General features: G+C 34.9%; 5 protein-coding genes across 5 annotated transcripts; 3 read left to right on the top strand and 2 right to left on the bottom strand.

The window, feature by feature from the left end:
* Nucleotides 1–6,882: 6,882 nt before the first annotated feature.
* Nucleotides 6,883–9,547, top strand: LOC130936197 (acyl transferase 4). The gene is made up of 2 exons (XM_057866235.1): nucleotides 6,883–7,331; nucleotides 8,605–9,547. The coding sequence occupies exons 1-2, from the start codon at nucleotides 6,906–6,908 to the stop codon at nucleotides 9,466–9,468; spliced, it is 1,290 nt and encodes a 429-aa protein (XP_057722218.1). The 5' UTR covers nucleotides 6,883–6,905; the 3' UTR covers nucleotides 9,469–9,547.
* A 10,567-nt stretch (nucleotides 9,548–20,114) lies between these two features.
* Nucleotides 20,115–24,805, top strand: LOC130936195 (ABC transporter B family member 21-like). Its single transcript, XM_057866232.1, has 12 exons — nucleotides 20,115–20,246; nucleotides 20,336–20,390; nucleotides 20,485–20,660; nucleotides 20,756–20,977; nucleotides 21,089–21,327; nucleotides 21,405–21,930; nucleotides 22,027–22,300; nucleotides 22,395–23,236; nucleotides 23,347–23,601; nucleotides 23,688–23,951; nucleotides 24,047–24,340; nucleotides 24,414–24,805. The coding sequence occupies exons 1-12, from the start codon at nucleotides 20,115–20,117 to the stop codon at nucleotides 24,768–24,770; spliced, it is 3,636 nt and encodes a 1,211-aa protein (XP_057722215.1). The 3' UTR covers nucleotides 24,771–24,805.
* A 1,055-nt stretch (nucleotides 24,806–25,860) lies between these two features.
* Nucleotides 25,861–29,923, bottom strand: LOC130936341 (kinetochore protein NUF2 homolog). The gene is made up of 11 exons (XM_057866397.1): nucleotides 29,699–29,923; nucleotides 29,317–29,541; nucleotides 28,985–29,078; nucleotides 28,727–28,906; nucleotides 28,379–28,468; nucleotides 27,748–27,855; nucleotides 27,262–27,315; nucleotides 26,942–27,056; nucleotides 26,540–26,697; nucleotides 26,364–26,459; nucleotides 25,861–26,086 (listed from the first exon to the last, which is right to left on the bottom strand). The coding sequence occupies exons 1-11, from the start codon at nucleotides 29,863–29,865 to the stop codon at nucleotides 26,015–26,017; spliced, it is 1,359 nt and encodes a 452-aa protein (XP_057722380.1). The 5' UTR covers nucleotides 29,866–29,923; the 3' UTR covers nucleotides 25,861–26,014.
* Nucleotides 29,924–31,216: 1,293 nt separating this feature from the next.
* LOC130935680 (uncharacterized) lies at nucleotides 31,217–33,982 on the bottom strand. The gene is made up of 7 exons (XM_057865541.1): nucleotides 33,734–33,982; nucleotides 33,555–33,629; nucleotides 33,401–33,458; nucleotides 32,989–33,044; nucleotides 32,632–32,694; nucleotides 32,381–32,449; nucleotides 31,217–31,748 (listed from the first exon to the last, which is right to left on the bottom strand). Exons 1-7 carry the CDS (start codon nucleotides 33,791–33,793, stop codon nucleotides 31,440–31,442), a joined length of 690 nt encoding a protein of 229 aa, XP_057721524.1. The 5' UTR covers nucleotides 33,794–33,982; the 3' UTR covers nucleotides 31,217–31,439.
* Nucleotides 33,983–51,130: 17,148 nt separating this feature from the next.
* On the top strand, nucleotides 51,131–55,716 carry LOC130935151 (protein transport protein SEC23 A). The gene is made up of 6 exons (XM_057864732.1): nucleotides 51,131–51,358; nucleotides 51,534–52,384; nucleotides 52,493–54,313; nucleotides 54,865–54,981; nucleotides 55,094–55,165; nucleotides 55,251–55,716. The coding sequence occupies exons 2-6, from the start codon at nucleotides 51,914–51,916 to the stop codon at nucleotides 55,386–55,388; spliced, it is 2,619 nt and encodes an 872-aa protein (XP_057720715.1). The 5' UTR covers nucleotides 51,131–51,358; nucleotides 51,534–51,913; the 3' UTR covers nucleotides 55,389–55,716.
* The last annotated feature ends 753 nt before the right edge of the window (nucleotides 55,717–56,469 follow it).

The following is a 56,469-nucleotide window of genomic DNA, read 5'->3' as shown; positions in this document are numbered from 1 at the left end:
AATAAGAGGGGACCCCAATGCCACGCAAGATGAATGTGACATAACCTAATAAATATTTGCAAAAGTAAAATAAAAGATGGTGGATTCTCATATAAATTTTCTTAATTCTAGCTAAAGGAAGAAGGGTTAGGGTGCAATGTTTTGCTTCTGTTTCGGGAAAATAAAGTAATGAAAAAGGAAAAATCATTATGAATTGCGTGCTAAAGTAAAGTTCAAAGGCAATCATACAAAAGAAGAAGGACTAATATATTTCTGGTATGTGTGGATTAAAATAAGACCAATTGGATGGGTGTGGTTAGTTTTTGTTGTGCTCCAAAAAAGAAAGCACTGGTTTTTCTAGAATGGATTCGATGAGTTTGGTAGGTTGATTGTTTCGTTCCTGCGCCGCCGGCAGAGGCACTGTGACAAAATAGATTATATTTTTTATTTATTCATTTGTTTATTATATTTATTCAAATTTAAACTTATTATTTATTATTAAATTAATTAAATAATTTTTAAATATAATTTTTAAATATATAAATAATAAACATTAAAATGCAGTTAATACATTAATAATAATAATTCTATAATACACTATTAGTATTATGATTTAGATTATTTTTATAATAAAGTAAAAATTAATAAACACATTATTCAATATTATGAGTAATAACAAATTTAAATTTTTATCTTTTTAAACTAAATTAATAATTCTATTTAATACCTTTGCACTATAACATATATATATATATATATATATATATATATATATATATATATATATATATATTATGGAGACATATATATATATATATATTATGGAGACTATTTATAAACTCAACAAACTCAAAGCATCAATAATATTATTAAGAAGTAAATACCAAATCAGTATTCGAAAGCTGGCAAAATAGTACCTGACTTTTGTTTGTGACAAAATAATCCTAAAAATTTTTTAAAATTTTACAAGTGTATCTTCGAGCTCGCTAGAGCAAATTTCCAACAAACATAATGTTGACATGACCACCGTGTTTTGGTGACCTGGCAAACCACCACCAAAGCCCCCTCTCCAGCATACACTCTCCCTCCCCGTCGCAGCCTCGCTCTCAACGTACATTCCCCCTTCCTCTCCTTCCCCATCGCAGCCCCATCCCCAATGCACACTCCTCCCTCCCTCCGTCAACACCATCACAACTTCCACAAGTACCTAAACCTGGTGCCCTAGTCCGAACCGCGATTTGCATATCGTCAGCGCCAGATCTCACTGGATTGGCTCCATTTGCTATATCCCTCTCCGTCACACTTCTCCTCTTTCCTCCCCGTTGCATACGCCACAGGCCAACGTTGTTGCTTCCGCTAACGGTTTTCCGTTCTTTGTTGCAAGGATCTATGGACCACGTTGTTCAATTAAAAACATTGCTTTGTTTATGAATTTTGTTGTCAGGCCTTATTGTGGCTATGATGGTGGTGGTGGTGGTCTTTGATGGTTGAGATTGTTGTGTTGTTGTTGATGTTGAAGTTGTTGTTGCTGCGAGTAGGGGTGGAAATAGGGCAGGCCAGGCTTTACTCTTAACAGGCCAAGCCTGTAATAGAGTATATTGGCCTTAGCTTGGCCTGTAGCCTGGTATATGCTTTTTAATGAGTACTGAGCCTGGCCTGGCCTGAAGCCTGTCAATAGGCCTTTTTTTAATAATAATTAAATTTAAGATATAATTTAATTTTTAAAATTATAAAATATAAAATAATAAATTTATGAATAATATTGATACAAAATACACATATATAATTAAAGAGACAAATGGCTGAATGGATAAAGGTATTATTATAAGATAGAAGACCCAAATTTAAATCCTTCTAATAGCATTTTTACTAGTATAATAAAACTCTATATATATATTTGCAGGTTTAGCCCGGCTTGACAGACCTAACAGGCTATTTCAAAAGCCTAGGCTTGACCTTTTAAAAAATATAGGCTTTTTTAATAGTTTGAGTCTGGGCCTATTTCCCATCAGGTCAGGCTGCAGGCCCCTGGCCTATTTCCATCCCTAGCTGTGGTGGTATTGAAAGAGGGAGGGCAAAGTGTGCATTTGGGGAGAGAGAGTGATGGAGGTTTTGGTTGCTGTTGATGTTGAGAGATTATTTTTGTCAATAACAAAAGTCACATACCATTTTGTAAGTGTTAGAATCTTTCGGGTACCGATTTAGTATTTACCTCTATTATTAATCAATTAATAATACAGATTATCATAAGGGAGCCACTCAGATAAAGACGCTTAAAACGTCTTTTTCTAAAGATACTATTTAGTCATTAAAATTTGATATATATAATTGATTAAACTATGTTATTTTTATCAAAATTATATCAGATAAATTGATTTTACCAAAAAATCAGTAAACTATACCTTGAACCGGTCTAAATTAATATTTTTTATAAAAAAACTATAATATTATTATTTAAAAATTGACTAAAATACTATTTTTATTTTATTTATATATAAATTTTGAGAATCTTAAATTCTAACCCTTCTCTCTTTTCTCTCTATCGTTATAGGATTAGAATTTAGGGTTTTCAATATATATATAAGAAGTATTTTAGTCATTTTCTATAAAAAAAATATTAATGTAGATCAGTTCAAAGTTTGGTTTATCGATTTTTCGGCCAAATTAATTTGTCTATCCAATTTTGACAAAATAATACGATTTAATCGATTATATGTATTAAATTTTAATTACTAGAAAACATCTTGATCTGAGCGACTCCTTTGTCATAAAGTTACAAATCGATAAAAATTTATCAATATAAAAATAATGTGGATTAATTAAAATTTTACGTATATTAAAATTTAATTAAATTTACATATATTTTACTCAAAATCAATTAAAATTGTACGTATATTTTGAGTAAAATATATGTAAATTTAATTGAATTTTAATATACTTAAAAATTTTAATTAATCTACATTATTCTTATATTGATAAATTTTTGTTGATCTATAACTTTATGACAATATGTATCATTAATGGATTAATAATATTATTGATACTTTGAGTTTGTTGAGTTTATAAGTGGTCTCTATAATATATATTATGTTTTTATTTCGTATAGTATTAGTAGCCTACTCATAGTGCATTTTAGTGCAAAGATATCAAATAGAATTTTTAATTTAGTTTAAATAGATAAAAATTAAATTTGTTATTACTCAAAAAAATTTTGCTATATATCAAATAATGTGTTTATTAATTTTTATTTTATTGTGAAAATGATCTAAATAATAATACTAATAATATATCATAAGATTATTATTATTAATGTATTAACCGTATTTTAATATTTATTATTTATATATTTAAAAATTATATTTGAGAATTATTTATTTTGCTTCCTAATTGTTACGGCCCGGCCCAGACCATTTGCGGGCCGACCCGATCCACTGATTATCTGACCCGAACGGTCGGGTACCAGCAGCTCAACCAACAACCCGAACACGCATCCTTGACAACTCTCCACTACAGTTATATGAGGAAGTTTCGAGAAAGGTGGGTCTGCCCTTGCGGGACCCACTTCTGACACGGTATATATGGGGAGGGTCCTACCCCTCCCTCAAAGTACGTCACATACCACTCTCTCACTTTTCACCTGCACACGTGACTGACTAGAGCGTCGGAGTGTCCTTGCAGGTGACACCCCCTTTTCTCCACATCAAGAGCTCAAGACGTCGGCTACTCCAGCTCCACCCTCGCGACTCGGTCCTAGGCCACACCCCACCTATCCACCCGAGGATCCCTCCGAACCGTCCGGTACCTGACCTACCGAACACTAATAAATTATATTTTAAATTTAAATAATTTATTAATTAGTTTGTACTTATTATACTATGTATTGAATAATTTATTGTAAATAATATTAATATAATGAATAAAAAAATAATTAAAAAAATATTATTTAAAAAATAAAGACAAATAAACTCCTAATTATTTTAAATTTAGAGACAATTAGGCCTATATCCATTTCTAAACCTCATATGTTAGTGTTTTTTCGTTTAGAGTTAACAAAAAAAACACCCACAAAAACTACCGTATTGTGTCGCAAAAATAGAGGACATGAACAAAAAAAATTATTTTTATTTTAAGGAGTCGCAATATCACTCTAAAAAATAGACAAAAACTGAATTGGTAGCTCATTCAATCTATAATATCTCATTACATTTCATAGACAGGTATAATAATAACATAAAATTCCGTAATATTCTTGAATGTTGATATATATATATATATAAAGAGAATATGGACAAAATTAGTGTATATATATATATTTTTTAAATATTTTTTTATTAAATATAATTTATAAAATATTTTTTATTAATTATCAAATTCGAATCCATAATTTTGTAGCTTTAATGTAATATGCTTACTGATGAGTTTGAAAAATTCTAAATTAATTTGATGATGATCAAACATTATTAAAATAATTAATTATAAAATTATTAAATTGAATTTTTAATTCACATTTGTTAATTAATAATTTTATGTTGTGCATATTTAGTTATGGGTCAAAAATGACAAGCTCAGTATAAAGTTAATTTTTAGCCTTATGAAAAATTATCTAAACATAAGTGGTTGAATTATTGCTATGCTTGTTGGGCCAGAAAAATCAATTTGAAGCCCAACAAAGTAGTTGGTCCGAAATCAAAAAGAAAATGGGACACAATGTTTCGGTTACTCATTTAACATGGTGGAATCCATTTTTGTATTAAATGAAAAGCATACCTTTAACGGATACCTTTTTTAATGGGTTGTTGAATTCAAATTTCGATTAACTTGGATTTATTGCATGCCTTGGTAACATAAGAGAAAAAGCTCACATTGATTTGATTACCATCATTACTCTCACACATTACTAAGCAAAGGAAAGTGGAAAATTAATTCATTTTTAATTTCATTCTTCAATTACATTGAAAGTTTTCTCTCTTCTCTCTATTCTCTCTTATTATTTCGGTCATGTCATAGGGAAGAAGAAGAAGCAAGTTATCAGAGATGAGGTACTGTAGCAGTGAAGCTAGAAGCAAGAAAAGGGCTAAGGTAGTGATGATGTCCTTAGCAAAAAGAAAGTCTACAGTATGGTATGGCTGAGATCTTTGCCACTAAGGGTAAGATGTGGTGAAGAAGTCTCAAGCTCTCTATACCCAAAAATGACAGAAATCAAACTCGGTCAGAGAAGAAGATCCCTGGGTATGGCTCATCTCTACTCTCTGATCAACCATCACAGAAGGTAGCTACTGTAGCTACGTGGAGGAAGAGGCAGAAGATAGAGCAGATGGAGCTGTCAAGCATCAAGGACTCATCAAGGGTCAGGAATCCTTCTTGGGGAGCAAGTCAAGATGGAAGGCCCAAATTGATGAAGTTTGGTAAGAATGGATGAAGTAGAGGTAACTGCATGTTGATTTTTGCATTCGGTGCTCTCTCTTCTCTCTTTGTCCGAACCCGTTTGATGTTTGAAAAAGAAGAAGTTGGCTCGGTTTAACTGTTTTAACTTTGGAGGCTTTCCCTTCTATAATAAGGGTGAACAGTCAGGGCTTGAAGCAAGGAGAAAAGAGTGTAAAGCACAGAGTTCTCATAGCTACCCAAGCTAACAAAAGTTCTTCTCCTTCAATGTGTTTCATGTTGTATTTTTCTGTTTAGTTTTGTCTATCTTGAGTCTCATGAAAAAAGGCAAACAGTGAGGTTTGTATGAAAAAGTCATAGAGCGGAAAAAGGTAGAGTATACAAAATTAAAAGAAAAAGTCATAGATATCCTTAGAGGTCTTTTGTACATCTGTGTTGTGTATCATGATTCTGTGGAAATCCCCTTGCAAGTTGAGTTAACACTTAGCAGTTGAAAGCTTGGTAGGTAACCAAGTTAAGTTCAGTATTGGGGATAGATTCTGGACTTGTCCCGGATAGGAAGGGTAGTTCCTAGGGAGAATTGGCGTTTGTAATCTGCATGATTATAGTGAAATTCCATCATTGTTGTGATGGAGACTGGATGTAGGCTGCATTGCACTTAGCAGCTGATCCAGGATACTTCTTGGCGTGTGATTCTCTCCTTCTCTTCTACTCCATTTCTGATTCTGTTGCACATGAGACAAAATTAAAAAATATCTCTTCATTGATTACAAGACAAAAAGAAAATATTTCTTTACTAGTGACGAGACAAAAAACAAAAATATCTTCTCAAAAAATTCTAAAAGGCAACAAGTATTACTAGGTAAAAAAATGGCTAAGATTCAACCCCTTCTCTTAGCCATTGATAACCATTAACTATTTTGCTTAATATCAAATTTAGTACTATTACTTATAGTTAATTTATAAAAAAATGAATTAATAAATAGTACACTAGCATATATAAATTCCTTGAAACAAATGCAGAGATATCAGAGCAAATAAGAATAATAATAATAAGAATAATTTTTGAAACAAGTAGTTTTTAGTATTTTTTATTATTATTTGACTAATACTAATAATAAATTACTTTAATAAATAAATTTTATTAATTTATGTATGTAAATTTAAAAAAAATTAAGTATAAATTATATTAATTTATGTGTGCAAATTCTGATAAATATAAGTACAAATAAATTATATACTTTTTATATGTAAAATATTTATAAATATAAATACAAATTATTGTTAGTGAAGATAAAAAATAATATTTGTTGGATATCTAATATGGTTAGTAATAATAACAAGAATAAGAAGAATAAAAAATTAAAAATGGTTGGCGGAGGAGTGCAGTTTTGTACTTAATCCACCAAACAAAAAGTTCAGACTTAAAAGCCAAGAACCTGAAATAGAAAAATATTCCAGTATAAAGATTTGATCAATTATAAATTAACATTAGTCAGAATTCATATTGATATGCCAAAAATTGGATCTCCATAGCAACCTTGATGGGCACCATGTGTGTGATAAGAACAAAACGTAGTGTCGTTAAGCCAGCTGAAGAGACACCATTGACCACACTAGACCTATCATTAATCGATAAGATACCTGTTCTAAGGTGCGATGCCAGAACGTTGCATGTGTTCAGGCATGGCCCTGAAGCTGCAAGTGTCATAAGAGAAGCCTTGTCTAGAGCATTGGTTCCTTACTACCCTCTTGCTGGGCGCCTCATTCACAAATCGGAACAAAATGATGAAGCAGGGTGCCTCCAAGTTCAATGCTCCGGGGACGGTGCCTGGTTTGTTGAGGCTTCTACTGATTGCACTCTTCAATCTCTTCATTTCTTTGATGACATTCAGTCTATTCCATATGATCATCTTCTTCCTGATGATGTTCCTCAAACCGAAGGCATTGACCCCCTTGTCAAAATGCAGGTATATATGTCTTTGACTTGATAAACGTTATTTAGTTAACTATATAAAAGATTTTGATTATTCGAGTTCACCAATACATGACCAACAATATTTTTGGCCTAACACTTGGAAAAAATAATATTTTTTTAATTTTAATTAAGTATTAAATTTTAAATTTTAAATACAGATTTATAAATTCTAATAGTGTAAAAATATTAATATTAATAAGTTTTAATTTTATTTCGAGTCATTAATCAGATATAACCTAATCTTGATAATATGAACTAATTTTTATTATAAACATAGTAATTGTACACAAAAAAATCAATTATCAAATTAATTATGTATATATAATATATGTTAAAATATAAAATATAAGGTACAAAATAAATATCACATGTATTTATACAATGCAAATACATAACGGATTTTTTTGGGCAAGTTTTTTAAAAAATAAAAAAATAATTTGATGTTTGAATATTTTATATAAAAATATTTTTTATTAATTATATTTTAATATAATCATATAATAATATTATTTATTTATTTATTATATTAAAATATTTTTAAAAAATCAATTATAATTTCTAAAAAATATATATTTTATTTTGACTTTTAAATTTTTTTTAAATTCATTAAAAAATCTTTAAAAATGATATTCGTATACTAAAATCAGTCATTAATTACTTTAAAAAAAGATTTGATTATTCAAGTTGACCAATACATGACCAACAATAATTTTGGCCTAACAATTGGAGAAAACATTATTTTTTAAATTTTAAATATTAAATTTTAAATATCAAATCATAAATTTTAAAAGTATAAAAATAGAGATATTAATAAAAATCTTTAATTTATTTTGAGTCATTAATCAGATATAACATTAACTAACTTTTATTATATACATATTTGTTGTACATAAAAATTAGTTATTAAATTAGTTATGTATATATAACATATATTAAAATATAAAATATAATAAAATTATAATTTTTAAAAAAAGAGTGTTAGGGACAATAAAATTTGTAATATATAATTATTAATTAATTATTATTAATATTTTTAATGATGTAAGATGATATTAATATAGAATAGTTAAGTGCTAATGATGTAAAATAATTAAGTGTTTGACTAAATTTTAATAAAAATGCTCTCTCACGTACTTTATCATTTTTTTTTTTTAAAACATGCTCCACAACTAATTTAGCGGCAATTTTTTTGTGGGCGGGTATTTTTTTGTTTTGATTTTGGTTGCCCGTTAGATTGAATGATTTTTCATGCATCTTATGATCAGGTGACACAATTTGGATGTGGAGGATTTGTGATAGGCCTCGTATTCTGCCACACCATATGCGATGGCCTTGGTGCTGCCCAATTTCTCAACGCCGTAGGGGAGCTAGCTAGAGGTCTTCACAACCCCACCATTGAACCGCTCTGGCACAGACACTTCGCTCCCTCACCACCACCATCACCGTCGCCACCTCCACTCCCTAAACTACCACCAACCATGCCAAACTACAAGCTAGAACACGCTACCGTAGACATCCCCATGCATCGAATCAACAACCTCAAGCAAGAATTTCAGCGGCTCACCGGACTCGCTTGCTCTTCCTTCGAAGTCGTAGCCGCGGGATTATGGACAAGCAGAGCAAGAGCCATTGATTTCGAACCCAACGCCGAGCTGAAGCTTGTGTTCTTCGCTAACTGCCGTCAAATCTTGGACCCTCCTCTCCCCGCTGGCTTCTACGGCAACTGTTTCTTCCCAGTGACGATCACCGCTTCCTACGAGTCGCTCAGAGACGCATCGCTCTTCGATGTGGTGAAAATGATACAAGATGCAAAGACCAAATTACCCTCCGAGTTTGGCAAGTATTTGAAGGGTGACTGTGGGGATGACCCTTTTGCCCCTCCTTTGAGCTACAGGACGCTCTTCATATCGGAGTGGGGGAGGCTGGGATTCAACCAAGTTGACTACGGGTGGGGTCCAGCGGTACACGTGGTGCCCATACAAGGGTCAAGCATAATCCCCGTAGGAATTGTGGGGTACATGCCTCTCACCCTCCTCCCAAACAAAGGAATTCGTTTGATGACATGGTGCGTTGAACAAGATCATCGCCATCCCTTCCTCCATCAAATGCATACTCTCATGGATATATGATATTATTATTATCATAAGCTCTTTTTTAATATCTCTCAATCAATAATGCATATGTTAAGATCTTTGCCTATTTAGTGTTTACGTGATCCCATGAAATAAAAAATATCATTTATACTAAAATTAAGCATAAAATAGTTAATATATATAAATATATATTATTCAATTTATTTTTAAGATATATTTTATATTTTTGTATATATTTTATATTAATAATTAATTTTAGTAATTATTTTTAGTATATTTATAATATAGTTAATATAGTAAAGATGCATGTTTTGAAAATAATTAAATAATAATATTATATATTAATTAATGAGTTATAATTCAAATGATATAGTCTTTTCATATTCATTATTTAAGATATTGTATATTCGAGTCTCTTTATCTTCGATAAAAAAATATTATATATATTAAAATATTAAAATTAGTATTATTATAAAATATATATTAAAATATAAAATATGCAATAAAAACAGGGATGGACATAAGGGGGCGAGTAGAGGCCTCGACCCCATCTCTTTTTAAAAAAATTAATAGTAATAAGTTATTATGTATAATTTAATTTAAAAAAATATTTAGTATTTAGTCTAGTATAAATAAAAGTTCAGTCTAATTTAAATATTAATAATTTTTAATATCTAAAAAATAAGTAATAATATTAAAAAAAACTGAAAAGATATTATTACTAATATTTTTAATTAAATAAAAATTTCAAATCTCATAAAGTAAATTTTTTTTGTGACCATCATTTTTTATTCATTTGGTATTAATTCTCTCTGTTTCAACTGCTATAACTAAGAGATCTTTTTTAACTATGAATATTGTTAAAAATAACTAAGAAACAAAATGAAAGATGAATTTTTTGCTAATTATCTTTTAATTATATTGAAAAGAAAATTGCTGAAAAATTTGACACAAATTCTATTATTGATAAATTTTATGATATGAAGAATCGACCACTTTATTAGTAAAAAATACCTACATATTTTTTGTACTTTAAAATATATTCTCTGTCGGTGTATTTTTGTAATACATCTTATATTATATAATTTTTTACATAATTTTTAATATTATATGTATTATTGGCCTCCCATGATAATATTTATGAATCCATTCCTGAGTAAAAATAAATTAAATTATATATAAATATATAATAATAGATTTTAATAGCTGATTTTATGTATGAATAGTATTTTTTTATAATTAATAAATTGTACATTCGGTTAAATCCTACTACATACGTACTCTGATATATATACCTTGCTTCTGCTTCACTTTCGTCTTTCTATTATAGCTTTGTCTATTCTTAAAGGAGAGTTGACAAATTGATTCAAATGGAAGGATGAATGTAGGTCCTTTGCTTAGACCTTGTTTTGATTACGTGGCCAATTCTTTGAGTGAGTTTATTATTGTTGTGTTTCTTTGGATGATAATCGAGAGTTTTGTGATTTTTTCAAAAAGTTGTTTTTTTGTTCTTCTTTAAATATTTTTTAAGTAAAAGTGTTGCTTAATTTTTAGAAAGCACCGCATTTTTTCCTTTTTTACGGAAGGATATTAAGGAAACAGTTTAAGAATTAAACCTTTCTTATACAATAATGCTATATGAGTAATTCTATATCTATGTATAATAATATGCAAATTTGATGCATCGGATGTATGAGGAAGGAAGCCAGGTTGCTCATGATGCAGTTGGAAGTATAAGAACAGTAGCATCTTTCTATGCTGAAGAAACAGTTATGAAGCTATACTGAAAGAAATATGAAGGTCCAATGGAAAAAGGAAAAAGAAAAGGCTTGATCAGTAGAGTAGGATTTGGGGTTTCATTTTTCTTTCTCTACTGTGTCTATGCAACCTGTTTCTATGCTGGAGCTAGATTTGTGAAGGATGGCAAGACATCATTATCAGATGTTTTAAGGGTACTTAGTACTAACTCTTTTAGCACCACTTAATTTGATTAAACATATCAGAGTTAATCATTAGAAGCTTCCTTCTCTAATTTCCCAGTCAAGTTCAGTTGCTCCTGATTCTAGCAAAGTCAAGTCAACTGCTTCTTCCATATTTGGACTACTTGATATGAAGTCAAATATAGATCCAAGTGATGAGTCTGGTACAACACTGGATTGTTTAAAAGGTGAAATTGAGTTTAGCTATGTAAGCTTTAAGTATCCATCTGAGCCAGATTTACAGATTCTTCAAGACCTATGTTTGACCATCCATTCACCCTTATTTCAAACTCTATTTCATGTTAGTATCAACATGATGAAAATGCATTTTAATCAAATATTGTTGTTCTAGACAGTGGCCCTTGTTGAGTGGGAAATCCACAATGATTGCTTTGTTACAAAGATTCTATGATCCAGATTTTGGACAAATCACACTTGATGGGATAGAAATTCAGAAATTGCAGGTCAAGTGATTGAGGCAGCAGATAGGGCTTGTAGGTCAAGAGCCAGTATTATTCAGTGACAGAGTCCAAAGATATTGCTACTCGATGAAGCCACTGGCCACAAGTGCATTGGATGCAGAGTCAGAGAGAGTTGTGGCACATGGTCTATCCACAATTAAAAATGCAGATGTGATTGCTGTGGAAAAGGAAAGGCATGAGACTCTCATTAGTAAGGAGGAGGTATTTTATGCTTCCTTGTTCCAACTTCATTATAGTGCCCAGTGCCCCAAGAGTTTAACAGTCGGTCAGTTAGAATCGCAAAATCGATTCTCATTCTATTCCTCCCTTTCGTCACGTTCTTGCTCTGCGTCTCAGAGAAGCAGTGTTAAGCACGCCAAATCGCCAGGCTTGAACCCTAGGTTTATGTGTGTTCAGCTTCATGCCTCCATTTTTTGCCTCTCTCCCCTATGTGCTGCTGGCGCCGTAGCGGTGGCTCATCTTCATCGCTCTCCTCTCTTCTCCTCTGTCAGTACTCTGCCTGTCCTGCTTCTCTCTCAATCTCTCCTTTCACTTCTCTTCTCGCTGCTGTGTTGACTTTGCAGATTCTTCTATGCTCTTATCGATCGGTTTATTTTTGCTAGTTCTATTGAATATCTTGTTGCTTGTTGCCTTGTTTTCTTACGATCTTACTCTAACCTAGTTTATATTATATGTTGATTATTATACTGTTATGACCTATGTTGGATCTATTTATTTTATAATTTTATTTAATGAGTAATGCTAGGAACCAAAAGTTATTAGCCAAAAACCAGTCAAATACCTTTCGGTGAATCCAGAATCCGTACGAGTTAATATATATGGATGTTTCTTCTGCTAAGTATTAGAATATTTTTTTTATATTAAATGAATGTTCTTTTATATATTTTTTGAATTTTTTTGTATTACAAATGTGAATGTTTCTATTTCTTTAAAAATTTCATAATTTTTTTTAAATTTTATAGATAATTAATTATTTTTACTAAAATATAACTGGATATTTCTTTTGTTAAGTATTAAGATGTTTTTTTTTGTACATATTAAATAGATATTTTTTTCATATTAAATGAATATTTTTTTTATATTTCTTAATGTGCAGAATGACGCAATTGTTGAGAAGCCTTCCCTCCTTCTCCAAACGCTATAAACACACACACCAATACAGTTAATTTCATTCAATTCCTTAACCGCAAACACATACACATTCTTATTCCTCAGAATCATGGACGGGATTCGAGGATCAACCCTCGGCATTGGAAGCTTCGCCACCGTTAGTGTACCCACACCCAAGAACCCTTCCTTTCCGTTCCACTTTCCGGTTGCCATTAAGTCATGGTTGTCAAACTCGCGAGTTAACTCGTAAACTCGTACGAGTTTACGAGTTTAGGTAGTGGAATCGAGTTGACTCAGATATAAACTCGTTTTTGGGTAGACTCGGGTTAACTCGGCTAGACTCGGATAAAATCGTTCAAACTCGCGATTTTGCTAGCGAGTCAGCGAGTTTAATTTTGTAGCCCATTTTCGCCAAAACGGCGTCATTTTGGCCCATAAAAAAAACCCTACAGCTAAGTGGCTAACCCAAACCCGGTAAGTGTAACACACACCCACTAATGAAGAAGTGAAGTTCGAAACCCTCAGTGACTCCCTCCACCAAGCCCTCACGGCCAACCTCACTCCTCACTCTCTCCACCATCTACCAGCGCCGTTGTCTGCGCCGCCACGCAGAGGCCGGATGCCAGAGTCCAGACGGATCCCTCGCCTTCTCACCTCCCCTCGCCTCATCCCTCATCCCCTACCGCTCACCCACGCAGTGTCGCAGAGCCCACTAGGTCACCACTACGCAGTGAAGGACCACCACGCAGTGAAGGGCCACCACGCAGAGTCGCAGTCTCGCAGAGCCCACCACCACGCAGAGTCGCACAGCGCCAGAGCCCACCACCACGTCGTTTGCCTCCCCTCCCCTGTTCTACCCTCGTCAGCCTTGTTCAGTTGTTCTTCACTGAATCACTACCGATCTGCTTCATGTCTGCCGATCTCCAAGGTAATTTTGTTAAACTAATTCAAATGCTAATAATTTTGGTATCAATTATTCAATTCTGCAAATTTATTAAGGCCCTGATCTGCGTTTGATCTGTTGAAAAAAAAATTAATGTGTTAAAAAAACTGATGCTGCTTGCCTGCTTCTGTGCTTCATGCTTCAATCATGGTTAAATTGTGTGGATAGTGCTTCTGTTATATTTTTTTTCTTTTGTTTTCTGCTTCTGTTATGTACTTATGTAGTTATGTTTAGTTTACTGAAACTCTGAAGTCTGAATTGAAATGCTGAAGTCTGAATTGAAACTTTAAAATATCTTAATTGAAACTCTGAAGTCTGAATTGAAACTCTAAAATATCTGACTGAAATTCTGAAGTCTGAATTGTTAGTGTTACTGTGTTAGTTTAATTGAAACTCTGAAGTCTGAATTGTTAGTTTAAATGAAAATGTATCTGTTGTGTAATAAAGTGAGTATTGGAGTGATGATTAAGTCTTCTGATGCTGAAAATTTTTCATCTTTTGAACATTATTGTTGTAAGTGTAGCTGAAACTAGTGTTAGTTATGAATTTAGTTAGTGGATAATCTGAATCTGAATTTAGTTAGTGGACAATCTGAATCTGAATTTGTTGTTTAGGTTGTTGATTTTTAGGGATAAAAATACAAAATGTCTGAGAATTTTGGTTCAGGGACAGGGTCTTCGCTTCTTAGTATTCCTAGACCTACACCTGCTGTTTCTAGGAGGAAAAATGCAACTAGAAATAGAAGTGATATAGGATGGAAACATGGGATTGATGTTCAAGGCAATGGTAAAAAAGTGAAGTGTAATTATTGCTCAAAGACTATAAGCGGAGGGATTTATAGATTCAAGCATCATCTTGCCGGTACTAAAGAGGATTCAGAGCCTTGTGGTTCAATACCTGAAGAAGTGAAGGCTGTGATGTTGAAAGTCTGTGTGGAGGCTAAAGAAGCATCATTGAAGAAGAGAAGATTCGGTGATGATGAGGATTTAAATGTGTGATCCAAAGTACTTGTTGTAACTTGTAATTGTAGTATTATGTTAATTTATTATGTATTTTGATGTTGAAATTGTTAGGTTTGAATGTCTATATCTGAGTAAATATATATATTATACATGATATATATATTTTTTTATAAAAAATGTATAACAGGTAAACTCGTACAAGTCTACGAGTCGAGTCTAGATCGGCTCCACGAATTTACCTAGACTCGCGAGTTTGACTACCTTGCGTTAAGTCTTTCGATCGTTTCACCTCCTTCCTCCTTGTTAACGAGGAACACGTCCTTAACCGCCTCGGTTCTTCATGTCCTCAAATCCTAAGTGCTTGCGTGACTCGGTGATAGAAGAGGAGTGAATCGCTGTGGGGAGGCGAAGAAGGCCTCACGGTGAGAGAGAGAGATTTGTGTATGTGATTGTTGGAGGTGGGTAGGTTAATATGAGAGAAAAAATGAAGGTTTTTATAGGTTTTAATTAGGTTTACCTAATCAATTTTAATTTTTTTTATTTTGAATTTAAAAAATTTGAAATTAATTTATTATTAATATGAATTAATGTAGTTTTATTTAGTTTTTGGCTGATAACCTTTTGGTTCATATATTTTTCCTTATTTAATTCATACATTTTTGGATTGTTTTTGAATGATTTAATTGTTTTTGTTATTGTTATAATTTCTTGATCTGTTTTTCTCGTAATGGAAAAATGAACTAGACGAGGAATATTCATATATATATATATATATATATGAAAATCATCCTTAATTTTAATTGTTTATTTCTAGTAATTTGGTTTATTTAAGATTCACATTTTTTTATTTATTTAAATTAATTTTATGTCATCAAATTATATATATTTATAATTTACGAGTTAGGTTTACATTTCGTAAATTTTGATTCTATATTAACACTTTGAGTTAAGGTAAAAACTACAATTTTATTATATCTGTCTATCTATTTATAATACCAAAAAATCTAATATTCATTATCCTATAGAAATTTAATAGCTTAATGGATTAAAAGAAAAGTGTTAAGCACAGTAAATTTTGTAATTTGTAATCATTAATTAGTCATTATTAATATTTTTAATAATGTGAGATTATATCTAATGGTATAAAATTGCTTACTTTTTTTTTACTGATCAAGTGCCGGTTAGATTTTAATAAAATTGCTGCCACATAGACTTTCTCGCATTAAAAATTAAAATTACTAAATTTTTGTATGTTACATGGTATTTTGAACAATTTGAAATATGTTATATCCGAGAACAATTTACATAAATTAAAAGAAGAAAAAATTATTAAGAAAAAATAACTTAAGGCAATATGATAATTTTACTTTCAATTAATTTAGTTAAATCGTTTTGAAACAAAGTTATGCGTGGTTGATTTTTTTTCTTCCTCTCTGGTCCTTGTTCAAGATTTCTCATAAACATGGGTGCCTTGGTGGTATAAATTTTTTATATTTTATATAGTGATTAGAAACAAAATACTTACGATGATTGTTTTTAGATCTATTTATTTTAGAAGCCATTACAATTTTATTTAATTTTTTATTTTAATTTCTAAATCAATTAAGTATTATAATTTAAAATTTTTGTGATCAAGAAAAAGTTTTTTTTTAATATTTACTTACAATTATTATTTTATCACCATAAAATAAAGTGTAAATCCTAAAGTTTTTTTCTTTTTGTATATTTACTTACAATTATTATTTTACCACCATAGAATAAAGTATAAATCCTAACTGAAAATGAAGTTATTGTCTTTCTTAAAATAAGTAAAATCACTAGTTTCAAATAATTAAATGAAAGGGGAGCTGTAGGAAAATAATTTTAATGCAAAAATACTAAATGCACGTTAAAAATTAGTTATTATATATATTTAACTAAATAATTAAATTATTCATAGTAGAATAATTAAATCTACTCTAATGGAATAATCAAACTTTTTACATTAGAATAATAAGTTTTTTTTTATGAAATATTATATATGTATTTTTATACGGTGTATTTCTATACTGATTTTTATGTACCGAACCATAGTTGTTCGTAATATAATATAGGAAACATTTCAGGTACTCCATTGTACTTTATTGGAGTTTCAGTTCTCCAGTGTTTTTCAGCATTCAGATTTATTATTAAATATTTGAATGGTTTAGATCCTAGGTAAGATGGGTATGGTGAATATTAAGATAGGAGGGTGTATGTTGGACTTTTCACCGGCTAGAACGTTGCGGAGTAAGATTATGTGAAAATACCCATTGTGGGTAAGCCAAGCTAATGTGATAATGGGCCCAGCAGGCATTATGTTGGCATCCAAAATTCGAGTTTTTAAAATAGAAAAAATGTTCTCCCTCGTTATTAGTGCATCTTTCATCAATAATAATAATAATAATAATAATGAGTGTTGTATTATTAAATAATCTTGTTTCAGTTTTATTTATTTATTTATTACAAATTGACACATCTAAAAATAATATATTTAGATATTAATTATATTTAAATTATTATTTTTTAAAATATATTTATATTTGAAACTCTAAAGTGATATTTGTTTTGAAAAAAAAAAAGATTACGTGACTTCTTGAATTCGTAAAAAGAAAAAAAAGAAAAGCACTAATTGAAATTAAAGAAGAAAATAAGGGAATAAATAACGGATATGAAGGAGAGATCAAATAATGCAATGTGAAATTTTTTTTAGTTTCTAGATTTGGGCCTACCCGAAAGAATCCAATGGAAACCCAATCTAACACTAACACACTTCACACAACGTAAGCATTAATAGATTCATCAAAAACAAATGTAAGTACTAATAACGTATCTTCTTCCTCGCCCAAATTGCACAATGAACATCTTCCTCGCCAGAAGCTAACCATCAAACGCGTAGAGGTATCTAGTTTGTACTTTAACATTTGTGTTTTGATATTTTTTCTTATCTTGGACTAAATCCTTTAATGCTATCGGAACCCAACAACCTAATCGCCCCAAACCCAGATTCTCTTTCTGCTCCTGACTTAAAACATGGTTCTTCAGGCCACTAGAATGCCGTCGTCCATGGCCGCCTTGCTTCGTTGCGCCGTTCTCACCCCTTCCCATCTCCTCCACTTCGCACGCTCATCGCTACGACTTCTTGTTAGTTCAAATGTTTTCTCTACTCTGCAACTTACATCCAAAGTTTCCTCCGCTCCCACTCTCCATAAAGATCCCTCTATCGTGTTATTAATGTATGATGTGCTGCATGTGTTGCACTAGTATGGAACAAGCCATACAGCTACAATGGGGTCTCTCCTTCAATTTGCTTTCCTTCTTGACTGCACTTGTTATCCTAAATTCCATGGAGTTCATACTTGCCTTCTCTCCGTCTATATGCATGCTTGAGACGGCTGTAAATAATACAGAACTATCTCCATTTATGGGATGAAGATTGATGATCTTCTATTCCACTATGTACCCGCCCTCCCCTCTCCATGTGTGTTCGGTTGACTGTTCATATGGATAGAAACTATAAATCTATAATAGTGTATGTTTCAAGCCGCTCGACTTTCATCTTTGAATAATAAGCCAGCTGTTGAGCAATTTTTTTCCAATCGCGAAGCTGTCCAATTATGTCTTTTCGACGGTATCTTAGGGTACGTTGGTCATTCCAACCATCACTCCACGACAAATGACATCCGCGCTACTTGTTCGTACGTGGTGTACTGGTCTTCCAGTGTTGTAGTTGTACACTGGCTCACCAGAAACGCTTCCATTAATATAACCCATAAACTAAACTTATTTTTATCTCTTTCCCTCCAAAACTCAACTCCTAACGGAACAACTTAGAAACTGTTTTATTAATAAATAAATGCATGTGTATATTGTGGGCGAGGTGCTCTGTATTTATGGCTGGAAAAATATTTGTCAACCCCTTTGTTTTTCTGGGTTTTTACACTTTTACTACATAGTTTTGACTTTTGACTTTTGCGGGTTTGGGCCTCTTGATATATAATACATATGGAACCATGCATGATGTCAATCAAAGTCTTGTTTAAGTTACCGTATTTTGTGATGCAATCCACACTCCCACTAAGTTGCTGGTATTTTAATTGTGAATATATAATTTTACCTGTTATTATTATTAATAATATCTTCACAGTAGTATTTATTTATCTCCTATACCAAGTTACTATCCAATAGACCAATACCATGACTAAGTAATATATAATGCATGAATTTTTGGCATTCTGTTGTTTAGTTTTTTTCTGCGGCAGTTAGTTAGTTGGTTGGTCAGAAGATGGAAAATATTTTCGGTCCCTCCTTTACCTGGATAACCAACCCAAGTGTGCGTTTCTGTTTTTCTGCAAAATTATAGTACTTTCAAGTCTCTGGATAACCAACCCAAGTGTGTGTTGCTGTTTTTCTGCAAAATTATAGTACCTTCAAGTCTATATTAATTGAATTGGAGAATCAATAAAACACACTTCAATTTACTTCATTGACATTTTTTTTGTTGTTGCTCATAGTATTCTCCAACCCGACAGGCTAAAGAATAATCCGTCGCGGATCTAAGTTCTATTTAAGGGCCTGCCGCTGGCCAATGGGTTGTTATATGCACAAGGCGGGATTCAAATCCCCGACACCTGCTTAAGCGAACTAGTGAGCTGATTACTCGACAAACCCAAGTTGTTTTATTTCATTAACATTTTATTTATGTATTTATAATTTGGTGTTCTTGTTTTTGAAAATCCTGTGGGATAAGTCCATGTTCTAAGATTAAAAAAGAAAAGGATATCAACCCTTTGCATCATTATGGAATGGCCATGAAGGAATCTACCTTAGGGGTACTTCCAGGAAACACACGTCGCAATAATATGTCTATGTGCTCCTTTTGTTTGTTGCTTAGCCTTCACGTATCTTTAGAGTTTCACATTTACTCACAACTTGGTATGCTATAAAACGTTATTATATACATGATAAGAATTTTTCTAACTAAGTTGTTTGGTTCTGTTTCAACCTTACACTGCTTCAATAATTTTGTAGTAGTGTTACATAACATAGGACTTAAAAGTGTACTAGGGAGATGGGCCGTGAGAACGGTTACAAACGTGATGATGAGACAAGTTCATCAGAGAACCAAAAAGAAACAGTTCCATACTTCAAGCTGTTCTCGTTTGCAGATTCCACTGACATCTTGTTGATGATTGTTGGGACCATTGCCGCCATTGGAAATGGTATGGGAAGGCCTCTCATGGCATTAATCTTTGGCCAAATGGCAAACGTCTTCGCTGATAACCTGTACAGTGAAGATATTGTCAACCAAGTTTCTAAGGTAAAATCCAGGAAACTAATATTCAGCTTAATGTGTATGTAATTGTGAAGAACCAAAATAATATTTAGTTATGCTGACCAAAATTGCAGATCAGTCTGAAATTTGTGTACTTGGCAATAGGCATAGGTGTTGCAGCATTCCTTCGTAAGTACCCCATAATTAGGTCACTGATTTTTGTTAACTCAATACAGTTATATATGAGTTATTCAGCAATGAAGATCATTGTTTCATGCTGCAGAGGTGGTATGTTGGGTGGTGACAGGGGAAAGACAAGCTGCAAGAATAAGGGGTTTGTACTTAAAGACTATTCTAAGACAAGATATTGCTTTCTTTGATAAAGAGACAAACACTGGTGAGGTCATAGGTAGAATGTCAGGTGACACAGTCCTTATTCAAGATGCCATGGGTGAGAAGGTAATAATACTAATAATACTACTATATCTATATCTTTTTATGTATCATATGCTGCTGCAACATTCATATACTAAAAGGCTTGCTTGCATAAACAGGTTGGGAAATTTGTGCAGTTAATTGCAACATTTGTTGGAGGGTATGTGATATCATTTGTCAGAGGGTGGCTTCTAACTCTTGTCTTGTTGTCTGCTCTTCCAATTCTCGCTATAGCTGGCGCAGCTTTGGCCATCACCATAGAAAAGATGGCAACCATAGGTCAAAATGCTTATGCAAAAGCAGCACATGTAGTTGAACAGACAATAGGTTCTATAAGAACAGTATGTTATCAAAGCCTAAATAAATATCTTTGAAATTTATTGTTAGCTTCAGAGTCTTATATCAGGTTCTGCCATGATATTGATTATTTCCTTTTTAACATATATTTCAAGGTTGCATCCTTCACTGGGGAAAAGCAAGCAGTATCTAGTTATGAAAAACGTCTTGAAGATGCATACAAATCAGGAGTTAGCGAAGGCATAGCAGCTGGAATGGGTTTTGGTGTTGTTACCTGTGTCATTTTTTGCGGTTATGCTTTGGCTGTATGGTATGGTTCAAAGATGATAATGGAAAAAGGATATAATGGGGGTATGGTGGTCAATGTCATGGTTGCTGCATTAAGTGCTTCCATGTAAGTATATAGATACCTTTGGAATAAAACTAAATGCATTCTATTTGCTTGCCTAATTCTGTGTATGTATATGTTAGGTCTCTTGGGGAAGCAAGTCCTTGCTTAAGTGCTTTTGCTTCGGGTAAAGCAGCAGCCTATAAAATGTTTCAAACAATTGAGAGAAAGCCTGAGATTGATGCTTATGATCCTACTGGAAAAACATTGGAAGATATTCATGGCGATATAGAATTGAGGGATGTCTATTTCAGTTATCCGGCCAGACCCGAGGAGCTGATATTCAACGGATTCTCTCTGCATATTCCAAGTGGCACAACTGCGGCTTTAGTAGGACAAAGTGGAAGTGGGAAGTCCACAGTTATCAGTTTGATAGAAAGATTCTATGATCCACAGGCAGGTGAAGTTCTTATTGATGGCATTAACATTAGAGAATTTCAGGTTAGATGGATAAGAGGAAAAGTTGGCCTTGTCAGCCAGGAGCCAGTGTTGTTTGCATCTAGCATCAAGGATAACATTGCTTATGGAAAGGAGGGAGCAACAATTGAAGAGATTAAAGTTGCCACTGAACTTGCAAATGCTGCTAATTTCATTGATAAACTGCCAAAGGTTCTACAATATAAAAGGAATTTTTGGATTCATAATCTTTGTAACTCGTTAAGTAAACTTATTTAAATGCTTTATAACCTTGTGATGTGTATATAGGGATTGGAAACAATGGTTGGTGAGCATGGAACACAACTATCTGGTGGACAGAAGCAACGCATTGCCATTGCAAGAGCTATCCTAAAAGATCCAAGGATTTTGCTTCTAGATGAAGCCACAAGTGCACTTGATGCAGAATCTGAAAGAATAGTTCAAGAGGCCCTAGACAGGATCATGATCAACAGAACTACTGTTATTGTAGCTCATCGCCTAAGCACCGTGAGGAATGCAGACATGATTGCTGTAATTCATAGAGGGAAAATGGTTGAAAAAGGTACAGAGCATGCAAAGATAAGACATGGATTCTCTCATCATGATAAAATTTTGTTTTATGTATATTTGTAACTGACTTCATGTTTATCAATCAGGAACACATGTTGAATTAGTCAAGGACCCCGAAGGAGCTTACTCTCAGCTAATACGTTTGCAAGAGGTAAGAGAGGAGGATTCATTAAAGAATGCAGACAATCAAAACAAGTCTGAACTCTCAAAAAGTAAAAGGTGGTCATTTCAAAGATCAGAATCATCTATTGGTAGCAGTAGCCGCCACTCGACTTCCTTCGGCATACCTACAGGAGCTAATATCCTTGATCCTAAAGTTGAAACTCCAAGAGAAGAGGATGTACCATCACAAGAGGTTCCACTATGGTGGCTTTTTTCCCTTAACAAACCAGAGATTCCAGTGCTTCTTATGGGATCTATAGCTGCCACAGCAAATGGTGCTATATGGCCAGTGTTTGGTTTGTTGCTTTCTAGTGCCATCAAAACATTTTATGAACCATTCAATGAGTTAAAAAAGGACTCAAGGTTTTGGGCACTAATGTTTGTGACCCTTGGACTTGCATCTTTAATTGCTCTTATAGCAAGAGGATACTTTTTCTCTGTGGCTGGCCATAAGCTAATCCAGCGCATTAGGTTGCTATGTTTTGAGAAGGTGATCAACATGGAGGTTTCATGGTTTGATGAGGCTGATCATTCGAGTGGCACAATCGGTTCAAGGCTCTCGACGGATGCTACATCTGTTCGTGCCCTTGTTGGGGATGCATTAGGACTACTAGTTCAAAATATTGCAACAGCATGTACAGGCTTGATCATTGCTTTCATTGCAAGCTGGCAATTGGCGTTGATCATTGTTGTCATAGCCCCTCTTGTTGGATTGAATGGATATGTTCAAATGAAGTTCTTGAAAGGCTTCAGTTCAGATGCAAAGGTGAGACTTTTTCCATCTCAATACTTGGCTATGAAAGTACTTCATGGTTTATTAGACTCAGCGAAAAATCCTATGATAATATGCATATTTTTATGCAGCGGATGTATGAGGAAGCGAGCCAGGTTGCTAACGATGCAGTTGGAAGCATAAGAACAGTGGCATCTTTCTGCGCTGAAGAGAAAGTTATGGAATTCTATAAGAAGAAATGTGAAGGTCCAAGGAAAACAGGAATAAGGCAAGGCTTGATCAGTGGAATAGGATTCGGGGTTTCATTTTTTCTTCTCTATTGTGTCTATGCAACCTGTTTCTATGCTGGAGCTAGATTTGTGAAGGATGGCAAGGCATCATTCTCAGATGTTTTAAGGGTACTTAGTACTAACTCTTTTTAGCACTTGCACCTGAATTTTCAATATTTCTTCACTAAAAGCTTCCTTCTTTGGATTTGTCTTAGGTTTTCTTTGCTTTAACTATGGCAGCTAACGCAATTTCCCAATCAAGCTCACTTGCACCTGATTCTAGCAAAGCCAAGTCAGCTGCTGCTTCCATATTTGGACTTCTTGATATGAAGTCAAAGATAGATCCAAGTGATGAGTCTGGGACAACACTGGATAATGTAAATGGTGAAATTAAGTTTCGCCATGTAGGCTTTAAGTATCCATCTAGACCGGATATACAGATTTTTCGAGACCTAAGTTTGACCATCCATTCTGGCAAAGTAAATTAAGCACTCTTCTTTCAAGCTCCATTTCATGTTATCAAACTGATGAAGATGCATGTTATCAAATTAACCATTTCAATCCAATTTTCCAGACAGTGGCCCTTGTTGGTGAGAGTGGAAGCGGGAAATCCACAGTGATTGCTTTGTTACAAAGATTCTATGATCCGGATTTTGGTCAAATCACACTTGATGGGATAGAAATTCAGAAATTGCAGCTCAAGTGGTTGAGGCAGCAGATAGGGCTTGTAGGTCAAGAGCCAGTATTATTGAATGACACCATTCGTGCCAACATTGCATATGGTAAAGGAGGCAATGCAACTGAAGCAGAAATCATACAAGTAGCAGAACTGGCCAATGCTCATGGCTTTATTAGTGCCTTACAACAGGTAAAAACAACACTCAACTCCTTGGTATTTGTGTTTTTCAGTTGAGTTATGGTTTTTGGATTTGGTGTAATAGGGTTATGATACTGTGGTGGGAGAGAGGGGAATACAGTTATCTGGTGGGCAGAAGCAACGTGTAGCCATTGCACGTGCTATAATAAAGAGTCCAAAGATATTGCTACTTGATGAGGCCACAAGTGCATTGGATGCAGAGTCGGAGAGAGCTGTTCAAGATGCATTAGACAAAGTGATTGTGAATAGAAGCACTGTGGTTGTGGCACATCGTCTATCCACAATTAAAAATGCAGATGTCATTGCTGTAGTTAAAGATGGAGTTATTGTGGAAAAAGGAAGGCATGAGACCCTCATTAGCATGGAGGATGGTTTTTATGCTTCCTTGGTCCAACTTCATTATAGTGCGTCAACAGCATGACAATAACTTTGTTATGATGCTAGGCAATTCATTATCCTTGCTTATCTTTTCCAATTTCCAAGATGAAAATTGGTACATAGTGTGACTAATGTAATAGTTGTGTTGAATTCTTAGTAAAGAATTGGAAATAAATCATGCAATCAGCATTAGGTAACGTTTGGAAGAAAGACAAAGACTGAGAGACTAAGACTGAAATAAATTTCAGTATTGTGTTTGATGTAAGGTGGAAGACAGAGATTGAAATAAAAATGAAGTTCTAATTTAATTTGCACAAAAGGTAAAGTTGGAATTAATTAATTGAAATTAAGATATTTTAGGTATAAAATGTTATTAAAATTCCAATCTCTGTCTCCAAAAATTTCAATCATCAGTGTCTCTACTTTTTGAAGGTACTGAAATACTAAAATTTTGGAGACAGACCAAAATTTTAGTAACGGTTTCTAGACCAACAAATATATTGAGTCTTAGACTCCGTCTCAATACTTCAAAACAAACGCTACCTTAATATTTTAGAGACAACAAAAAAAGTTTTTAATATCCTACAAAAAGGTTAGTATTAAGAAAATTTCACGTTACGCACATACACATACACATACATGTATTAACTGTTGCAAGTATGAGGAGTGTATGAAGTTAGTTCCACATCAAAGAAAGCAAGAAAGAATGAGAAGTTTAAAGACTCATTAACTTACTATCTTAAAGTTTTGAATTGGATATGGTGTCTTCTCGTCTTATGTTATCTCACTTGATTCCTCTCCGAAATTTCCCCAGTAGTCGAGAGCTCCCTACGGCGGCCCAACAGTAATATCATAAGTGATTTTTCTACACACAATACTTAAAATGGACTATTTGTATCCAAAATGCATTTTATCTTATTAGTAGCCTTAAATATATGTCGGAACCAAAACTTTGTTTTTGGTCTAGTCAGGCAATTAGGCATCCAGATCCCAGATATCTCAATTTCAAATTTAGGATACAAAATTTAGAGGATAAATCTGCCTATTTTCTAATAGAGTGACATGCATGAACAAGAACTAGCTAGATCATGAGCCATAACCAAAACGCATAAGCTAAAAGAAGCCAGGAAGAAATAGTTTGATTTGTCCATACTGCCCTTTCATCAAAGATCACAAACTTCAGGTCTATATTATCTTCATAAAAAATATATATACAAAATGAAATAAAGATGCTTCACTGTTGTGTTTTAGCAAAAGTAAAGGATGTATTGCAAATTGCTTCCGATGTTAAATATCAAAACCAACGCCTTCTGGCCCAGATTCAACCACAAGTGCAATCGAGTTTGCATACTTTCGAAACTGCAACAATCAATGCATTATAGTTAGCTATTTCTCATTCATTATTACACCACCACTAAATTTTCAATCTCATCAGTGCTAAGAGTAAGGATTTAAGCTCTTAGAAAATTGGACTTCTGTAGTAGGTATAAGTATAACAAAGATAGCTCAAATCATGAATCTTAATTTTCATTTCCTTGTGATTAAGGAGGCATTATGGATGCACTGTAAAGCTATTCAAGGCAACAAGGAAACTAGAACAGACACAAATAGTAAAAGTAAACAATTGACCATGTACCTCTTCGATTATCTCTTCAGACTTGTGACCTAACAGTTCCACTTTAGCAGCTCCAGATTCCTTTACTGACTTTATTTTACCATTTGTAGCATCCACCTATCAATTGCAGAAGAAATAACAAAAATTCACTCTTTTGTCACAAATTACTTCTTTATTATGAAACTCAGAAATTGTACCTCTTCTAACACGGCCTCAACATTTCTCCGTCTTGTTTCAATATCACGTTTCTTATATTCCACATCGGATGTTGTACCATTTAGGTATTTTGTTGATTTTTCCCGCATAATAATGCACTCTTTCTCTACCTGCCTTTTCGTTTCTTCCATCTGCAAAACTAAGGAAGGGAAACAAGCAGAGAAGTTGCATGGTTTTATACTGAAAAAGCATTACAAAATAATCTAGCATATAGTTATGCCGCATTTCAGTAACAGATGCCATTGAAAAGTTTGAAGAGAAAAATACAGCATTGGGTGAAAATAATTTAGGTCATTTGTGAACAGCTTTCAGCAATGTCTTCTGTAAAAATAGCAATATAAATTGGAAAAGGAAATGCGAGCATTGCCTGCCCAAGAATGTACCTTTACTTTGTTTTTCAGCCAATTTGGACTCGAGGGACTTCTCCAATACTTGTTCATCGCTAAGTTTAGCTTTCAAAGCTTTAAGCTCCTTTTCAACCGATTTAGCAGAATTTACCTATATGAAGAGCTACTGATATCAAAAAGGAGGTTTTGCACAATAGTAATCATTGAAGGAAGTTATATATATATATACATATATATATAACAAAAGAAGCAGCTTTTCTCTCCATGGACCATGTTAATGTGGAGAATTCATATTATATTTTCAATCACTAAGACAGAATGAAAGCAGAACTCCAATGGCAAAAGTATATTGATACCTGTTCCTTTATAGCCAGCATTTGCTTGTGGTGCTTTGACATTTTCTTGCCAACCTAATAAAAGAAGTTAAAAAGATAAATTGATTTCATAGAGTATGACACTGAGGAGGAGGAGGAGGAGGAGGAGGAGGAGGAGGAGGAGGAGGAGGGGGAGGTGTCAGGAAAGACAACATATAGGCATCTTGGTTTCATAGAGTGGAAAAACACAATTCATAATAGTAAAACAGAAAACTTATTTTGGAAAGTGAAGTCTGCTGCTCTACTGTCTAAAATGATTTCTTTCAAGCTAGGCAGCAGTATCCTAACTCCGAACTCTTAACAGAAAACAACAATCAGGAATTAGAAATACTATGGTGGCCACCTAAGCTTTTTCATAGTATAAGAAGAAGAAAACAAGATAAGAAAATGTCTATACTAGATTACTTTACTGCTGCCTAAAATACAGATGAGGGGGAAAAAAAAAAGACCTGCCCTGGAACAATATACCTTTGAATAAACTTCAAGGAGAGAAGTCTTCTCATGGAAAGTTTGCATTGCCAACCTTTCAGCTTTCATTGCCTCTTCTCGAGCTAATTTCTTCTCTTCTAAAGCCCTCTTTAGCAAAAATTAGAGAAGATAAACTACATTAGTGAATAGGCAGAGAAAATATCTTAAGTCTCTACACAACAATAAAGAAACATATAACAATTAGTCAGTTATGCAAACAGAACATGTTAACTTGCATCATTAACAAAACAGAACAGAACAGTTTAGTTCAAACCTCACATAACAAAACACAATTTACATAAATATAAAAAAGTAACAAACAAATAATGATTAAAAAGAAGTAGCTTATTTCATGGCAATTTTCATCACGCGGACACCTAAAAAATAGAAAGCATTAGTATCTGATCATACTTAAATTACTAAGAAGACAGTAAAGTAGTCTTATAATCTCCAGTTTAATGTTCACAAAAGCAGGCTTGAAGGGAGAAAAGTAGACAACATATTGGTTGCAAAGAACATAAAAGCAATTAACTTAGGTGATGCCTATAAAAGAACAATGAAGTGAACATCATCAACAAAGTTAATTTGCAATCGATGCTAATTATTGATACGAAACAGATAGAACTTGTACCTGAATTTTGTCAGGTGATTGGGCAATTTTTGAACGTAGATTCTCATTTTCTTGAGCATTTTGTGACAGTGTAAATTCAGCATTAGAAATCTGCATTAAGAAATGGAGAATAAGCCCATGATAAGGTTAACCATTCATTGCTGATTGTTATAATTAGCTTGTAATGTATTCAGAAGTTGCATTATCTATTGAAAGGAAATAAATTTTTACTCCTCTATAGATGTTCTGCCCATATACCATCCAAAATCACCAAGAATAAGCCAATGAGGCATAAGATTTGATAACTCACAATGATAAGCTTCTATAGACCAAAGCTACAGATGATATGATAAGGGACAATAAACTCACCTTCGCATCCATTTCTTCTGCCTGGTCCTTTGACTTCTTTAAAGTAGTCCTCAGTGACACCTGATTTTTATTAAGGGTCATGATAGTGTTACGAAGTTCCGCAACCTTTGCATCAACCTCCTGAACAACAGCCATCTCTTTTTCCCTAGCTTCATTTAAGTTGGAAATCTCTGATTTCACCTGCAACCAGAAACGGTCAAGAAAGGCTAATACTCAAGTAAATTCAATAATGATTATGTGATCCATCCACAAATAAACCTGAGGAATCTCATTCTCCTCCAAATTTATTCGCTGCTCCTCCAGAGCGCTGACTTCGTCTCCAATTTTTGATATCTCAACCAATTTCCCTTCCCTACAATTTTTTAATTGAAGAAAAGAAAATGAGAATTGAAAACAAGCAACAAGTATGACAACTAGGCAGTTACGCCAACACCACATATTAATTTCCCTACAGTGTCTATGAACTATGAAGAAACCATCTCTAAAAGTATATGAGAGACATATATGAATGCAATCGCTTGGATTATTGTGCTAAGAAATGCTTATCAGTTTCTCCTAACTTTCTATAAAAAGGGCAAAGAAGTATCCACCTATAGAGAACAAAATTGACAATAGCGCCGATGAAAAACTCGGTGCGCTGAGTGTCCGGCAAAAGGAGATCAGCGAACGTGAACGTGAACTTCCCAGGGCACTCGAGTATGGCCAGCACCTCCTTAATCCTGTAGTGCAGTTTTATAGCGCGGATGGACTCCATGTGAAGTTCAGGATCATCGAAATTCGACACCGCTTCAAAATCAAGCTGCTCATTCTCTTCCCTGTTGACAGAGACACCAACTCGCAAATTCGAGAACACAAAACGGAAATAAGAATGGTGCATCGTAACTAACTTTTTTGAGTAACAGAATTCAGGTAAACGCAAGAAAACTAACTCGTAACAGAATCAAAAACGAAGAAAGAGTAACTAATTAGTACTCAAGAAAGTCGAGGTGGAGGAGGAGGCGAGTATAGAGTTCGAAGATCAAGTCAGGGTTTGGGTGGATGAAGTCTTGCTCAATCATGTTGGCAATCTGCAATTGCGCTAAGGTTGTGATTATCTCTGGTCTTGAAAGCCTTGGGTACTCGAACTTCGACGTCGCCATTGTCGTTGTCTTCTTCTTCCCCAGAAGCAAAATCGGCAGACTGAGAATGCCGGACGGTGATGATAATAAAAGGGGAAAAAACTAAAATAGAAATTAATACCTAGTTGCACTGGAAATTAAAATAGCGATAACTTTTCCCGCCATTTACTTGTCTTGGATTTGGGCTGCCTGGTGGTAGAAGTCCAATGTTGAGTCCAATAGAGGCTACTAATATACAACATTGTTCGCGTATATGTTAGGCCCAATACGGATTATGCCAGTGTCTAAGTGAGTTGAAACTAAGCCCATCATCTCTTCAAAAAGAAAAAATTAAGCCCGTCATGGACACTGCTCGTATCGAACATAAGCCGGCGCCAATGAGCCTTAGCTCAAGTGGTATGTGCTCCTCTTTCTTACTAAGAGTCTTATGTTCAAGTCTCATGTAATACAAACTTGATCAAAAAAAAAATATCATGTGTGAGAGTGTGTAACCTAAAATTAAGGTTGTCCAATCTATCGACAAAAAAAAAAAAAAACATAAGCTGGCTGCAGCTGAGGCTTAGCTCAACTGATTAAACCATATGCCTTTTAATATGCTGCACTTGGGTTCAAATCTTGGTGAGATTTGATGAGTACCACCAAGTATTGAATATAAACCTTTAAATGTTGTGTGAATGAATATGTAGTGTGGATGTGTTGTGATATCTAGAATTATCTACTCTCAGCTTTTTTAAGTGCTATTGAATTGTTAAAAAAAATTCAACAAAAAAATATTTTTTTTATTTTTTAGTATGTTTGACAATTTTTTAAAAGTAAAACTAAAATTATTAGCAAAAATAAAAAAAAATATTTTTTTAAGAAGTTATAATTTATATTTTTTAAAAGATTTTTTATTTAAAAAAGTATTTTAACATAATAAATAAACAAAAAATTTTTTCATATTGATATTTCTAAACATAATTGATAAATCAAAAGACATTTTATCCGAGATGTCCAAATAACAAATTACTTTTACATTTTAAAAAAATCTTTTAAAAAAATCACTCAAAAAACATTTTTTTCGAAAGCTCAAGCAAACAAACCCTTCATCCAATACCGATGGAGAAGGAATTAAAAGCTGGACCGTTTGTGCTGCTTACTTGATTTAAAATTCATTTCACCGAAAGGTTAGGTCAGATAGGTTATTATATAACAGACAAACTGAAAATAACTATTTTAGAAAAATTTCTTGAGAAAATAATGTAAACGATAATCACGCTGCACCCAATTGTATATGATAACTTCTTTATTTTTAAGACGTGTTTTATGGTAACAGTCCCCAAAAAGGAAAAGGAAAAAAAAAAAACCTTCTTTGAAAGTAAACGGCTATCATAATTTAAATTTTAACAAGAGCCAAATCCTATTCATGCTCAATTTTCTATTCCACAAATAAAAAATGTACATGGTTAAGTTGGATGTGATTGTGATGCCTTATTGCCTTTTAGGCATCCACAATGGAAGTGTTAGGCATGAAAGATATATACAACAGATAACTAGAGGCTATGGCTATATGATAAGGAACAAGATCTCTAACTCATCACAACACAAAAATCAAATTACAAGTCCTCATCACTTTCGTCACTGTAGGAAACAAGGGCATTTAATGATTGTGCTGGCTCTGAAGACTTAGGCTTATCATTTTCAGTAGTAGTTTCAGCTTTAGAAACATCAGCATTTGCTCCATCTATCTTGGCCTTTTTAGCTTGGGGTTCACTATCATCATTCTCGAGAGTGGTTTCTGCTTTTGAAACTTCTTCAGCATTTTTTTCATCCGCCTTGGCCTTTTTAGCTTGGGGCTTGACTTTTATAATCATGCTTAATGGACGCGAGGACGGATTCTTCTTTACTCCAGCAGACTTTTCTTCCTGCAAGAGAAAAGAGGTTATTCGATAACCATGAAAATAACAAAGTTCTGACATTCAATTGTCACAAAAGTCATCAAGCAATGATCTATTAATCAAATCCAGAGTAAATGAGTATTTTTATAATGCCTCAGTGCAGAAAGCTGCATAATCATCCATGAAGAACCTTATTAGATGCTAATTTCATAGGTTGAGGCATTATGTATTCAATAAGCCATATAATGTGCATATCAAATGACAACTTGTGTTTCTTAAATGCACAGTTATCATTTTAAAATCCCATGCATTGCTTTCATTGATCAACAAATTAGGCATCCCTTCAGAGATTGACCCTTGCAGCACTACAACTTATGGCTTCTATTTACTTCGTAGTTGAATAAACACAGTTAAATGTGCAGATGTCAATAATATGATAATATAAGCAGTCTATAATACCGCCACAAAATAAGACAGTCTTCATTTGGGAAACCACCATGAATGATTTCGTATAAACTTTGAAATCATGGAAAATAGAACTAGGGATAGGAAAATGCTGATGGTGGGCATTAAGTAAGGATGTTATTCGAGAACTCAGCAAATCAGTAGTAACATTAATTTAACTTTGGAAGCAACGCACAAAAAATTCAAGCACCAACCTGAACCATAGGTAAAGGGGCTCTTTCCTTAATTTCATGCACAAAATTGGATTGTGCTGCCACCGCTGCCTGAAATTAAAATACAAGAACAATATTTATAAAATAAATATTGACTAAATAATAGACTCGTATTATTAAATTCAGTTCACCAATTATGTTATTTTCAAGTGAATATTCCCTGAGACGTACAAGAAAAATGTGTATACTACTTCTTAAAGAAAAGTAAAAAGACAAGAGATAAGATGACCAACCTGAAAGTTACGTAATTCTTCAGCTTCTGCGTCTGCTACTTTCCGTTCATATTCCCTCCTAGTCTGAAAGTTGAAGATAAAATGAACAAAGTTTACTTAAGAAAAGAAGAAGCATTTTCATAGTTTCATAAACTTTGTGCAACAATGTGTTCAGGCATTTCTTAACCTCTACATAATGTTGAGGACATCAAATTGTTTCTGAACAATCTAAAATAGCTATTTGTACATCCCTTGGAGCAATGTGCTTATGTACATATCAAAATCAAATCAGATAAATTTTCCCAAATGAAACTTCCAGGCTCTAGTCATGAAAAGCTCTCGAAGAATGATGCTGTAAAAACAAAATCAGAAACTCACTGTTTCATAGTTATCAAGAAACTCAGTCTCATCTTCATCTAAAGCTTTAGGTGGTCCTGTAATTATTAAAGACAGGTCAAAATCGAATCTGGAACGGAAACTAAAGCCACATGCACACAAGAGAAAGGCATAAAACAATTAGCACAACCTAAACCTGTCTAAGAGGGCCAATCAATAATCAAGCTCAAGTGTTCACTTAAACTCATGAAACTTAGGTAAACTCTAGTAAATTTCAATTAAACTTGGTATGAGACCTAAGCTTGTATGAGTAAACTCACTCAAAAGGGTGATAAGCTTGAACATAATGCACGGATTTATTAACAGGTTGACAATCAGTATTACTACACACTATCACATTCAATTCTTCCAAGTAAGAAACGAGTTACATATTCAATGCTTGTTGAACACTCACTGTGCTTAAACCTTTCATTAAACTCCGCATCCTTCTTATCTTTATTCTCCTTTAGAATCTGCCAAGGAAATATTTTGAAATTGAGTGGAACCGGGAAAATATTGAAAATTGAGAAAATTGGGAAGTTTTGAGAATTTAGCAATAACGAGCGAACCTCGTAGAGAGGTCTATCCCTCTGAGCAGTTCCATCTTCGACTCGTTCTCCCCTTGTTCGTTTAGCCTCCACCAGCTGTTCCAATGCAAAATTAAGAAGTAATTTTGAAACCCTGCCCTAATTCATGGCGGTAAAAAGAATATTGAAGAGCTTGTGCAAGGGAAAGGTAGATATTTTACTTGGTCCTCGGAGACGAAGTTCATAATCCTGAGAGGGCGATCGGAGTCGTCTTCAGCCATGGTGGTTTTGCGATCTGCAAAGGTCTCAGAATTCAGAATAACGAACAGAGTTTACTGATTTTGCGATTTGGATTTCTGTTTCAGGTTCTGAAAGCTTTTGGGCCCTTGTGTTATTGTAACATTTGAATCCAATCCAAAAAACAATTTTGCAAGTTTATGATGTGGGTAAGTTGGACTTCGGAGTTTCTGGAGCTAATATTCAGAGAGGAAACACCCAACTCAATTTTTGTCTATTTTTTACAAAAGATAACGCGATTTTGGTTTAAAAAAAAAACATTAAATTTTAAATTCTAAATCTTAATAAATGACACTTCCATATTCAATTTTTTTATTTTTAGATAATACGATTTTTTTATTAAAAAATTCGTTAAATAATAATAAAAATTAGTTTTGTGGGAATTTATTTATATTTTGTGGGGTTTTAAAATTCCACGAATTATTAATAAGTTTGTATTTTAAAAATTTCTTTACCAATAGTGATTAAATGAAAAAAAAAATTATTGATAAAAATGATGCTGCAAAAAAATAGTTATTATAGTAAAAATATTTTTTAAAGAAAAAAATAACATCGAATAAGAAATGAAAGAAGAGAAATTTAATGTTGATAATATTGGTATTGGTGATGATGACAGTAGAAGAGATAATAATGATGATAAAGTATGGTGACATAGTAAAAATAATAGAAGTAAGAGTGATAATAATGACGACGAATAAGATAGTGGTAGTAATGGTAGTAATTGGTTATATTGAAAAAAATTTTGTGGGGAGTTTAAAACTCCCCACAAAATACAAATAAAATTCTCACAAAATTAATTTCTGTTATTGTTTAATAATTTTTTTTAACAGAGAGATCATGTTGTCCCAAAATAAAAAAAGTTGAGGATCAAAGTTTCCGTTTTTTTTACAGGGATCGTGTTGTCTTTTGTGAAATTTTAGTTATCTTTTTTTAGTTCCCAAATTTTGTAAATGTGACTCATATTAGTCTTTGAGACAATTTCTGACACAAAAACGTTAATAAAACACTAACATGGACAATCAAATGTTATGCTAGAACTTGTAAAACGATGCCATTTTGTTGGATCCTTTAAATTTTGAATTTTCACTTTAGAGGATAAAATATGATCTCTCGCCCCTTAATGAATGGTTTCTCTCTCATATATACGTCAGTATTCCGTTGACATTTGTGTATCAAAAATCATCCCACGGACTAACACGAATCACATTTACAAAGTTTAGAGACTAAATAGAAGAAACTAAAACTTTAAGGAGTAAATTGAGGTTCGCGTTCAAGTCGAGGGATCAAATTGAGTATTATCTCGAGTTTGATGGTCTCATAACTATTAAATCATTTTGATGGTAAATACCAAATTAGTACCTGACAAATTTCGGCCGTGACAAATGATATCTCACTCTTGTTATTAACGAAATAGTCCTAAAAGTTTTTTAAATTTGACAAAATACCCAATCGTAAAAGAATGACGTCACAGTGAACGAAAAAACGCTGATGTGGCTATCGAAAGAGAGCTCCAATGGTGGCAGACAGCTTTAACGATCTTCTTCTTTGTGTTCGCGGCTTCTTCTTATTCAACACGATGTTGCGTTCCCTTCCGCCATGGCAGCCGAAAAAAAAAAGACGCCATGACATGCGGCTGCACCTCGTCGCGTTCTTCGTGTTCGCCGCTTCTTCTTCTTCAATATGCTGCTGCATCCCTTCTCTGCCATTATCAAATCTATCTTTTGACAGCCACATCAGCATTTTCCATTCACTGTGACATCATATTTTTTACGGTTGAGTGATTTTGTCAAATTTTAAAATCTTCCGAGGACTATTTTGTCAATAACAAAATTAACTACCGTTTTATCAGCGTCAGAATTTTTTGAGTACCAAGTTGGTATTTACCTCATAATTTTAATAATTAAAAAATATTTTTAAAATTGTTAATAAATATAAATAATTATTTTTTATTTTATTTATGAATTAAATTTTTATATGTTATTTAATTCTAAAATATGTTATGTATTTTATATATTATTATTTTATTATCTATCATCTATCATATCTCTATAATTTTATTATTAATAATTTGACATTTTTTGAGTATGTATTTTTAATTTCTTTCTCAATTTGATTTTAAATTTAAAATCCTAATTTTATCTTTTTCAATCATAAAATTAATAATTTCTTAATCTATCATCAATATTTTTTCAATTGTCAAATTCTAAAATGGTAATTGTTTATTATTCATTGTGATTAATTGACTTGTTTGAAAATCCTTTTCTTTTTATAACAATTAATTATTTTACAAGTAAAAGTTTAATTTTTTTAGACAATCCATTTTATTACTCATTTAATTGATTGGTTAAGATGACCAATTAATTGGTTGAATTGTCTAATTGATTGACGGAAAAAAATAATTAACTAAATATCTTCAGAATTTAATTTTTTTGAATACAAACAACAACCAATTGATTTAAAGATTTTTTTTAATCGATTGTATTCACCATAAACACAATTTTTTTATTGTTTACACCAACAAACATATCAAATATACAATTTATTATATAAATTATTCTCAAATGGTTTACGTCGTTATTTTTTTTTCAAGTAATAGTTTAATTCATAAACATAATAAACATTGAATCTTAATTTTCAATATAACATTTGAGTTTGAGAAATCAAATTAGTTAAAATTATTTCTACATCAAATTCATGATTATATTCATAGAACATATTAAATCAAAACTAAGGTTAATTACTATTAATAGATGTTTTATTTTTTATCGTTTTAAATTATTAACAATAAAGTTATAAAAATAAAATAAATGATAAATAATAATTTATAAAATAGAACACAAATTTTAAAATTAAATAATATATGAAAACTAATTAATAAATAAAATTAGAAAATAACTATTTAATAGTTATTTAAAAACATATTTTATTACAAAGATCATTTAATATTCTAAAAATATTTAAGGATCATTTTAAATTGTAATTGATTCGGTTTTATGTTTTTTTTTTTTTTTTGTCTGTGTATCCAAAACAAACCAAACTGATTAAGAACGTATTGGTTTGGTCGTTTAATTGGGTATTCAATAAAATAAAAATTCAAAAAAATTTTGAAAAAATGAGAAATTGTTTTAGAAGAATTATATATATATATGATAAATATATAATATCAACTAATAAGTCAATACTATTTTAACAATAACAAAATACCTATAAATTAACAATTATAATAGAGTTAGGTTTATTAATGTAAAAATTATATATATTATTAAAATATATTTTTTTTTATTTAATCAAAAGATCAGACTTTGTAGGTTGGTTTAGGTTTCGCTTTTTTAAAATTAATATTCGAGTCAATTATGATCGAATATCATTAAATTGGTCTAATTATACTCAATTACTTATTAGTTCTATAACTAATTTAATTAATTTAATTTAAATTTGAACGGATAATCGGATTATTCGAATTTGTGAATACCCCTATTTTTGTTGGGTAAATTGTAATGCAAAATAACTTTAAGAGTTTAGAGAGTATTTTGGGAGGAGATGAGTGTGATTGTTCTACTTGCGTCAATAAAATTGGAAAGTAATTACTCTTATTAATACAATATATTACCTGACTATAAAATATTACAAATTTTCCTATCTTGCGACTTGACTAGTTGACCCTCTTAGCCAACTAACCACACATAGTGTGTTATCTTACAATATGTAGCATTCTTGCGTTAAAATGTTAAGGTATTATTAATTTATTATGTTATAGTATCAGTTTTATATATATATATATATATATTATTAATTATTTTAAGAAATCTAAATCATATATTTCTTATCTTACCTAATAGAAATAATAGTCATTTTAATTGTAAAATAAATCATATTTTATATATTTAATAATTAATAAAAATCATAAATATTACTCAAATTTTCATGAGTCAATTTTAATGGAAATAAACAATTAATTTTTTTCATGGGTCAGAATTTGTCTATTTAGTTTAAATAAACATACCTATACAACTAATAAGATTTACATGAATATATAATGTTTTAGGAAAATATATGTATGCTCAATTCTCTGGACAATTTCTATTATAAATTTTCGTACGATTGAATGTTATATTTGTGTTTTTTTTATCATTTATAAATATAAATTTTAGAGTCAAAGTATTTTATTTAATTTATTTTTGTTCCCTTTTAACTTCGTATATTTATTCCAACATTTTTTATTAATATTATAATAAAATATTTATATAGAAAGAGAAAAATGTATTATTAGTTGCACTAAAATTTTTTATTAATATTTTGCTTTGAACCAATCATGCATAATTATAGTTATTTATTTTTAAAATATCTAATCAAATTAATTTAGCATTAATTAAAATATTTTTTTTCTATTACAAATTATATCAATCCTATTATATACTACTGTTACGGTGGGTAACCGGAGATTAATAGGAGGGATGGCGCTAGTTGGCCCACTCGTCTGCGGACGGTAGTCTCCGAGCTGGTTTGCACGCTGGAGCCTTCTTCCGACTTGTGTACGTGAGTGAATGGGGGGTGGTACCTGCAAAGACACTCCGATGCCTAAGTTAGCAAGGATGCGAGCAGGTCTAGAGAGTATTGGGCTTAGAGATACCTGAGGGAAGTCAGTGTATTTATAGTGGTGAGTCAATAACCACCGTTGGAGTAGTGCCATATTTTTAGGGTGTTAACCGTCCCATTATCTTAAGGAGGTTAAGATATGGCTCGATAAAGTAGTTAGAGAGATTTTAGGGGCAGTTACTCATTTGAATGAGTGCTTATCTGCCAGCTATTCTCCGTTCCGACTTCTTTAGAGTAAGTCGGGTTTAACATCGACTTCTTAGTGCGAAGGTTGGTGCTCAGCAAGGCTCAATCCTCTGGACTAGGCCTTTTATTTGGACCTGGGCCTTTATTATTGGGCCAGGGTATGAACAGTGCCCCTACTCGAGCCCAAGATCTTTATAAGACTTGGGTTCGAGTATTTTACTCGGGGTCGTAGTCGACTTGTTGGAGGACCGACGTGATTTTCTGAAACCGACGTGACTTTTCCGTGTCTTTTTGGTTCTGACAGTTGCGTCTAATCAAGCGTCGTGTCCGTTAGGGATGTGCATAGACTTTGGTAACGGTGCATTCTCATTAATGACTGCCCCGCTTTTACCATTATGCCCCTTAGCATGTTTATAAATACTTTCCCTCTCTTTCATTTTTTCGTTTCTGCAATTTTTCAAATTTCTTCTTTCTTTGTTCGTGCTTCGTTCTTACGTTTGGAGACCTCTGCTTCTTCCAACCTTCGCTTTTGGATAAAGGTTAGTGTTTACTTTTATGACATGCTTTGTGTTTGCATGCTTTTATTTTCTTTGGAGAGGGAGAAGTGACGTTGTAGGCTTTCGTATCCCCTTAGGGACTCTCGTTTTTTATTCTTTTTCCTTTTTCCTTTGTAGGTTTTCATCGTATTTTTAGAAAAATGTCTTCTGTAGAAGCTCTTTCTCAATGGGTTGATGTCACAGTCCTAGGGGAGGAACCCTTGGTCGATGCTGAGTTTATTACTCATCTTCGTACTCACCACAGGATTTGTGTTTCTGAGGATGACGAGCCAAAGTATGAGTTGGTAGTCCCGGGTCCAGAAGACCGGGTTTGTTTTGGGAGGGCCAATGAGGCGGCCTCTCATTTTTTCTTTATGTATGAATGTATGATCACCCGTTTGGGTGTCTTTCTTCCTTTTTCGGATTTTGAGATGTCTGTTTTGCACAACTGTCGAGTTGCCTCTACCCAACTTCACCCCAATTCTTGGGGTTTTCTGAAAATTTATCAATTTATTAGTCACGCTTTGGACTTTCCGACCTCTTTGAGGATTTTCTTTTTTCTTTTCCACATGACTAAGCCCTTTAGTGGGCTAAACAACAAGCAGCAATGGGTGTCTTTCCGAGCCATACAAGGTCGGAGAATTTTCACCCTTTTTGACGAATCCTTCCATGACTTCAAAAATTATTTTTTCAAAGTGCAAGTTATAGAGGGTCACCACCCCTTTTTTCTGGATGATAACTCTTCTCCTCGCTTTCCCTTATACTGGCTGGAGGCCTCCCCTTGTGAGAAATATGGTCTGGATGACCCAGATGAAGTAGAGGCTGCCATTGTGGGGTTCCTCCGAGAAGTGTGGGGGAGGACCTCATACTTGGATACTAAAAAGTTTCTCCATGGGTCTCCGACCTTTATCCAAGCACAGCTAGGTAGCTTTCTCTTGTTTGTTAGATTCCCGACTTGTTAACTGATCATTCCGACTTGTTTGATTCCTTAGCTATTGTTTTCTTTTTCAGAAATGGCAAAGACAAATGCTCAGGAATCTTACCAGAGAGTCCAGGAGGCCAAAGCCAAGTCTCGCGCTCGGACTGGAGGTGCCAGGGTTATCTCTCCTCCTCCTCCTCCTCGGAACGTTGGGACTCTTTCCAAGCCCATTGTGATTTCTTTTTCAGCTCCCTCTCAGCCGCCCCCCGTCGTCCGACCTTCCCCTGATCCAAAGAAGCGCAAGACCTTAGAGTCTGGCTCTTCTGGTGAGGTTAAGGCGGATGCTATTGCGTTCGTCCGAAAGAATATCTATCCCCATGCTCGTATAAGCATGGATGATATGTCCGTTCGGAGCCACCTTACCACTATGATCGAGGAGAGTCTCAAAGCGGCGGGGGTCTGTGGCAAACTCTTGGATATTTTTGAGAAGGCTCCTCTCAGCTCTTTGGAGATGACCTCGAGGGTCGAGGAGCTGGAAGGAAGGCTTCGTTCATACCAAGAGCATGAGGGAGAGTTGAAGAAGGAAATCGCCAAGCTGAGGGAGGAGAGAGATACCCTCCGGGAGAAAGGGAAGGTTTTGCAGGCCCAATGCAACATGGAGATGGATTTGAGGAAAACAGCGCAGGCCAGCTATCAAAGTTTATTCAATGATCTTGTGTCTGTGAAGAATGATCTGCTGAATTCTCGGAAGGCATATGATGAGTTGGAGGACTCTATTGCTGATGGCGCCGAGGAGTCTTGGAGGATCTTCTTGGAGCAAGTCAGAGTTATTGCTCCCGACTTGGATCTTTCTCCTTTACATCCTGACAAAGTTGTTATTGATGGTGCCATTGTGGATCCACCTGCCCCCGTAATCGTTTCCGAGTCAGAATTGAAGACTCGGGGGCAGAGGATTATTGAGTCCCCTCCTCGTTCTAAAGACACTCCGAGTTCTTCAGTAGATCCTCCTATCTCTTCATCTCCCATGGATGCCTCTGGTGGCGCTCCTCCTGACTCCGGTGGTGGTGATCCGTCTACTCTTCTTCCTAAAAAATAATTTGTGGCTATTTGGGGTCCGGCCTGTGGGCCCCCCGTTTTTAAACTCTTTATTTATTTTTGTTGGGCGGTGTTGGTTGAACAATTTCCTTTGGCCTTCCCAGGCCGTAAACAAAATATTTAAAAAAGACCCTTTTTGATAAGGGTTTTTAAGTTAACAAAATGGATACCCTTTTTTGGATAAGGGTTTAAATTACCTTATGCGTGTATGCTTTTTTGATTTTCTGAAGTCCCCTTGATCTTTTCTTGAAAACCTTTTCTTTTGGCTTGTTTGTTTTTCTGAGCCCTTTGTTTAAGGACTTTTGGGACAGCCTTTAAACTTTTTCCTAGGTTTTTCCAATCTCTTTTTATTATCCCCTATACTCAACTTTGTTTTAGCGAGTTCTTATGACTTAGGTTATTTTTGCGATGCGTTTTTCTTCTACTCGGTCCTTCGCTCCGATTTACGGGTCGAAGTATTTCCGAGCTTTTCTACTCGGGTTCTCATTTCGACTTATGAGTCGGATTGTTCCCGAGTTTTTTACGATCAACTCATATAACCTCTTTACACCGACTTGTACCTCGTCGTTTTATCCTGACGACCATCTAGGTCGGTTCATGGGATTTTCACGTTTTGTCGAGCTTAAGTCGGCGCGTTTCGTAGAAAGACTTAGAAAATAAAAAGGATTTTATAAGAGATATTGTAGATGAAAAAGATCTTTATTAATTGGGGAGGTACCTTCTTGCTACTAAGGGTTTTAGTAGCCTATTTTCCCTTAGCCTCTATTATGATGCCTCGTTAAAAACCCTTCTCCAGAAAAAATCCTTTTGGGAAAAAATCATGAAGTTGGGAAAAGAGTACATCAGGGAGTAGAGTTCACTTTTAACTGTAGTACCTTTTCATATTACAAGCATGCCACGACCTTGGGAACTCAGTGCCGTTCAGGTCGGTTATTTTATAATAACCTTTTCCTAAAACTTCATTGACTTTGTATGGTCCCTTCCAATTTGCGGCGAGCTTTCCTTCTCCTGATTTGTTGACTCCAATGTCGTTTCTGATTAAGACCAAGTCATCCGGAGCAAATGTTCTTCGAATGACTTTTTTGTTGTACCTTGTAGTCATCCTTTGCTTCAACGCTGCCTCTCTTATCTGGGCATCTTCTCGGACTTCGGGGAGAAGTCGAGCTCCTCTTTGTGCCCATGTATGTTTCCGATCTCGTCATGGAGAATTAACCTTGGTCTTTGCTCATTGATTTCTATTGGTATCATTGCCTCTACACCATAGACTAGTCGGAAGGGTGTTTCTCCAGTGGCGGATTGGGGCGTTGTCCTGTAAGCCCATAGCACTTGAGGGAGCTCTTCAGCCCAAGCTCCTTTTGCTTCCTGCAATCTCTTCTTTAGCCCTGCCAGTATGACTTTGTTGGCTGCCTCGGCTTGCCCATTGGCTTGTGGGTGCTCCACCGAGGTGAACTGATGTTTGATTTTCATACTGGCTACCAAGCTTCTGAAGGTAGCATCGGTGAATTGGGTTCCATTATCCGTAGTGATGGAATAAGGTATCACATATCTTGTGATGATATTTTTGTAGAGGAACCTCCGACTTCTTTGAGCGGTGATGGTAGCCAATGGTTCTGCTTCTATCCACTTTGTAAAATAATCTATTCCTACGATCAGGTATTTGACTTGTCCTGGCGCTTGGGGAAAAGGACCTAACAAATTCATTCCCCATTTTGCAAAAGGCCATGGAGAAGTGATACTGATAAGCTCTTCTGGTGGAGTCACGTGGAAATTTGCATGCATCTGACATGGTTGACACTTTTTCACAAATTCTGTGGCATCTTTCTGCAAGGTCGGCCAATAGAATCCAGCTCGGATTACTTTCCTGGCTAGTGACCTTGCTCCGAGATGGTTTCCGCATATTCCACTATGTACTTCCTCCAACACCTCGGCAGTTCTCGAGGTCGGTACACACTTTAATAGTGGTGTTGATATCCCCCTTCTATAGAGAATATTTCTCACCAAGGTGTAGTGTTGTGCTTCCCTTCGGATCTTTTTAGCTTCTTTCTCCTCTTTAGGGAGGATGTCGAATTTCATGTATTCGACTAAGGGGTTCATCCATCCGAGGTTTAAACCGACTACTTCAAGTACTTCTTGTTTGTCTTCTACTTTTACTACTGAGGGTTCCTGGAGGGTTTCTTGGATCAGGCTTCTGTTGTTCCCTCCTGGTTTGGTACTTGCTAACTTGGATAGGGCGTCCGCTCTGCTGTTTAGATCCCGAGTTATGTGTTTGACCTCGGTTTCTGCAAAGCGCCCGAGGTGCTCCAAAGTTTTCTCCAAGTACCTCTTTATATTTGGGTCCTTTGCCTGATATTCTCCACTTATCTGGGAGGTCACCACTTGTGAGTCGCTGTATATCATCACCTTTGTAGCACCGACTTCTTCTGCCAGCTTTAATCCAGCGATCAAGGCTTCATATTTTGCCTGATTATTTGAAGCTGGAAATTCAAATTTTAAGGAAACCTCTATCTGGGTTCCTCTTTCATCTACCAATATTATGCCTGCACCGCTTCCTGTTTTGTTAGAGGATCCATCTACATAGAGTTCCCATGTAGTTGGTTTTTCCGCCTGTTCTCCTGCGTATTCTGCAACGAAGTCGGCGAGGCATTGAGTTTTAATAGCTGTCCGCGTTTCTTATCTTAAGTCGAACTCGGAGAGCTCTATTGCCCATTGAACCATTCTCCCTGCAACATCCGTCTTTTGGAGGATTTGCTTCATGGGTTGGTTCGTACGGACTCTTATTGTATGAGCTTGAAAGTAAGGCCGTAGCCTTCGTGAGGCTATTACTAAGGAGTAAGCAAACTTCTCTAGTTTGTGGTACCTTAGCTCAGGGCCTTGTAGAACTTTACTGATGAAATAGACTGGATGTTGTCCGACCTCGTCTTCTCTTATCAAGGCTGATGAGACAGCCTTGTCCGCTACGGATAAGTACAGGACGAGGTCTTTTCCAGATACTGGTCGGGTTAGAATAGGAGGTTGGCTTAAAAACTTTTTGAACTCCTGGAACGCCTCCTCGCATTCAGGAGTCCATTCGAACTGGCATCCCTTTCTTAATAAGGAGAATAGTGGAAGGGATTTCAGTGCCGATCCTGCCAAAAATCTGGAGAGGGCTGCAAGTCGGCCATTCAGCTGCTGGACTTCTCTTAAACAAGTCGGACTTTTCATTTCTAGGATGGCTCTACACTTATCGGGATTGGCTTCGATCCCTCTTTGTGTTAGCATAAATCCTAGAAACTTCCCTGCCTCCACCGCGAAGGCGCACTTTGCGGGATTTAATCTCATCCCGTGCAGCCTTATGGTGTCAAAGACTTGAGAGAGATCTGACAAGAGGTCGACTTCTTTCTTGGTCTTCACTAGCATGTCGTCGACGTATACTTCTATTTGACTCCCCAGGTGAGGGAAAAACACTTTATTCATCAACCTTTGATATGTGGCTCCTGCATTCTTCAATCCGAATGGCATGACCACGCAGCAGAAATTAGCTCTGGGTGTGATGAATGATGTTTTCTCCTGGTCGGGCTCATACATCGGGATTTGATTATATCCCGAGTAGGCGTCCATAAATGATAAGTATTGGTACCCCGAGCTGGAGTCCACTAGGGTATCAATACTTGGTAGGGGATAAGGGTCCTTGGGACATGCCTTATTTAAGTCGGTATAGTCGACACACATTCTCCATTTGCCATTCTATTTTTTGACTAGCACTACATTGGCTAGCCATGTTGGGTACTTGACTTCTCTGATGAAGCCAGCTTCCAGGAGTGCCTGTACTTGTTCTTCTACTATTAGGGCTCGTTCTGGGCCGAGCTTGCGTCTTCTTTGATGTACAGGTCGGGATCCTGGATAAACCGAGAGTTTGTGGGACATGAGTTCTGGGTCTATCCCAGGCATGTCTGAGGCCTTCCAGGCAAAGAGGTCGGAGTTATCTCTTAGGAGTTTAGTCAATTCTTGTTTTAGGGTTTTCCCTAGGTTGGCTCCTATATGAGTATTTTTTCCTTCCTCTTTACCGACCTGTATCTCCTCGGTTTTTCCTCCCGGTTGTGGTCGCAGCTCTTCTTTGGCCCTTGCGCCACCGAGCTCTATCGTGTGAACTTCTCTGCCTTTTCCTCTTAGATTTAGGCTTTCATTGTAGCATTTCCTTGCCAACTTTTGATCTCCCCTTACCGTTGCTATTCCCGCTGAGGTCGGGAATTTCATGCAGAGGTGGGGAGTAGATACCACTGCTCCGAGTCGATTGAGGGTAGCTCTGCCGATTAAAGCATTATATGCTGACCCCACATCAATGACTATGAAGTCTATACTCAGAGTCTTTGATTTTTCCCCTTTTCCAAATGTGGTGTGAAGGGGTAAAAATCCTAGTGGTTTTATTGGCGTGTCCCCTAATCCGTATAGGGTGTCGGGGTAGGCTCTTAATTCTTTCTCATCTAACCCTAGTTTGTCAAAAGCGGGCTTAAAAAGAATATCTGCCGAGCTTCCTTGGTCTACTAGGGTTCTGTGGAGATGGGCGTTTGCTAGGATCGTAGTTATTACTACTGGATCATCTTGTCCAGGGATTATTCCTTGCCCATCTTCTTTTGTAAACGAAATGGTTGGGAGGTCGGATGACTCTTCCCCGACCTGGTAAACTGACGAATGGATTTTTGACGGTTTAGAATTTCACTAATGAAATCTCGTTGTAAAGTATAGTTTCTAAACCAAACAATAATCCTTTCATACAAAAGATTGTTTGTCACAAGTAACAAACCCCTAAATTTATAAACCGAAGTAATGAAACCTCGGGTCGTTCTCCCTAGGAATTACAATAAAGTGTCTTGTTATTGGTTTGAGTTGTTTTGGGGTTTTGATAAGAGGCATGAAAGTAAATGGCAATGAAAGTAAACTAATAACTATAAAAGGCTCTTGGCAAGGTATGAAAATTAGAAGTCCTATCCTAGTTATCCTTCTCAATTGTGATGAGAATTGTTCATTGCTACCACTTAGTTAACCCTTACTAGATAAAGAAAAGTCAAGTGGATGAATTGAATTGAGCCACAAGTTCTAGCCAACTCCCAAGGAAAGACTAGCTTTAGTGCACTCCAAACCAATTAGCAATCTCTCCAATTATCAATCAACAAAGGAATTAGATAACTCAAGTGTCACTAATTACTCTACCTAGGCCAAGAGGAACAAAATCTACACTAAATCTAGAAGAGGCATTTCAACAAACACATAGAGTGCAATACAAGTAAACAACATAAATTGCAAGAATTAAAGAGAGATCTAACTATAAAGGCAAGAGATCAATAATAGAAAAGCAAAGAGGAACAATTATTATGAATTACCTCTTATTGAATTGAAAGAATGTAGAGGGAACAATACTAGATCTACAACAAAATGTAAGAACAACATAAAGGAAATTACAACAAAAGAGTAGAAGAAGATGAATCTAACAATAAAGAATTGAAATGTAGAAGTAGAAGAAAGCAAAGATTTAAAATCTAGATCTAAGAACTAATCCTAATCCTAATCCTAATTCTAGAGAGAAGTGAGAGCTTCTCTATCTAGAAACTACTTCCAAAACTAAACTAAAACTAATGGTAACTAACTTGTGTTTCCCTCTTCACTCCTTGGGTTAAATAGCATCAGAAATGAGTTGGATTGGGCCCACAAGGCTTCTAAAATCGCTGGCCAGGTTTTGCTTCAAGTGGACTAGGTGGCAGCAACGGCGCGTGCGCGTACTATGCGCGTGCGCGCCACCATACTTGTAGCAACTATGGCAAATATTATATTGTTTCGAAGCCCCGGATGTTAGCTTTCTAACCCAACTGGAACCGCATCATTTGGACCTCTGTAGCTCAAGTTATGGTCGTTTAAGTGCGAAGAGGTCAGCTTGACAGCTTTCCGGTTCTTTCATTTCTTCATGAGTTCTCCAACTTTTCATGCTTCTTTCTTCATTCCCTTAATCCAATCTTTGCCTCCTAAATCTTAAATCACTTAACAAACATATCAAGGCATCTAATGGAATCAAGGTGAATTAAATTTATTCATTTTAAGACATAAAAAGTATGTTTTCACTCTTAAGCACAATTAAAGGAGAAGTTGTAAAACCATGCTATTTCATTGAATAAATGTGGGTAAAAGGTTATAAAATCCCCTAAATTCAATACAAGATAAACCGTCAAATTGGGGTTTGTCATAGACTCTTTTGAGATGTCTTTTGCGAGAGGATTTGGTAAGTCCCCCTCCCGCGAACCCTCCTGAGATCATATGGATATGTCTCTCTGGTGTCTGCGGTGGTGGGTCTCTTCTATCCATATCGTCTCGCTTTCTCTTTCCATGACCGTCCGACCTTTCTATGAGATATCTATCGAGCCGACCTTCTCTAGCCAGCTTTTCTATCACATTTTTAAGGTCGTAACAGTCATTTGTGGAGTGACCATATATTTTATGGTACTCGCAGTAATCGTTGCGGCTTCCCCCTTTTTTATTTTTAATGGGTCTAGGGGGTGGCAGTCTTTCAGTATTACAAATCTCTCTGTATACATCCACTATAGAGACTTTCAGGGGAGTATAAGAGTGATATTTTCTTGGCCTCTCGAGACCGAGTTCTTTCTTTTTCTTGGCTTCCCTTTCCCTCTCTTTTGTTGAGGGAGGGGGCCCAGGTCGCCAACTCAGGTCTCTTAATTTGGCGTTTTCCTCCATGTTGATGTACTTTTCAGCTCTCTCCTGTACATCACTTAGAGAAACGGGGTGTCTTTTAGATATGGATTGTGAGAAGGGACCTTCTCTGAGTCCATTGACTAACCCCATTATGACTACCTCTGTGGGCAGGTCCTGAATCTCCAAACATGCTTTGTTGAATCTTTCCATACAGGCTCGTAAAGATTCTCCGACCTCCTGTTTTATTCCCAGGAGGCTTGGTGCATGTTTCACTTTGTCCTCCTGGATCGAGAACCTCATCAAAAACTTCATTGAGAGGTCTTCAAAGCTAGTAACCGACCTCGGGGGGAGGCTATCGAACCACTTCATCGCTGCCTTCGATAGAGTGGTCGGGAAGGCTTTGCATCTCGTAGCGTCGGAAGCATCGGCTAGGTACATCCGACTTTTGAAGTTGCTCAGGTGATGCTTTGAATCCGTGGTTCCGTCATAGAGGTCCATATCTGGGCTTTTGAAGTTCCTCGGAACTTTTGCTCTCATTATGTCCTCGCTGAAAGGATCCTCCCCACCTAAGGGCGGCTCTTCTTGTTCGTCACGGGAGTTGCGACCTTTGAGGGAGGATTCTAACTTTAAGAGTTTTCTTTCTAACTCTTTTCGTCGTTCCATCTCCTCTTTCAGGCTCTTTTCAGTTTCCTTTTGTCGCTCCCGCTCTTGTTCTAACTGTTCCAGGCGGCTGTGGACTAATCCCATGAGCTCAGTTACATGGGGTGGTCCTTCTTTTTCTGACTCGCGCCCTTCTGAGGAGTTTACCTTCGGGTTCTTTACTCCGGAGGTGCCTTCTCTGTGCTGATTATCAATTTTCTGGTGGAGGGTGAAGTCCACGTCGTTGTTGCCTGTGTCCAGATTCTCTTGTTCAGAATCTGTCTCCACATGACCTTCTTCATGGGATCTGTCTGCCATCGGTGGATGATCTCTCGGGTCCCCGGCAACGGCGCCAATGTTACGGTGGGTAACTGGAGATTAATAGGAGGGATGGCGCTAGTTGGCCCACTCGTCTGCGGACGGTAGTCTCCGAGCTGGTTCGCACGCTGGAGCCTCCTTTCGACTTGTGTACGTGAGTGAATGGGGGGTGGTACCTGCAAAGACACTCCGATGCCTAAGTTAGCAAGGATGCGAGCAGGTCTAGAGAGTATTGGGTTTAGAGATACCTGAAGGGAGTCAGTGTATTTATAGTGGTGAGCCAATAACCACCGTTGGAGTAGTGCCATATTTTTAGGGTGTTAACCATCCCATTATCTTAGGGAGGTTAAGATATGGCTCGATAAAGTAGTTAGAGAGATTTTAGGGGCAGTTACTCATTTGAATGAGTGCTTATCTGCCAGCTATTCTCCGTTCCGACTTCTTTAGAGTAAGTCGGGTTTAACACCGACTTCTTAGTGCGAAGGTTGGTGCTCAGCAAGGCTCAATCCTCTAGACTATGCCTTTTATTTGGACCTGGGCCTTTATTATTGGGCCAGGGTATGAACAACTACTATCGTATAAATTCATAATTATTTTATTCAATTATATATGTAAGTTAATATTAAGAAACATTAATATGAAAAGAAATTATCATTTAAAAATAAGCTATCATATATTGTTATTTATTCCCATCATGCATAATTATAATTATTTATTTTTAAGATAGATCATCAAATTAATTAAGTATTAATTTAAATTTTTTTCTTATTTTAAAGTATATCATTTCTGTTATACTGTTATTCTATGAACGCATAATTATTTTAATTAATTACATAAAATTAATATTAAGAAATATTAACATGAAAAAAAACTATCATTTAAAAAAGATGGTCGGATATTATTAATATTATAAATCAATCATGCATAGTTATAATTATTTATTCTTAAAATATATAATCAAATCTATTTAGTATTAATTATTATTTTTTATTTTAAAGTATAACAATCCTATTATATTACTATAGTAGTATAATATAGAATTATTTTAATCAATTAAGTAAAATTAATGTTAAGAAATATTATTATGAAAAAAATTATTAATTAAAAGAAAACTGTCATATATTAATTAGATTATACACCAATCATACATAATTAAAATTATTTTTTCTTAAATTATATAATAAAATTAATTTAGCATTAATTAAATTTTTTTCTATTTTAAAGTAAATCAATCCTATCGTTATTATTATTATTATATAAACTAATATTAGAGATATAAACTAAAATTTTGATTGCTTACAAAAAAATATATATACACATATTTTTTTATAATAACTAAGACATTTGTTTATTACATACTATGTCTTTTATTTAATTAAAGTATTTTGTTAATTTTTGTATTATAAACCTTTGTTTACTTTTTGGATAGATAACAAAAAATATATGAGATTAATTTAAAATTAATATATTCTTAAATATTTTTTTCATTCAACATATATAAGACATAAATAAAAAATAATTATTTTTTATACATGGCACTGATATATACACATACACTAGTTATATTTAAAAGATGTAAGAATTTAAATGTGTTTCGAGAGTTAAAGAATAAATTGTTTTTTATATTATTGTATAATAAATTAAATTATATATATATTTAAATATAATATAAATGTTATTTTATTTTTATTTAATATAAAATATTATACTTGGTATCATTTTTATTATTATAAGATTATAAAATTTAAAAGATATTTATATAACATTTGTGTATATTTGATGTATATTTTTAAAATTTATTTTTAGACAAATTATAACTATATATTAAATATTAAATTACAAGATTTTTTTCTTTTTTCTTTACTTAAGTCTAATGCTTACTTTTATTTCGGTGTAATATAAGTAACAAATATTCTCTTGAGTTATAAGTGTATGTAGATCTAAAACTTATTTTCGGACCTGTTCACTTAAGCAAACTAATCAGACACATAATTAAACTTTTAATCTAATAATAATTTTTAACCATCATCAATTAATTTCTTATTAATTCTGTAAACTCAACAATTTTTATACAAAATTATAATTATATATTAAATATTAAATTAATTAAATATATAATTATTTTATGAGCTAAAAGTAAAAAATAAATTCGCTAAAATATAAAAGGAGGATAAGACTAGGACAATAGAAAGGGTCACGTGATTTATTAAAAAAAAAAAAAGTGGCGGTGGCTTCTCTGGCTCGAAGTGAAGGAGTGTCGTAGGAAGGTCTAAGGTGCGGTGCCAACATCAATTGCCCTGAGCAACAATCCGAGGTTGAGGAGGTTTCAGTTTCACTGTGAGGAGGCGCTGTTGGTTTTTTAACTTGTCTCTCAAAATAAAATAAAAACCAATAAAATAATAATAATAATAATAATAATAAAGAATAAACGACCCCCTTCCGAATTACTCACACAATTGGAGAAAGAGAGTGAGGAGGGGACATAACATTCATAAGCATAGCATTCCCCCATTTTTCCGAATAATCCCTAGCTTGGTATTTTACGGTACCATAAAGTCTACAATTTTGATATTCACCTCTGTCAGGTACATACTTCTCTATGATATTTTTTTCTTTATTTTTTTTATTACCGTTATCATTCCCAATTTTGAAAGCAAATCTTGATCTCCATTCAAAACCCTAGCTCAGTTCTTGAATGTCTGTTGGATCCTTTCTTTTTCTCATTCGATTGGGTACTGCTGGATTACTTGCTATCTGCAGGGGGGGATACCAGAGAAGAAGCTTCAATTGTGAAGAGATTTGATTGATTCATGGTTGGTGATTGGCTATTCACCTGAATTCGTTCAGGGAAGGAAAGAATTCCCCCTTCTATGATGCCGATTAAACCAGGTCAAGTAGAATTTTCTTTGGGAATCATTATCATCTCTTTTGGGGGTTTAAGGTCTTAGGAAGGTTTTACGTTTTCCTCATGCAAATTCTGTGGGCTGAAAGAAGAATCTTGTTGAGGCTGGTCTCTGTTCTTTCTTGGTATAGTCTTTGATTTGTATCACTCGTACATTTGTATCTGTAATACTGTAAAGTTTACTTCTTGATACTGGGTTTGTAAGTATTGTTGCGTTTTGTGTCTGATTTGAATTTCAATGGCTAACCCAACACAACCTAATGTTGGGTATACCACTTCAAACCCGGATAGACAGAGTCCTACCCCTGACAAGAGTCCCATACCACCCCCTCCACCTTTTGCATCACCACCTAGATTTCCTCCCCCCATATTGCAATTGCAGCAAGATCAAGCTTCTTCCCCTTCGGTTAAACCCCCAAATTCGTTGTCCCCAGCCAATGGAGTTAAATCTGGCAGCCTTGTTCCTCACATGAGCACCCCGCCGGGGCCTCCTGTTTTTACATCGCCTGTCCGGCCGGCAGCTGTTCCTTTTCGCACATCACCTGCCTCGCCTCAGCCACTTGCTTTCTCTTCAGGATCATCTTTGCCGACTTCATCACCACCGCGATTTTCAAATGGATCGGTTGAGTTGCAACACCAAGTTTCTGATAGCATAGAGGACCATCTTCCCGCCGGGGAGTCATCCTTTGTTCTTTTCTCAGCTCATAAGGTACATTATCATTTATTTGGTTTTACAGCCTAGCCTTGCATTTTTAAATTTAATATTATTATTTGGTAATCAGATTATGTTATAACCTCCTTTCCATTTGATAAGTAGGTATTGAAACAGAAGAAACAAGCTAATGTGCCCAGTCTGGGTTTTGGGGCATTGGTTTCTCCTGGGAGGGAGGTCTCAACAGGCCCTCAAGTTATTCAGCGTGATCCCCATCGATGTCAAAGCTGTGGAGCTTATGCAAATATATATTGCAACATATTGCTTGGATCAGGTCAGTGGCAGTGTGTTATATGTAGAAAATTGAATGGAAGTGATGGCGAGTACATTGGGCATAGTAAGGAAGATCTTCACAGATTTCCAGAACTATCTTCCCCGATGGTTGACTATGTTCAAACTGGGAACAAGGGACCTGGTTTTGTTCCAGTTTCAGATTCCAGAATGTCTGCCCCGGTTGTTCTTGTTATAGATGAATGCTTAGATGAACCCCACTTACAGCATCTACAAAGCTCCCTGCATGCTTTTGTTGATTCTCTCCCTCCAACAACAAGATTAGGAATTGTACTATATGGCCGTACTGTGTCAATATATGATTTTTCAGAAGAGTCAATTGCATCTGCTGACGTGCTTCCCGGGGACCAGTCACCAACCCAAGAATCTTTGAAAGGATTGATTTATGGTACTGGCATATACTTGTCAGCAATGCATGCCTCACTACCTGTAGCACATTCCATATTTTCATCATTGAGGCCCTACAAGTTAAACATACCAGAAGCTTCTAGAGATCGGTGCCTTGGAACTGCTGTTGAGGTTGCTCTTGCTATAATTCAGGGCCCATCTGCTGATCTGTCACGAGGGGTAGTTAAAAGATCAGGGGGCAATAGTAGAATTGTTGTCTGTGCCGGTGGACCAAATACTTACGGACCTGGATCAGTTCCTCATTCTTTTAATCACCCTAATTATCCATATATGGAAAAGACAGCAATAAAATGGATGGAGAATCTTGGTCGAGAGGCTCATCGACACAATACTGTTATTGATATTTTATGTGCTGGAACGTGTCCCGTAAGAGTTCCCATCTTACAACCTCTTGCTAAAGCATCAGGTGGTGTTTTGGTGCTCCATGATGATTTTGGAGAAGCCTTGGGTGTTAATTTGCAAAGGGCGTCTGCCAGGTCAGCAGGTTCTCATGGTTTGTTAGAATTGCGCACATCAGATGATATTCTCATAACTCAAGTTGTTGGCCCTGGGGAGGAATCACATGTAGACACCCATGAAACCTTTAAAAATGATACAGCCATTTATATTCAGATGCTAAGTGTTGAAGAAACACAGAGCTTCTCTCTCTCAATGGAAACTAGAGGAGATATCAAAAGTGATTATGTATTTTTCCAGTTTGCTATTCAGTATTCAAATGTGTTTCAAGCTGATATATCCAGGGTTATCACTGTTAGACTGCCCACTGTAGATAGTATTTCGGGATATCTTGAGAGTGTTCAAGATGAAGTTGCTGCAGTCCTAATTGCAAAAAGAAGTTTGTTACGAGCTAAAAGCCATTCAGACGCAATTGATATGCGGGCAACAATAGATGAAAGAATCAAGGATATTGCTCTAAAGTTTGGTCCTCAAGTACCCAAATCTAAACTTCACTGCTTCCCAAAGGAGCTTTCCCTTTTACCAGAGATCCTTTTCCATCTCAGGAGAGGACCACTATTAGGAAGCATTATTGGTCATGAAGATGAAAGGTCTGTGCTGAGGAACTTGTTTCTGAATGCATCCTTTGATCTGTCACTCCGAATGGTTGCTCCTCGTTGTCTAATGCACAGGGAGGGAGGAACGTTCGAGGAGTTACCAGCTTATGATCTTGCAATGCAGTCTGATGCTGCTGTTGTACTTGACCATGGCACTGATGTCTTCATTTGGTTGGTACGTCTCTTATTATTCATTTTAGCATGGAGTTTTCTTAGTGAGAGATTTGCATTTTTTTAGGGCATTGTTATGGTGCTAATCGAAACCAATTATTATTACTAACGCACTGTTGTGCCAATGATCAGAAATTATGTTTTAAATTAGCCTCGTGCCATGTATATAATATGATCAGTAATACACGAAGCGGGTAATATGTACCATAGTGGACTTGAAAGATCAGTACATTTTAGAATTTAGAAACAATATTTGTGTCTGGTCATGGTTGTTCATGTTGTTGCAATAGCACCAGGGTATATACATGTATACTTTCTTCCTTTTAACCTGTTTTCATCTTCCATTCTTCTTTCCTATGTCCTTTTTATGAGTGGGAATGCTATCCAGCTCCTGCCTTTTCTGCTGCCAGGCCACGGCTGCCATTATTAGATGCTGCTGTAGCTAGTGGCATGCTTTTCCCTGTTTCGAAAACTTTCCGTTTTCTTGTTCTTTTTTGTTCCTTCTTGGGTTGTTTTTATTTATTCATTTATTTAATGCTGATTAGTGTATTGTAGGGTGCTGAACTTGCAGCTGATGAAGGAAGAAGTGCTGCTGCTTTAGCAGCTTGCCGGACATTGGCTGAAGAGCTGACAGAATTCCGTTTCCCAGCGCCTCGTATACTTGCATTTAAGGTTAATATTCTCTGCTAATCCCGACCACGAAGTGTATTTTTCTTTGCATATCTCCATTTTCCATCTTCTGCTTAGAAGGTTAGTTATAACAGACAACTTATATCTGAAACAGGAGGGTAGCTCGCAGGCTCGATATTTCGTCTCTCGCCTCATACCAGCACACAAAGATCCTCCTTATGAGCAGGTTGGCATCACTATCACTAAGGTTTTTGCTTATTATTAGATTATGGTGGCATACATTGCATGTTGAATGATGCATGTTTTCGCAGGAGGCAAGATTCCCGCAACTTAAGTCATTGACATCAGAACAGCGAACAAAGCTGAAAAGCAGTTTTGTTCACTTTGATGATCCTAGTTTCTGCGAATGGATGCGAAGCTTGAAAGTTGTGCCACCTGAGCCAAGCTGATGTAGGGCCATTTTTGTGGTTTGATTTTGCTGCATCTTCCAATCAGCACGGTACTCGTTGCTGATTCTTTATTTAGTTGTTTGAGGCGAAGTTTGTTTAGATGATGATGTTTCTCATGTCCCAAAATCTTTCGCTTCAGTGCCATGTTCAACTTCATTTTGTTCATGTCCGAGAAACATCTATGCAATTGCAAGTTGCAATTGGAGAGAAAAATAGTGGGGCTTTTTCGTTTTGGTTGGAGAGAATGATTGTGGTGCACAGAATTTTTCACAATTTACATGAACAATAAAGGATTTCACTTAATTTATATCGATAACAATTATTGACTGCCTGTGCTATCCTTAATCTCTTGGTCTATGGTTTTTGACCACAAACTTTTTAAGCTGGATTGATTTAATTTAAAAAAGAATTGTAATACGGCAGTTAACAAAAAGAGAAATGTTTGAAAAATACAAAAGGAAAAAGAAGAAATGTACCAAGTATTTAACTTGACATTTTTAGATTATGGTGTGCATGTACGAAGCTACTAAAGTTTAATGGACTCTAACGGAGTTGAAAGATCATATTTTACCTTTTAACATTTTTTTAATGCTCACTAACATGATTACTACTACATTAAAACTACACATTTTCAAAGTGAAGGAAACTTAACTGAAGTATTTAAATTTTTATACATTTTAAATCCTTTAAATTATAAAAATACTTTATCAAACCTTCATGGGTATAGATTATTTAAAACTCTTAACATTTATATTCTTGAATATATATGTTGTGATAAAGTGACATTTTTTCCCCACACAACCCCCTCAATGGCCTCATTAACCTCATTAAGCATTGGTAGTTAGTGGTGGAAAGAGATCACTTCTATTACTACCATTTATTTATGTCTCACCAATAAAAATTAGATGTGTTTATTTATTTATTTTAGAGTATATACCCATTTTGGTCCTCAAAGAATTTCAGACTGGACACTTTAGTCCCCAACTAAAATTAATTATTCGATTGGTCCCTAATAATTAATTCCGTCAGTCACTTAGGTCTTTTATTCCGTTAACTCTAACGGAGGACAAAATAGTCCCTG

The sequence above is a fragment of the Arachis stenosperma genome, chromosome 6 (genome assembly GCF_014773155.1).
Source record: "Arachis stenosperma cultivar V10309 chromosome 6, arast.V10309.gnm1.PFL2, whole genome shotgun sequence".
Lineage (NCBI taxonomy): Eukaryota > Viridiplantae > Streptophyta > Magnoliopsida > Fabales > Fabaceae > Arachis > Arachis stenosperma.
The sequence above is the reverse complement of the archived record's forward strand: the minus strand, read 5'-3'. Positions and strand labels throughout refer to the sequence as shown.

Bases quoted from the DNA above. Each gene is read 5' to 3' on its own strand.
- LOC130936197 (XM_057866235.1), top strand. From the start codon at position 6,906: ATGGGCACCATGTGTGTGATAAGAACAAAACGTAGTGTCGTTAAGCCA. The intron at 7,332-8,604 runs GTATATATGTCT...TCTTATGATCAG, and splicing joins ACCCCCTTGTCAAAATGCAG to GTGACACAATTTGGATGTGG.
- LOC130936195 (XM_057866232.1), top strand. From the start codon at position 20,115: ATGATTGTTGGGACCATTGCCGCCATTGGAAATGGTATGGGAAGGCCT. The intron at 20,978-21,088 runs GTATGTTATCAA...ATATATTTCAAG, and splicing joins CAATAGGTTCTATAAGAACA to GTTGCATCCTTCACTGGGGA. The intron at 22,301-22,394 runs GTACAGAGCATG...TTTATCAATCAG, and splicing joins AGGGAAAATGGTTGAAAAAG to GAACACATGTTGAATTAGTC.
- LOC130936341 (XM_057866397.1), bottom strand. From the start codon at position 29,865: ATGGCGACGTCGAAGTTCGAGTACCCAAGGCTTTCAAGACCAGAGATA. The intron at 27,856-28,378 runs GTACAAGTTCTA...TTTTTGCTAAAG, and splicing joins AATCACCTGACAAAATTCAG to AGGGCTTTAGAAGAGAAGAA. The intron at 27,316-27,747 runs GTATATTGTTCC...TTCTTTTATTAG, and splicing joins TCCTTGAAGTTTATTCAAAG to GTTGGCAAGAAAATGTCAAA.
- LOC130935680 (XM_057865541.1), bottom strand. From the start codon at position 33,793: ATGGCTGAAGACGACTCCGATCGCCCTCTCAGGATTATGAACTTCGTC. The intron at 32,450-32,631 runs GTTGGTCATCTT...TTTTAATTTCAG, and splicing joins AAGAATTACGTAACTTTCAG to GCAGCGGTGGCAGCACAATC. The intron at 31,749-32,380 runs GTTGGTGCTTGA...TTTCTCTTGCAG, and splicing joins CCCCTTTACCTATGGTTCAG to GAAGAAAAGTCTGCTGGAGT.
- LOC130935151 (XM_057864732.1), top strand. From the start codon at position 51,914: ATGGCTAACCCAACACAACCTAATGTTGGGTATACCACTTCAAACCCG. The intron at 54,314-54,864 runs GTACGTCTCTTA...AGTGTATTGTAG, and splicing joins CTGATGTCTTCATTTGGTTG to GGTGCTGAACTTGCAGCTGA. The intron at 55,166-55,250 runs GTTGGCATCACT...ATGTTTTCGCAG, and splicing joins AAGATCCTCCTTATGAGCAG to GAGGCAAGATTCCCGCAACT.